The sequence below is a fragment of the Gymnoscopelus braueri genome, assembly GCF_963280865.1.
Source record: "Gymnoscopelus braueri genome assembly, chromosome: 15".
NCBI classification, from domain to species: domain Eukaryota; kingdom Metazoa; phylum Chordata; class Actinopteri; order Myctophiformes; family Myctophidae; genus Gymnoscopelus; species Gymnoscopelus braueri.
The window spans coordinates 47,051,177-47,123,265 of record NC_137620.1 but is presented as its reverse complement, the minus strand read 5'-3'; the positions used below and the strand labels follow the sequence as shown (position 1 = coordinate 47,123,265).

The following is a 72,089-nucleotide window of genomic DNA, read 5'->3' as shown; positions in this document are numbered from 1 at the left end:
TAGAGCTGCACTTGTTGCCCGTGCGACAGTTTTAAAGGAAAAACATGCTTTGGAGGACCAGGAGCAACAGTTGAAGGAGCAGGAACAAAGACTGAGGAGGAAAGAGAGCAACTTGAAGTGGATGCTGAATTAGCTGCAACCAATGCAAGGTTGGCTGTGTTAAACTCCTCTGAAATCAAAGGTTCCTCTCATGCACCTTCAAATGCAATGAATTCCTATTTGAAAAGGGAAACAAGGAAAAGGGAAAATGTCAATGTATTAAATCCTATGGCAAAAAGAATATAGGCCTGGAAAATCAATGCAACAAAACAAACTAACACAACTGTCAATACCATCAACAAACAATGTGGATATGAGATCAAAGGATCAAAGGAATGTGGCCAATGGCATAGCACTGCTACTAACCACAAGGAACAGGAAAGCAAAATTGGAACAAAATGGCATTTGCAAGGTCAATCAGCAACTGTTCCATTTAATAAGGAAAAGCAATCAACAAATCATAAAATCAATCATGTTTCAAATCAATCAACATCAATCTGCAAACATACTTACCATCATGGAGAGACAAAATGAAATAACCGCTGCTCTGGTGCAGCAACAGCATTCCAGCTCTCTCCCACCAAGAGTCATTCCAACATTTGAAGGTGACCCTCTCCAATACAGGGCATTTATTAAAAGCGTTTGAGCAGGGAGTGGAGGAAAAAGCAACAAAAGCTGATGCTTTGTATTATTTGGAGCAATCACAAAAGGACAGCCACAAGAATTGGTGCGTAGCTGCCAGCATATGGATCCTGGGCGTGGCTATGCAGTGGCAAAGGGTCTCCTACAGGAACATTTTGGAAATCAGTACAAAATAGCAACTGCTTACATGCAAAAGGCCTTGGCATGGCAAACAATAAAATCTGAGGATGTCAAGGCGCTCCAAGCCCTACTCTTTATTCTTGCGTGGCTGCTGCAATGTAATGGAGGAGCTACAGTACATGCAGGAATTGGACATGCCTGTCAACATGAGAGCCATAATGACAAAAATGCCATACAAGATGAGGGAGCAATGGAGGACCAAAGCTCATGGCATTATGGAAAACACCCATGAAAGAGCTCACTTTTGGGATCTGGTTATATTTGTGGAGCGAAGTGTCAGTATCCTTTCTGACCCTCTGTTTGGTGACATACAGGATCTAACATCTGGTGTGGTGGGCACAAAGACTCTCACAAAGTTTAGTGCATACCCAGGGAACAGAGTGAAGGAAAACATTGTCGCCACCACAGTAGCATCTATGGATCTACCTGAGAGAGCCAAGGAGCGGACATCACAACAGCAGGTTCAGTGAATGTCGAGGAAGCTGAATGCCTTTGCTGTGCTAGCAGTCACTCATTGGAGGACTGTAGACAGTTTAAGGAGAAGACGCATAAGGAGAAAATACACTGTTTGAGGGAAAGGGGAGCTTGCTTTGCATGCTTAGGTGTTGGTCACATGAGCCGTGATTGCGAAAGGCGAGTCACATGCAAGGTTTGTGGTCACACACACCACACCGTGCTTCACATCAAAAGGCAACCCCCCACCTTCAGAACAGTTTGAGGAACCATCTAATGACCAACCGACTGCACAGCAAACATGTGGACATACAGGGGCCGGTAAGGACCGGTGTGTGTTGTCCATTCTACCTGTGAGTGTGAAAACTGCAAAAGGAAACATCATACGAACGTATGCCTTCTTAGACCCTGGTAGCTCAGCCACGTTCTGCTCTGAACATCTAATGCAGAAGCTGAATATCACGGGCAGACGAACCAAATTCTTGTTGAGCACCATGGGCAAGAGACCGTTGTTCCAGCCTACTCCTTAACTGGTTTGGAGGTAGCTGGTTTGGGGAGCAATGTCTTCCATGTGCTTCCAGAAGTTCTCACCCAGAAGAAAATGCCAGTCACTGCTGAGAACGTAGTGACACCTGAAGAACTGGCTAAATGGCCGTACTTGTCTAACGTACACATCCCACGCCTAAAAGCAAATGTAGACCTGTTGATTGGAACCAACGCTCCCAAGATATTGGAACCTTGGGAGGTCATCAACAGTCACGGGAATGGCCCGTATGCTATTAGGACGGTGTTGGGATGGGTAGTTAATGGTCCACTGAATGGAAACAGTGGTATGGTGGACGCAGAGTTTCCATCTGCTATGGTGAACAGGATCTCTGTGTGCAGACTGGAAGAAAGGCTGACCAATCAGTACAATCACAACTTCAACAAAGTAGCTGTGAAGGAGAATGAAATGTCCAGAGAAGACCTAAGGGTTGAAGAAAGTGTGGAAAGTTCAGCAGTACTTCAGGAGGGGAGGTACTGTTTGAAATTGCCCTTTAAGAAGAAAGAGGTCTGTCTGCCCAAAAATGTGGCTAGGCAAAGGATCCAGGGTTGGAGGAAAAGGTTCCTCAGTAACAAAAGCTTGCACCAGGAGCGTGAAGCATACATGAATAAGCTCATAAGGAAGAACATACAGCAGGAACTCTGTAGAAGAGGATGTGGGTGTAACGATGACTTACCACAGGACATCCTACACCAATGGAAAAGGTGGTTGGAGGAGTTGGACTTCCTGAATTACAGCAGGTGGCTTGAAGGTCCTGCTTTTCGTTGGAAGCCAGAGGAGGATTGGCTCAAAACTGTGGCAAATGTCTCAGGGGACTCGAATGACCAGGAGGTCAGAAAGGAGGCAACAGTAAATGCCATCAATGTGTGTGACATGTCTAGTCCTACTTACCAGCTCGTTGCCTACTTCTCAGACAGGAAGAGGCTGAAGACCGCAGTTGCCTGGTTTCTCAGGTGGAAGGTCACGTTGTTGAAGCAGAGCCGGCTAAGAAGAACCAAAGGCAAAGGAGTTTGGCAGCTGGAGATATGGATTCTTCAGCTCCTCGTAGATCCTGGCCACTTGGCAGGGTTCTGGAGGTCTGTTCAGACAAACAAAGTCTGGTACGTTCCATGAAATATCAGACTATAAGTAGCACCAGTGAGGCCAGTGACAAAGCTATGTCTGGTTCATGAAATATAGAAGCAATTGAATCCGTTTGAATTGAATCAACATGTTTTGGCTCCTTTTTTGTTTTGTTTATTTGTTTTTGAATTGTTATGTCTGCCTGCCTTAACAATTAGGGGCCGGTGTGTAAGAGCCAAATGGGTGAAACATGTGTAATGAATTGGTGTGACCATGGGTGGCGCTGTTAGCTATATAAGTGTCAAGTTCACTGCCATGGGCAGGAGGTTGTGACCCGGAAGGGCAATGGTTTTTGACCGCAGGTTACTGCTTGTTTGAATCACCACGGCGCGAATTGTTTGTATGAAAAGTTAAGCATTTGTCTATAGGAACCCAAAAGAGACTATTGTGCACGGTGAAGTAAATAAATACATCTTTCTATATGAAGAAATGCCTGCATCGTATCATTGGAACACTGAGACACAGCGAGCGGGTTGATATCAGATTAAGAAAAGTATCGGCGCGTCAGCCAGGTCTAACTACGGGCTCATCTCCTCAGTAGCTCCGTATGAGACGGGAGCTCCTTTAATAGACGCTATAGAATAGAATCATTCATTTTATCCCGCAGGAGCGACCGTGGCCGAATTAGATTTAGATAGGTCATTTTTGGACAATTCTGACAGCACTATAAGCACGGACATGCGCAAAGGAATGCATGTATTCCAAACAGAGAGGAGCGTTCGGAATAAAGTGTTTACATGGTCAATTCCGATTGGTATATCCCGATTCAAACGGTCTATACCACCCCTCCTAACCCGAATGAAAATTAATTCGGGTCAGACTGGAATGGAATATTCTATTCCAATTGAGGTGTTTACATGAGCATTTCTATTCTGAATGAATTCATCCATTCATTCATTCATTCCGAATAGAAGTGTATTCATTCCGAATGAAACTGTCCATGTACCCGCAGCCAGTGTGGAGCCTCACTCTCATCACCAACTCAATCTGTTTGTTACTGGCAGCTTTTTATACTCAGCTGGAGGCAATTAGTTTGGACTCCACCATGTCAAGGGTTAGATTAACAAATGATACAAATACAGAAATACATATAACATTAACTCTCATAAAACATATTAAAACTCCATGAACTAAACCACTAATGATTCTACTACAACGTTACACTACGACAATATCCTCAGCCCATTTCACAAGCACATCACAACCCCCCCCCTCTGCCATCCTGACTTGGTCCAGCCCAATTACACTGGAAGACAGCAGCAACTTGAACAGGTACATGTTAGGTTTTCAATCCTCACTTAACAACACAAATTGCACTTCTCTATGTATTGCACTTACTATATGTAAAGTGTCAATGTGCTGTCAATGCTGTGCAAATCAATATTTTAATCAGGTTATAATGTGCAAAAATGGGACCTCTCTGTTAAGGTGACTCTCCACCAAACAGCCTGTCAGTCTGTTTGCAAAAGTTGTCATTTAGTTCAGCACAAACTGTCGGCTGACGTTAATGAGGACTCATTTTTTACAGATAGTGTTGCCATATTTTCTGAGAGAATAATAAGCAAAATAATTAATAAGCAATCAGGTCTAGGAAAACAAGCCCCAAAAAAAGCAACTTAGGCCACATAAGCACTTTAAAACTATATGAATCAAGGTGGGCTAAATAATGCTAATGACCTTTTAAAATGCACAAATAGCCTCATTTAGGAATAGTTTTCAATATCGTCTTACCACTTACAAATATTAAAACCTTCTGAATATCAAACTTCATTTGGTTGGTTTCATATTGTTTAAAGTTACCTTTAAGAAAATAAATAACTCATTCATCCATTCATTTTTCATATGTCATATTTTTACGTCTCTTTGTCATTGTCACACTCTGACCTAGAGAGGGCAGTGTTTGCCGAAAGGCACAGTTTGAAAACACTAGTAAAATATAAAAACTGTTAAAATACTGAAAAAACACCAGACAGAATCCTTGATGATGCAGAGAAGAAGTGGGTTTTATTCACCTTTTTACCAGGAATATTGTGAACAAAAAATGAAGCACAGCAACACTGTTATTTACACTTACAGCACTGAACAGACTGGTCCTGCTCTCCTCAACAGTCCTTCTTTGACTGCAGAATTCCTGCCACTGTTCTTATATAGGCTAGGCCCCTCCCATTGGACCGTACCAATCCTGAATTGAATCCTCAATTTAACCAGCTAATTCCTAATGTCCAGAGACATTACAATTCATATACACATTTTAAAGTGTCATCACATATTACTCAGAGAATTACCCACATAATAATAATGAATAATAATTAGAGTACCCAATTTCCCACTTAACAGTGTCAATCAGTCAATACAGTCAATACAATCAACAATGAAACAATATATTAATACAATCAAACAAATATCATTCTCTGCAACTTACACAATAAAGAATAATTCAAACTTTAACCCTGTGTTGTGTGATAGAATTCCTGTTGTAGGTTATGGGTAAAAGAACACAGGGACTTACTAAAGGCTGGTTAAGATGTTAGTAAGTGTCAGGGTGAACTGTCACAGTCATAGATATACAAACTCAACTCATGAATTCAACAGACAGAAGACAAATGAGGAATTCCATGGATGACCCACTCAGTTTGACCTTATGACCTCAGAACATGACCTGACCTGATGCACACAGAGACTTCTAACTGTCCTAATGATGACAATGATAAATGAATGACATGTTTCAGTGTCAATATAAGATCATTACAAATGTAATAAAGTAACAATATATTTCATATAAAACACAAAGATCATCAATGATACCTCGCGACCACCGCGACCCAGCCTGGGTCTCCCCACCGTTGGGGGGCCACCCAGGCTGGGTGGGTCCCCCCAACGCCGTGCTCGCTGCTTATGATTGTATAGTTCATTAAACACAGAGGAGTCCATTTGGTTACAGCAGACTTTTGGGATGAAGAAAAAAGAAAAAGAAAAAAACTCTGACATCTACACTTCATTGAGTACATTTTTTGTACCAAATGAACCGAAATAAAGTAACAAAAAACCCCACCCCCCACCCCAACAAACCCGGTAAGAAAACGCACATTTTCAAGTGCGCGCGGCATGCGTCCGCTCTGCGTTCTTGAGTGTCCATATATCTTTGTCCATGCCAGCTCCCCTGAGTGACATTAAATGACAGACAGATATACACTACTATACCGAACATCATATGAACATTTTAGAAATGAAGAAAAATAATGAAAAAATATGTACAGTAAAAGTTTGAGGGGGGGGGGGGGGCTGGGTTAAGACCCTTCTTTATCATTAAATACACATTAACAGCTTAAGTCCTTTATACTTCATCATACGATGAATATAGCAAAAAAAATTACTGATCTACAAGCTCGAAATGTATCGCAATGCCACACGATGGGAGCTTGTATATCTGCTATTTTCACTATCTTGAAAAATTGAAAAGAAAAAACTGTTCTTATCCTAAATCAGTGGTTTTCAACCTTTTTCATGGCATGGACCCCTAAATTGATATATTACATTTGGCCGTGGACCCCCATCTGAAAATGTTTTGTGCCAGGGACCCCCAGAAGCAAAGATTTGAGTTAAAAAAATTAAAAATGTAAAATATATATATATTATGCACACATTGAAGTTTAAAAAAAAATCTACAAGCTCATAGCGTGGCACTCGGTACTATGAGCTTGTAGATCTGCTATTTTTGAATAGCCAAAGCTAAGTGGTTAAAATGATTGTGACGCTATGTTAACTCATTTAGCTGGGGACCCCCTGGTACCCCCCCAAGGACCACAGGTGGTCCCCGGACCACTGGTTGAGAAGCACTGTCCTAAACAGAGAAAGCCTGGTTAATGTGGTTAAACATAATAAAGTATTATTTATTATTCTGCATGATGCATCATTTAACTTTTGATTTGTTAAGTATATTTTCATTAGGCCTGTCACAATTATTACATAATCATTTAAATGCAATTATTTGAGATAATCACAATTATTTTACATAATCGTTATAATCGTTTCCATGTTGAAAACTGTTCATTCATTTCACACACACACACACACACACACACACACACACACACACACACACACACACACACACACACACACACACACACACACACACACACACACACACACACACACACACACAGTTCATGTGTCATCTTAATGTATAATGAGTAAGGACCAACAGTATGAGGGTAGGGTTGAAAATGGGCGAAGTGCTCCTTTAACTTCAGCTGTGTTTACCTGTCAAAATGTCTGCTGTGAAAAGATGAATATTATTGATTGATTTCACTGCTGCTTACAGTGTTTGTACAGCTGTTGTTGTTGTTGTTGTTGTTTTGTTTGTTTGAGTGCCCTTGTTTGTTTTCATCTGACCCCCTGACCTCCCTATAGAGTCTATAGACCGCCGAAGTCTGACGTCATTTACACATCCTTTGTTTGTCTACCTGGTTCGCAGTTTTCCACCCCCGTTCTGAATCCCATAGACGTATTTAATATCGCGTCAAATAAGAACTGTGTTCCAAAAATAAACAAATGACCCCGGCGTGTTGACTCTTATGGATATGAAGCATCAACTGACGGTGAGAAAACGCTAATGTTACTTCCGCCGAATTAGTTACATTTTCGCCAGAAACAGACTGTATCAAATATAAGTGACTGACTATCATAAACGATACAGAACCCCCTCCCTGACAATAACGCCGACACGCGGTGTTTATTTTTGGACCACAATTCTTATATGAGACGATTCTAAGATGACCCAATGTTATTCTCCATAGAGAAATTACTTCCGCAAACCTGGGGATGAACGAGTCACGTCAGGACTTCGGTGCTCTATATCTGATAACATCCCCGAGAGACGTGTCTCTACTTGACAGATTTTGATATCAATGGTTTCAGCATCACCAGCCTTTCCAATAGCAAAATATGGGTAGAGTTTGTCAGTGAAAGAGTCTTTATGAGTGTAGATGTGAGTCATGTCTTCAAGGTCGTAGAAGGACACCTCCCCCCTGTCATAGTCCAGCTTGACTCTGATCCTCTCAGGATAGATCTGCAGTGAGATGGTTTTACCACACACATCCTGATAGACACCATCCTTCTGCCTAAAACACCAGATTCCATATTCTGGTATGGCATATATCTTTCCCTTCCTGTCAACAGATTCTTTAGCCAAACCTATGTTCCACTCAGGATGGTCTCCAACCACCACCTCCCAGCTGTGTTTTCCTGAACTGAAACCCTCTGAACCCAGAACATAAGCATAATGACTGAACCTCTCTGTGTTGTCAGGAAGCTGCTGCTCTGTGTCTCTACATCTCACACTGGTCAGGTCTTCAGACACACAGAGCCAGGGGGATGCTGTGTTTGGGTCCAGAATGACAGGAGTGAACTTGACCCTCTCCTTCATCTTCTCCCAGACTGTGAAGCTCAGGTTTCCCAGGTGTTTGGTCACGTCTATCAGAGCTCCTGAGGGCAGCTGTGGATCTGACAGTGTACACTGGACTCTGGCGCTGGTCTGAGTGTGTTTATAACTGCTTATTGCATCTCTATCTATTATTATTGAGTCTTCCGCCACTTTTTGCAGTTCTGGCTTAACCGTGCAGTAGTTTTTTACTAAACTTTGCAATATGATAGAGGGTCATGGAAAACGACCAAGAAATGAATCCCACAGTCATTTGTCAAAGGGTGGCGCTGTACAGTAGCACTCAATTGAAAAAAGCAAACTTAATGGAAACTTTGAACAGGTATAACTCATGCCCTGTTTGAGCTATTGCCATGAAACTTCAAGACACATAAGTCTCCTCATGACAAACAACTTTCACACTCACACATAGCAGCTTTTATAAGACAATGAAAATTGCAGTTTTATTAAAATACTTCTTCTGCCCTTAACACATGAATGCAAACAGAAACTTTGCAGTAGAGGGTCATTCCAAATATCACTGAAACCAATCTTACTCCACTTGGCCAAAGGGGGGCGCTATAGCAATCGTTTGAAAATGCAAACTTTAAACAGACACATTGTGAGCGATGCGTTGTGAACATGTAGATCTGCTATTTTCACAGCACAAAACCACAGCGCAACCAAACATAAAATGACTTGCCTTTTAGTTCTACTGGATCTCCTGTTTAATATTAAATAATTTGTTTCATTATTATATTGAAATGTAACATCATGTTCTTTTTGCATTCTCTTAATGCTCTGTGTTAATGTCTTAAAGCTTAATATTTTATGTTATACACTTTGAATTGCCATGTTGTTTAAATGTTATACAAATAGTCATGCATTGCCTTGCCTATGTCCATATTTTACATGTAGTGGAGTGAAAGTCACACGTACCCAAAAGCCCTCCAAAAATGACAGTACAGTACTCAAGAACTGTCCGTTCCTGTCCACCACTGATTATTTATTATTATCATAATAATAATAATTATTATTACCTGTGTTTTTGTAGTTGCAGTCTGAAGAAGCAGTAGAAGTTTGTAGCAGTAGAAGTTTGTAGCAGTAGAAGTCTGTAGCAGTAGAGGGTTCTAGCAGTAGAAGGTTGTAGCAGTAGAAGTCTGTAGAAGTCTGTAGCAGTACAAGTCTGTAGCAGTAGAAGGTTCTAGCAGTAGAGGTCTGTAGCAGCCGGTGAAAAGTTGACAACTGGAAAGCCAAATTGCACCTCTTTTAAACTAAGGTTCCTGACCATGAAAGACAAGCTCCCGCAGGTTTTGATTGGGTTAGAGCAGCAGTTTCTGTAGTATTTCAATGTGGTCAAACAGGTCTGACGGTCAGACTTGTTTGACCACATGCTGACGGTAAACAGGGAGGCACCAGCATTCATTATTCCCTGTAGGAGGAGTCACAATGTAAACTATGGTGTAACGATACAGTAACTGCATCAGAAAATATTGATTTTAATTTCAACAATCGAAGTATGTTGATATGTAAACAGCAACATATCGTATCGCAATGCAAATAATCGATTGTATCGATACTAAGTTATTGTGCGTTGTATTTAGCAATTTTAAGAAGAAAAAAGAAAAAGAGAGGTTTAATTACTTTTCCATCACATATAGCTACACTTGGTCTATTGATACATGTGTGTGTAAATCTCTTTGTTCATGTCAAGGTGAGGGTTTGTCCACATGTGTTACTATAGGAGCAGTAAAACTTCTACTGCTACAAGTAAAAGTCCGGAATTCTAAATTTACTTGAGTAAAAGTACAAAGGTAAAATGTACTTAAAGTACCAAAAGTAAAAGTGCTAAAATATTTGAAAAAATCAGATCTACAAGCTCACAACGCGTTGTGAGTTTGTAGATCGGCTATTTTCAAATAGCCTATATATAAAATAGGGCTAAAGTGGTTAATGTATGTTTTGTAATATAATAATTGATAATTGCAAAGTAACTAGTAACTAAAGCTTTCAAATAATTGTAGTGGAGTAAAAGTACAATATTTGCCTCTGAGATGTAGTGGAGTAGAAGTAAAAGTACTGAAAATTGGAAATACTCCAGTAAAGTAAAAAAAAAAGACCTCAAAATTAAAGAGTACAATTTTGAGTACATGTACTTAGTTGTTACTTTACACCACTGCCAACGGGCAGTTTGCTATTTTCAAACATTCTAGTACTTTTACTTTTACTTTTGGTACTTTAAGTACATTTTGATACCAATACTTTTGTACTTTTACTCAAGTAAAAAAAATTTTATACTATTTTGAAACTTGATACTAAAAGTATTGATACTTTTACTTAAGTAAAACATTTGAATACTTTTCCCACCACTGGCTAATTGTGTCAGGATGTGAGAAAACTGGCCGACCCAGAAGCAGAACACAACAAAATCAAAGTCCAAGGGAGTTTATTGAGAACAAAGGAGGAACGGGGGAGCCTGAGGGAGGTGCGCTCGGCTGGGAGTGGACATTGTTATTTGTATTTCAAGTTTTGGTTGTTCTGTTAGTTTCAGTAAACTGTTATAGCCCTGGTGGTGTATAGTGGTATTGTTGGTGGAGTGAGGAGAAGTTTACATTTAGTACATTTACTCAAATACTGTACCTTTTGTACCATTTTTAGGTATTTTTTTACTGTACTGGAGTATTTCCAATTTTCTGTACTTTTACTTCTACTCCACTACATCTCAGAGACAAATATTGTACTTTTACTCCACTACAATTATTTGACAACTTTAGTTACTTTGTAGATTTTGGTTATCATTAAATAACATGAATTAACCACTTAGTCAGGCCTATATACAAGCTCACAATAAGTTGCAATGCGACGCATTGTGAGCTTGTAGATCTGTTATTTTCAAAAGATTTGTATACATTTGAAAACTTGTGAAGCGGGACATTCTGCATAATGAGTATACTTTCTACTTTTGGTACTTTAAGTTCATTTTGATACCAATACTTTTGTAATTTTACTCAAGTACATTTTTAATTCCGGACTTTTACTTATATTTCTACATTACAGATATTTTTACTTAAGTAAAAAAAAAAAAGTACTTTTTCCACCACTGCCAGTTACTGGTTAAGGTCATTTAATAAGACATTGATTGATTGAATATTTTATTAGGCAAAAAATGTAAAACAGCACAGTTACATTTAAAATACTTTGTCTAACAGGTCCGTTCATAAAAGTCCTTGCGGACTTGTTTCCAATGAGGGCCTTGGTATTCAATTCATATACATATATAGTGGCACCACAGTTCAAATATCATTACAAATAAATGTACAACAAAAAAAATAAAAAAAGAGTGGGAAAAAAAAAAGTACAGTCACAGTAAAATGTGTTTGGCTGCAGAGTCCTATCTGAATAAGTATAAATAGGTCTAAAGTGGTTCAACTGAACCACTTTTTTCCTCCGCAAGGACACCTGGGGGTCCCCAGACCCCACTTTGAAGAACCTCTGCAGTAAGATATCAATGCTAGATGATCGTTAAAGAAAGCATGCAAAAACAAGAAAAACAAGAAAAACAGCATCCCATCCCACTGAAGCATTTCATTCTTGTTTTTTGCATTTTTTGGAAGGGTTTGCCGTGCAGTCTGTAAAACAGGTTGTGGCACATCTACAACACTGATACACCCCCACAGCCAGACCACAGTATCATTAGTACTATACTTATTTTACTGTATCATTAAAAGTACTATATTTATTATACAGTATCATTAAAAATACTATATTTATTATATAGTCCAGACTCTGTTGTTATTATGTTTTTCATCTTATTTTTATTTGAGAAACAGGTGTACAGCAGATACATGCTCCACAGCACACAGCAATTCTCTCATTCCCTATAAGTCCCTCCCACCCACCGACAAACAAAACTAAATACAAACAGAACAATAATAGTAAAGGAAAAAAAAGAAAAAAAGAAACAATAACAATAAATAATAGCAATAACAACAATGACAACAACAACATCATCGACAAATGAACAGCACACATCATACACACTGAGTGCCAAAATAGCAGCCAATCTGTCCATATACCGTCACTAGCCATATCAATTAGTAGTTTCACTGTTTATTTGAGAAAACTGTGGAGACCAAAGGTCTTGGAATAACTATCTGTCCCCGGTTATGCTTTTCAAAGGTCAATTTCTCTAGTGGAAGAAGTTGAGATATCTGATCTTGAAACATATAAAACCTTTTTTGATCCTTCAGGCGCAAATGACAGTACAGTACAGTACAGTACAGTACAGTACAGTACAGTACAGTATTGAAAAATAAGAAAAACCAATGTATGTACAGTAAAAAGTTCAAGAAAAAAGGAGGTCAAAACTGGCCCCTGTAAAAGTCATAACCTACCCCCCCCCGCCCTTTTTTTTCTCGAAAATGTTACTGTACATATTTTTGTTTTTCTTATTTTTCAATTTGTAAACTGTAAACTTTAATAGAAATGAATAGCTGGGGGCGGGGCATAATCCGCCCTCTAGTTATATTATACCTCTATGGTGTTGACTCACTGGAAACACTTTGCTACACCAGTGGGTCTCAAAGTGTGGTCCAGGGACCCTCATGGTTCATTGAGGGGTTTCCAAATGGACCCTTAGGGGTGTGTAACTCTGAGAGTGTACAAATGGAACCAAATGGCCTCTTAGGGGTGTGTAACTCTGAGAGTGTATACAAATGGAACCAAATGGACCCTTACAGGTGTGTAACTCTGAGAGTGTACAAATGGAACCAAATTGCCTCTTACGGGTGTGTAACTCTGAGAGTGTGCAAATGGAACCAAATGGACCCGTAAGGGTCCATTTGGTTCCATTTGTACACTATCAGAGTTATGGGGGTTCTTGAAATTAAAATATTAAAATAAAGTTTGAGAACCACTGTGCTACTAAATGGAACAAAGCCTTAATTAGTATCATTGGTTAGACCTGTGAAGGAAGTAAGGAAGAGGCCCGATTTCTTTCCAACATGGCTGCTGTTCATAGAGCCTGTTCTCAATGGAGACCTTTACATGTATAGGACTGCATGATCAGGTAAACATGGAACTATTTATCTACAGCGAAGGTAAAAATGACTTTAACCCATTTAGAGCTGGAAAGCTTATATTATGTTGCAATAGAGCACCGAAGTCCTGACGTCACTGCCAGTAGAGGGTGCTTTTCAGCAGGTTCATGGCTTTACTTTTTGTGTTGATATCCTCATTGGGGAATCTTATAAGATCGCTTCATATAAGAACTGTGTTCCAAAAATAAACACACCACCCTGGCGTTTTTACTCATATGGATACATAGGAAGCGTCGACTGGAATGTGTAAATGTACACATTTACCCAAAGAGTAACACAATATAAACACTAGAAACGAGTCAAACAACCCAAAGACTACATTTCCCATGAACGCGGCTGCTGTGGGGACAGTGATTTCAGACCCGGAAGTAGTAATTCTTAAGACTTTTAAGGCAGAATTCATTCCATTTTCGCCAGATGATGCAGAGCCCCCCCCCCCCTGACAAAAACGCCAGGGTGGTGTGTTTATGTTTGGAACACAGTTTTTATATGATGACGTGATCTAAGACATGGGTTCCCAAACTTTTCAGCCCGTGACCCCAAAATAAGGCGGCCATTGACTCGCGACCCCACCTAAACCTGGAGGTAATTTATGCACATAAACTTGCACGTTCGGTGCGCATTTGAAATGTATTAAAATGGTAAAAAGGTACTATTTGTAAGCGTTGTATTTCATCCATTTTGTTGAATTTAAAATAAAAATAAAAATAAATAAAAATAAATGTTTTTTTTTATTTTTTTTTATGACCCAAAATAATGTGGGGTCACAAGTGGTCGCGACCCCAACTTTGAGGACCCCTGATCTAAGATTCCCAAATGGGGATTTCAACACAAAAATTCAAGCCACGAACCTGTGAAACAGCGCCCTCTAGTGGCAGTGACGTCCGACTTCGGCGCTCTATACCTTTTAATACGGGAAAGCATCTGTCATTTTAGATATCGTTGTTGTCGGGCAGAAACCTCCATATTCTCCATATTCTAATTTGTTTTGGTTTTTTTCGTGAAACGCCTGAAAGGGTTGAGAACCACTGCTTTGGTGGAATGACATGCGTCACATTTTTGGTCTTTGGGAACTTTTACAAACTATGGAAAACAAAGAGTCAACAGTGCAGTATGGGTGGTGCAGGGTAGAGGAGTGGTCCTCAACCTTGTCAGGCCCTGACCCCCCAAAATAATCACATTTGAACTGGAGACCCCCCAAAATAATCACATTTGAACTGGAGACCCCCCAAAATAATCACATTTGAACTGGAGACCCCCCAAAATAATCACATTTGAACTGGAGACCCTCCAAAATAATCACATTTGAACTGGAGACCCTCCAAAATAATCACATTTGAACTGGAGACCCTCCAAAATAATCACATTTGAACTGGAGACCCCCCAAAATAATCACATTTGAACTGGAGACCCTCCAAAATAATCATATTTGAACTGGAGACCCCCCAAAATAATCACATTTGAACTGGAGACCCTCCAAAATAATCACATTTGAACTGGAGACCCCCCAAAATAATCACATTTGAACTGGAGACCCCCCAAAATAATCACATTTGAACTGGAGACCCCCCAAAATAATCACATTTGAACTGGAGACCCCCCAAAATAATCACATTTGAACTGGAGACCCTCCAAAATAATCACATTTGAACTGGAGACCCTCCAAAATAATCACATTTGAACTGGAGACCCCCCAAAATAATCACATTTGAACTGGAGACCCTCCAAAATAATCACATTTGAACTGGAGACCCCCCAAAATAATCACATTTGAACTGGAGACCCCACAAAATAATCACATTTGAACTGGAGACCCTCCAAAATAATCACATTTGAACTGGAGACCCCCCAAAATAATCACATTTGAACTGGAGACCCCCCAAAATAATCACATTTGAACTGGAGACCCCCCACCCTGATAAGCACTTAGAATGTAGGAGTTGAGGCGTTACATTTAGTTTGACTCGGTTCCACAGATTGATTTTGTGAAATCTCTGGGCTGGTGCTCACTGCAGCCATGGATGGGTGGGGGTAAAATCCCGTTAACCCCCCCTCCCCCTAACCCTAACCCAAAGTATTTTAGTCTATTAGTTATTTTTAGTGTTAATAAAGCTTGTGTTGCTTCAGATGGTCTCAGCTCTGATCAGTCCTTCTCCTGGAGAATGAAGATTATTATAATAAATACTCCTTTATTATGATTTTTTTTTTTAAGGTTTATTATTCTATATTATTTACACAACTGGAGCTTTAGAAATGAATACAAAAAACCTCCTCCATTCCGTTTAGACTGGAGAGCAGTGGCGCGGGAAGGGGGGGCTATGGGGGCTGCAGCCCCCCTGGTGGTGGGAAGCAAAAAAAAAAAAAAAAAAAGGGTTTGTAAAATTAAAAAATACATATCATTTTTAAAGTCTATACACACACATATATATTAAAACAATGATGTATTTAACTTTGGGGAATACAAAATTTGCTGAAAAAAAGGTGGAAAAACACGATTTTTTTTTATCGCACACGCGCACGAAACACGCAAGTCCCCCCGCCCAGCCCAGCCTCCCTTGACTTCCAGCGCGCCTGCTGGAGAGTAACAAAGACTATGATCACACGTCCTCCTGTTGTAGCTTCACGTTGTCTCTCTCTCTCCTTTCTTTTCTTTTTCCTCTCTCTCTACCTCTCTCTCTCTCTCTGTGTGTCGTCCTCGTGCACGCCGGCGTCTGCGTGTGTGCACGTTCCCGACGACGTAGCAGAGCAACGTCAACGTGGTGACGTAAAGCTCACCAAACGTTTTTGATTTCTCTCTCTCTCTCTCTCTCCCCCTCTCTCTCTCTCTCTCTCTCTCTCTCTCTCTCTCTCTCTCTCTCTCTCTCTCTCTCTCTCCCTCTCCCTCTCCCTCTCCCTCTCTCTCTCTCAGTCTCTGGCGCCCCCTCTCTGTCTCTGTGAATACTTCATCATATGTCAGTATTGTTGACATGTTTGTAATGTTTGTATTGTTTTAAAATGGACTTTCACAACAAAATAGGTTTTCACAGAACATGAGGTTAAATTAGGGACCCCCCCCCCATCCTGACAAGCACTTGGAATTGTAGGAGACTCAATATTGTGGCATTTAATGTGGCAATTATTTGACAATTTGGCCAATGTTAGGTTGAGAACCAGTGTTACTTTTGGTACTTTAAGTACATTTTGATACCAATACTTTTGTACTTTTACTCAAGTACATTTTAAATTCCAGACTTTTACTTGTAACAGAGTATTTCTACATTGCAGTATTGATACTTTTACTTAAGTACAGCATGTGGGTACTTTTTACACCACTTTCTAGACACACGTACGTGTCTGTTGTTGACATTCTGAATTCAACTTCATGTAGTTTCTTTGTTATAAAACAACGCCCTGCATCGTCGTACAAGAGCATCGCACTAAAGTAGCACCGCAAATAGCAAATCTACAAGCTCACGACGCGACGTGTCGTGAGCTTGTAGATCTGCTATTTCCGCTATATTTGAAAATGTTTGAAAGTACAGAAGAATAGAATAGAATATTTACACTTTATTGGAAATAAAAGTCTCCACACTAAAGCCAGAGTTCCAATGAGAACTAATGATGACAATGATAAATGAATGACATGTTTCAGTGTCAATATAAGATCATTAAATGTAAGAAGTAACAATATATTTATATTTACAACATAAAGATCATCAATGATCTACTCTAGAATGATGAAGGACATTTACATCTTTAAAAGGATTTAAAACAAATAACGTTTTCCTCTTAGTAACTTTGCAGATTGAGATTAACATATAATCAACATGTAAATTAGGATGTATGGGGGAGGGGTCACAATATATAAAGTCATTAAAATAAGATTGATTGATTGATAGAATACTTTATTTAAAAGTTTGCAGAGAAAAAGCACATGAAAGTACAGTTCAAATACAAGGTCAACTAAATAGGATTAAAAACCCTCAGGAAAGCCTAATGGCTTGTTTCAAATGGGGTCCTTGTACTCAATTCATAGTGACATTAAATGACAGGCAGATATACATTACTATACAGAACATCATATGAACATTTTAGAAATGAAGAAAAATAATGGAAAAATATGTACAGTAAAAGTTTGAGGGGGGGGGGGGGGCTGGGTTAAGACCCTTCTTTATCATTAACTATACATTAACAGCTTAAGTCTTATACTTCATCATACGATGAATATAGCAAAAAAAATAACTGATCTACAAGCTCAAAATGTATCGCAATGCCACACAATGTGAGCTTGTAGATCTGCTATTTTCACTATCTTGAAAAATGTAAAAGAAAAAACTGTTCTTATCCTAAATCAGTGGTTTTCAACCTTTTTCATGCCATGGACCCCTAAATTTATATATTACATTTGGCCGTGGACCCCCATCTGAAAATGTTTTGTGCCAGGGACCCCCAGAAGCACTCGGTGCCGCGCTATGAGCTTGTGGATCTGCTATTTTTGAATAGCCAAAGCTAAGTGGTTAAAATGATTGTGACGCTATGTTAACTCATTTAGCTGGGGACCCCCTGGTACCCCCCCAAGGACCACTGGTGGTCCCCGGACCACTGGTTGAGAAGCACTGTCCTAAACAGAGAAAGCCTGGTTAATGTGGTTAAACATAATAAAGTATTATTTATTATTCTGCATGATGCATCATTTAACTTTTGATGTGTTAAGTATATTTTTTATAAATGTAAAGAAAGCAAAAATAGCAGATCTACAAGCTTACAACGTGTCACAAAGTGACTTTGTCATATCTGCCCTGTGCAACTTTTGTTTATGAAGCCTAAAAGCCAAAAAGAAGTGTAGATTTGTATTATGTTCTAATGTTCAACAACAAAAACACAGTTAAATCATTAATATTCATATGTTCTAATGTTCAATGACAAAAACACAGTTAAATCATTAATCGCAATTATTTGTGTGACAATTAATGGTCAAGATAAATGTCATAATCGTGACATCCTTCATTTTGATCCTAATAGTTTGTACTTTTACTTGAGTTAAATATTTCAGTAAATGGTTTCAATGTATTTATTATTTAGTCACATGATCTTGTTGATACTTGTCATTGGTTCAATATTCATAAAACCCACAGACTCACTGAAACCACTTTTACTTTCACTTCAAATATAGCCGATCTACAAGCTCACAACGCGTCGCGATGCGACACGTTGTGAGCTTGTAGATCGGCTATTTTTGCTACTTATGTGTTACACTGTAGTATGATAAAGTTATGAAGTAGGGTATTAATTACCCTAACCCCAAAAAAACTAAAAAGTTTAAATATGGAGATATGAGGTTTTCTGCCCGACAACAACGATATAACAGTATAAAAGAAACATTCTTCAATGTCAAATAAAAGTGTGTTTGATATTTAGTCCAGATGTAACACACACACACACACGCACGCACGCACATGCACACACACACACACACACACACACACACACACACACACACACACACATCCTGTGTCATCTTATTACAGTATATAATGAGTAAGGACCAACAGTATGAGGGTAGGGTTGAAAATGGGTGAAGTGCTCCTTTAACTTCAGCTGTGTTTACCTGTCAAAATGTGTGCTGTATTATTGATTGATTTCACTGCTGCTTACAGTGTTTGACAGCTGTTGTTTGTACAGCTGTTGTTGTTGTTGTTGTTGTTGTTGTTTTGTTTGTTTGAGTGCCCTTGTTGTTTTCATCTGACCCCCTGACCTCCCTATAGAGTCTATATCTGATAACATCCCCGAGAGACGTGTCTCTACTTAACAGATTTTGATATCAATGGTTTCAGCATCACCAGCCTTTCCAATACCGAAATAAGGGTAGAGTTTGTCAGTGAAAGAGTCTTTATGAGTGTAGATGTGAGTCATGTCTTCAGGGTCGTAGAAGGACACCTCCCCCCTGTCATAGTTCAGCTCAACTCTGATCCTCTCAGGATTCCTCTGCAGTGAGATGGTTTTACCACAACCACTCTTATAGACACCATCCCTCTGTAATAAACACCAGATTCCATATTCTGGTGAGACATATTTCTTTCCATTCCTGTCAACAGATTCTTTAGCCAAACCTATGTTCCAGTCAGGATGGTCGCCAACCTCCACCTCCCAGCTGTGTTTTCCTGAACTGAAACCCTCTGAACCCAGAACACCAGGAGCATTAGTGAACCTCTCTGTGTTGTCAGGAAGCTGCTGCTTTGTGTCTGTACGTCTCACACTGGTCAGGTCTTCAGACAGACAGAGCCAGGGGTTTGCTGTGTTTGGGTCCAGAATGACAGGAGTGAACTTGACCCTCTCCTTCATCTTCTCCCAGACTGTGAAGCTCAGGTTTCTCAGGTGTTTGGTCACGTCTATCAGAGCTCCTGAGTCCAGCTGTGGATCTGACAGTGTACACTGGTCTCTGGCGCTGGTCTGAGTGTGTTTATAACTGCTGAGAAATGACACAGTGTGTTTCTGCAGCTCTTGTTCTACAGCAGAGATGCTGTCTGACAGAGAGGAGATTTGCTCCTGGATGATCTGAAAGATCTTCTCCTTCTGCTCCTCTTCCTCCCTCAGGGCTGCCAGTCTGGCCTCCTCTTCCTCTGTCAGGAACTGGTGGAGCTTTTTAAACTCTGCTTTGATCTGCTTCTCTGTGGCCAAAACCTGCTTCTTGTTGTATGGAACAACTTCATTATTATACCTAGTTTTAAAGTGTTTGTATTTGGTCCTCTTGTCCTTTAAAGTCCTGAGGTCAGACTTCAGTTGGACCTTCAGGTTGTTGACTGCTTGTTCTATAGGAACCAGCTTGTGACCAGGGTGGTGAGAGGAGTCACAGATACGACACACAGCTCTCTGTTCTTCCTCACAGAACAGTTGATGCTCCTCTGGATGTTCACAACACAACACCTTGACTGGAAATTTCCCCACTAGATCATTCCTCTGGATCTTCTCCAGGAGGTTTTTTGTAACCTCCACAGCTCTATCAGGATATGTTTGTGTCATCACATCTACTGTTTGCTGCCTGGTTGCATTTTCCAGCCTGCATTTCGGAATGGAGCCTTTGGAGTCCTTTTCCAGGAACCATTGGAATATATTGAATTCATCAGCACTAAGATCCTGAACGATCGCTAACAGACATTCGTGTGCCATCACTAATTAAAGGGTGCAATGAAGATTCAGGATCTGAAAAGAGTAAGATGTCAAAACAAGTTAAGTAAGTATAATGATATCAAACCATTTATATAGACATACAATATGTCATCAAATATGTCAGATATCAGGTGATCAGGTGATTCTTCATTCTTGTTTGATTTAAATATTGTATATCAACAACATTATCTGCGAATTGACACAGAGACCCCTTAGAGAAACATGTGTATGGTTGTAGGGGCGTGTCGTTCAATTGAGATTATAACAAACTAGAAAAAGTGCTCCTCGGAGCACAGGTCTCCACCAGGTCAGGTAGGTTATTGTGGTCTAGCAACGTTCGGGATTCGCCAATCAGGAAGGAAATGGAATATGAAAAATCGGACGGATCCGTCTTGATCACCTTTACAGAGATAATGTGTACCGATTTGCATGATTTTTTCAAAAATCGGGGTGTAGCTATAATATGGCAATGGTAAAAGAGTGGCATTTGTTCCTCAACGTAGTGCGAATGTGTGTGCAAAGTTTCACCGCAATCGGACGCTGCGTTCATGATTTGCGGCATTTTGTTCAAAACAGGCCACTCTTGCAAACTTTAGATGTCAATCTTAGCCAATCAGGATGTAATAAGAAAAATCAAACAGATCCGTCTTGATCACATGACTATACAGGTCATGTGCACCTATTTGCGTGAAATTTTGATAAGATCTGAAGGAGTATTATAGAAAAGATAGTTTTATATAAGTCCTATCGGCCAATCAATTAGGCAGACTTTTTGATTGAAGAAAAAATATGAATTCAGATCATAGTTTTACTGCAAAACATGGTGTCATTCTGTGAAACGAAGTTGTTTTGAAAAGAAAATCCTACAGCCTTCAGGTCTATGTTATCTTGTCAACTTCTTGAAGTGCGCATGGTACTTTATTTCCCTGTGTTTAACTTAAGGCAGAACTGCTAAAAATGACTGTAATGTAATGTAATGCAGTCTTATGTGGTGGCTGTGCATCTGTCTGCAGGCACCACTTTAGGTTGGGGGGAAAAGTGCATTTGCACTAACAATTAAATGAAAAGTAAATATTAACCATTTAAGCATTGGTATTAACTAGTTACAACTTTCTTAACAGTTACCAGTTAAACAGTTAACCATGAATATTTGGCTATTTTTTTTGTTTACATAGGCCTGTGGCCCCCGACCTCACAGCAGTTGGTTCCTACCTGTCTATAAAGACAACGTGAGATTGTGATTGGTTTAGAACAGTCAGGTGAGTCGGGTGCATTCAGGTAAACATGACTCATAGAGAAGCTGTTTAAAAACGCTTGAGGCAAAAAGAGAAAGAGGAGTATCCTCATGGTGTTTGTTGGTGGAGTGAAGAGAAGTTTAACACTAACTATAAAAAGATACTGTAGAACAGGGGTGTCAAACTCATTTTGGTGTCCGGGCAAGATTGGTCAAATGGTGACTTGAGGTGGGCAGGAACCAGTTGCGGACGCACATGCGCGCTCACACGCATTCAGTTATACAGCATTGTTTTTCAATCTGTTGTCTTGTCTTGTATTATTATTATTATTATTATTATTATTATTATTATTATTATTATTATTATTATTATTATTATTATTATTATAAACCATTTTAAGTAGAATCATTCAATTTGAAGTTAAACAATACCTGGTAATGTGTGTGGGTGGTTAAATAATTACATTTATAGAACAGTGGTGTAAAGTAACTAATTACATTTACTCAAGTAAGTACTGTACCTAAAGATTTGAGTTTTACTTTACTAGAGTATTTCCAATTTCCAGAACTTTTACTTCTACTCCACTACATCTCAGTCACTGCTATAACTACAGTATATCACTTTAAAAAATGTTTTATGAAGATTATAGCTACTTTAATTATTTACATTAAAATCAAACAATGCAATTTGTAATGAGCCCATCCATTTGAAATAGAACAATTAAATTCATTACCTGGTAATGTGTGAGAACCACATATTATAGCAACATAAGTGTTTCAGAAAACTGTTAGGATTTAGGAGACATTTGTAAAGATTTCCATGATTTTTCAAAAATAGCAGATCTACAAGCTCATAGTGCGAGCTCCTCCTTTCTCAGGGCAAGCTCCTGAGAAATAAAAGAAGCAGCTTTGATGCATTTATACGTTTTTAACACATATATGATTAATGCTTCTAACTACCTATTACCATTATTATATTTTCAAAAATGGCAAATTTACATGGTGTAGCCAGCCTCCGCTGTGTCCTTAGTTTTAGTCGTTGTCAGTAGGCTATACAATATTTTTCTTTAAATATATATATTATATATATATTGACAATAAACTTCAATATCTTTCCTTGTACACTACAGGCTGTCGACTCACAGTCTTCCTGTTGCTTGTGTGTCGACAGCCTGTGATGTTTGTTCATAATAGCAGATCTTAACACTTATTCATATTTTGCTACATTCGAGGTGCTTTCTACATCATTCATTTGTTTTATTTCCGACTCCCCCAAACTCCCTCACAATTTAAACGACATACAACCCAGGTTGAATATAAATATTATGTTCTTTTTCCATATTTTCCATACCAAGTTCATGAAGTCTTACCTGTTTATATGGTTCAGTGTGAGGAGAAGTGTGTGGTGTCTCAGTGCAGGTTTGGTTCAGTCACTGACGAGCAGGAAATGCACTTCCTGTCCATAAAAAGGAAACATAATGTCACTTGAGATTTTGATTGGTTCAAAATGTTGACGAGTCAGCAGACATTATGCATAATGTCACAAACACATCTGACCACTTCATCTATTAAGACCCGGAACACATCTGTGTCATTTTAAGATTTTTATTTTTATTTTGATCTATTCAAAAATAGCAGATCTACAAGCTTGTAGCGCTGCGAGTGCCGCGCTATGAGCTTGTAGATCTGCTATTTTTTTTTAAAGAAATAATTGTGCAAATCTTGAATATATCTTTTTTAAAGCGAACATTTGTAACTCAAATCTTTGCTTCTGGGGGTCCCTGGAACAACATATTTTACAAATGTTCGCTTTAAAAAATTCAATATTCACAGATTTACACAAATGTTCACGATATTTCGAAGATCTTTCAAAGATTTAGTTGTAGATCAGCAGATCTACAACTAAAATGACCGATCTACAATTTGAGTAAAAGTACTTTAGGTACTTAAAAGTAACTAAAGTCACTAAAGTAACTGGTGGGTAAAAAGTAATCAAAGTGAGTCAAAATACTTTACAGCTGTTAAAATGAGTAGAAATACTTTACACCTTTAAAATGAGTAGAACTAATTTACAGCTGTTACAATGAGCAGAAATGCTTTACAGCTGTTAAGGTAGACTGCCCCAACGCTCCTGATTTCGTGTATAGAGGGGCGGGTGTTAGAGCCGGCGAGAGATTGCGCCTGATCCCCATTGGTTCACCGATCTGTCCGTCAACCCCCGCCCCGTTAACACAACATTACGAGCGACGCCCACTGCACTCTGGTTGGTTGGGAAGTGAAACACTTCCTCATACCGAGTACACCGACGTGCTGGGCCAGGCTTTTATTTTTTAGCAAAACTAAACAATAAAAGCCTGGAGATCGAGGCTACTGTTAAGGTGAGTAGAAATACTTTACAGTTGTTAAAGTGAGTAAAAATACTTTACAGCTGTTAAAACGAGTAGAAATACTTTACAGCTGTTATAATGCATACTTTACAGCTGTTAAAGTGAGTAAAAATACTTTACAGCTGTTAAAGTGAGTAGAAATAATTTACAGCAGAAAAGTAAGTGACACTAAAGAGTACAATGTTAACCCATTCAATCCTGGACCTTATCTGTGTCACTTTAGATTTCTTTGGTTATTCAAAAATATCAGATCTACAAGCTCATAGTGCGGCACTCGGTGCCGTGCTATGAGCTTGTATATAGTTTTTTAAAAGAAAATCATGAAAATGTGTTCAAATCTTTGAATATATAAATTTTAAACTCAAATCTTTGCTTTTGGGGGTCCCTGGAACACAATATTTAGAGACAAATACATGTTGGGTGGTCCTTCCTTGACAACTCATATTATAGCAACATGTTAGCAATATGTTAGGATTTAGAAGACATTTGTAGAATCCCCAGAAGCAAAGATTTGAGTTAAAAATGTTCTCTTTAAAAACGTATTCAAAGACTTATTGTATGTTAGTATTATTTAACTATTGAGTTAGTTTACAGTATGTTGTCATCATTCTATAGCAGTCTATAATAAGCTGGTGGTTTTAATTGTCTGCTGATGATGGAGATCACCAGTCTGTCTGTCTGTCTGTCTGTCTGTCTGTCTGTCTGTCTGTCTGTCTGTCTCTACTCTCCCTCTTTCATTCTTTCTGAAAGACGCGCACACGCACACGCACACGCACACGCACACGCACACACACACACACACACACACACACACACACACACACACACACACACACACACACACGGTGGGTAAGGTGTGTACTATATACAGAGAATAGAATCCCTCCACATAGTTCTCCTCCCCCCCCCCCCCACCACGACCACTGTCACTTCACTGTCGATTCCAACCTGATCTCTGAAAGGACGAGTATCAACTCACTCAATATAAACAACATGAAACCCAAGCTGAATATAAATATAAACACTGTTGAGCTTTTCTTCTATATTGTAAGTCTTACCTGTGTTTCTGTGGGTTCAGTCTAAGGAGAAGTTTGTGGCGTCTCAGCTCAGGTCTCGTACTGTAACTGTCAAGTATGAACAGGATTCATAGATCTCACAGCAGTTGGTTCATACCTGTATATAAAAGACAACACATTCTCTTCTCGGGTGAGATTTTGATTGGTTTAGAACAGTCAGGTGAGTCTGGTGCATTCAGGTAAACATGCACTCATAGAAGCGTGTGTGTGTGTGTGTGTGTGTGTGTGTGTGTGTGTGTGTGTGTGTGTGTGTGTGTGTGTGTGTGTGTGTGTGTGTGTGTGTGTGTGTGTGTGTGTGTGTGTGTGTGTGTGTGTGTGTGTGTGTGTGTGTGTGTGTGTGTGTGTGTGTGCCTCCCCTCCTCTTCATCCTGGCATATTGCCAAGGCCCCAAGGCAGACCTGCCAGTCAAAGTGAAGACTGGCCAATCACAGTGTGTCCTCGCCGTACATGCTTGCAGAGACTCTTGGGTAATGAAGTCAAAGACGTTGGCTGACATGTTGTTTGTGTCCAAAGTGTGTGTGTTGTGACACTGATGACCCAAACTACATAGTGCTGCTTTAAGTTGTGTAATCATATAGATGTGTGTTTTCTCTTCTAACATATAGTATCCTCATCATAAACCATGTACAGTATAAAATACAGTTGAACCACCAGTGTCATGTTGCTTGTTACAACATCGTCTCAGTGTTATATCGTAGTGAAACAGAGACTGGCTTGTGATGCTATCTACTGTGTAACCAGTTTAACCTGTTTTCACTAATGACTCACTGAGCTTCCAGTCACACGATGTGATTTATGCACAGAGGGGAAGTCCGCTCACGGTTTAAGCTCCCAGTAGATTTTTTTTATTACAGTTAGGCCTAACTATAATAAAACAAATTGTACTGGGAGCTTAAACGGTGTGCGGACTTCCCCTCTTTCCCTGATGTACGCATTGTTGTCCAGCACCCGATTCATTGTTTTTGGGGTGCTTACCCCTCGTTCCTATTTATGCACAGATACACATTCTGTAAGAGTGCTCAATAAACACTCAATAATCTCAATCTCAAAAAGATTTTGATTTGATCAGATTGTGCTTGTATTGTCCCCTTGGGGAATGTTTCCTCTCTACTTTTACCATCCTCTGTGCAGAGCTTAGGACTAACTCCTATAGAGACACACGGCCGCCTACAAATTCACACCCACTATTGAGACAGCGCCCCCACTCGAGGTACGGGAGGACGATGTACTGCAGCTGTCAATGCAATCCCTATGAGAGGAATATGAGAGTTAGCCTACTTTTAAAATGATCCTACATGAACTGGAGACGATATGGTAGATATGATATAGTATAGATATAGTGCAGGCGTGTGTGTGTGTGTGTGTGTGTGTGTGTGTGTGTGTGTGTGTGTGTGTGTGTGTGTGTGTGTGTGTGTGTGTGTGTGTGTGTGTGTGTGTGTGTGTGTGTGTGTGTGTGTGTGACTATGCATGTCTCGCAAAATCTGGCAACACTGGCTGAATCATTATTATGTTGGCTGGGAGGGCAGTCTGTTCAAAACCAAGGGAAGTGTAAATGTAATACATACATGTTCTGAGCACGTGTTTGTCTTTAAAAAAAAGAGAGAGAGACATGACTCAGTTAATAGACATGGATCATGCTGCATTTAATATCATCTACCAGTATACAGTTAATAGTGTGTGTGGAAAATACTGGATACACTGGATTTTATTTTATTTTTTATTTTTTCACCAAAAAGGAGGCCCCCCCAGTTGGGGGCCCCTGGGCTGCAGCCCACCCTACCCCAACGGTAAGTACGGCCCTGGGTCCATGTCTATTAACTGTATACTGGCAGGTGACATTAAATGCAAAATGATCCAAGCCTATTCTATGTTTGTACATTCACTAGTTGGGTCTTATGATCAGTACAGTGCTTCCATCACACATTACATGAGCAAAAGGAACAATTAGCTGCAAAGGTGACTGAGTGCGTTTTATAGGTCGTATGATTATTATACAGATTGATGGCCTTTCAGAGGACAGGGTTACTTGAGGTCTGGCCCCACAGTGGTGGAATGAACTTCCCACTGATGTTAGGACAGCAGAATCACTGCCCATATTTCGCCGCAGGCTGAAAACCCACCTCTTCAGGAAACACTACCCTTCCTCTCTGCCTGACCTACTAGTTGTACGAACGCTTGTTTTCTATTGTTGTATTGTTTATTGGATCTTGTTTAGTCGATACACTTATTTGTTTTAGCTCATGCTCATTTGATTTAGCTATTTTGTCTCATCTATTTAAGGAAATAGGTAGCTGATATATTGCACTTTTACCTTAGCACTAGGTATACTCTTGGTTGCTTGTTTTTGCAGAAAATGCACTAAAGTCTTCTGGTTATTAGTAGTTTTCGTTCCCTACCTATGTTGAATACACTTATTGTATGTCGCTTTGGATAAAAGCGTCTGCTAAATGACTGTAATGTAATGTAATGAGGAGATCAAGTTAAACTAGTTTTATGTTTGTGAAGGTAGGTTGAATAGTAGTGGTTTCCATTAAGATGAACACGTATTGTCTGTAGATGAGAAATACCATGTGTAGGTGTGAAGGAAGGTGTGCCAAATGGAAAAATACACTTGAGAGTCAAAACAGACGCGTACGTGATGAGTGATTAGATAATGAAGGAACGACAGCGTTTAAAGGAATGCAGTGTCACAACTAGGTTGATGCAAGCGCTCCTATCTTTGATCAGAGATGAGAAGACTTTATGTTGGAGGTCAGACCCCCAGGCTGTGAATGGAGGGAATATTATAATAATAATAATTATAATTATTATTGCAGACCCCTAGCCCCAGGTTGTGAATGGAGGGTTTCCATGGGTTATTGTTGTGGAGTGTTATTAGTTATCATTGTTATTATCAGACACTTTGAAACAATTTCTCTCGACTGACAAAAATCATCTTTACGTGTCCACTTTTTTTTCTCCTTTGCCTTAGTAGCAAACAGCTCCTTGTCAACAGATGACATGCCTTCTGTTTTTTTACTCTTTCCTGCACCAGTTTAACTGTGGTCACTGGCATACTGTTGATGTTAATTGTTTCATTGTCTGACCACATTTCATAAACTCCATTAATCCACTGTCTTTCAAAAAAGTTAAAATGTTTTTCTCCTACAAAGAATTCAAAGCGTGTTTTGACATTTTCATGGAATTAAGGCAAATATCAAGGCTAGAAGTGCGTTAAACTCTTTGAACCTCGCAGCATCATTAGGTAAGTTCATCTACAACAACCAAACACAAACAGGTAATAGGATAGGTGGGCACTACGGACATCTGGGCACCTCGATGTGAAATTGGCTATTTTGTTCAAACTGTAAAAAAATATAAAAAAATGGGGGGAAATGGTCTAAAGCAGGGGTCTTCAACGTTTTTCAGGCCAAGGACCCCTTGGCTGAGAGACAGATAAAGCAGGGACCCCTTAGCTGAGAGAGAGATGAAGCAGGGACCCCTTAGCTGAGAGAGAGATGAAGCAGGGACCCCTTAGCTGAGAGAGAGATGAAGCAGGGACCCCTTAGCTGAGAGAGAGAGATGAAGCAGGGACCCCTTAGCTGAGACAGAGATGAAGCAGGGACCCCTTAGCTGAGACAGAGATGAAGCAGGGACCCCTTAGCTGAGAGAGAGATGAAGCAGGGACCCCTTAGCTGAGAGAGAGATGAAGCAGGGACCCCTTAGCTGAGAGAGAGAGATGAAGCAGGGACCCCTTAGCTGAGAGAGAGATGAAGCAGGGACCCCTTAGCTGAGAGAGAGAGATGAAGCAGGGACCCCTTAGCTGAGAGAGAGATGAAGCAGGGACCCCTTAGCTGAGACAGAGATGAAGCAGGGACCCCTTAGCTGAGAGAGAGATGAAGCAGGGACCCCTTAGCTGAGACAGAGATGAAGCAGGGACCCCTTAGCTGAGAGAGAGATGAAGCAGGGACCCCTTAGCTGAGAGAGAGATGAAGCAGGGACCCCTTAGCTGAGACAGATGAAGCAGGGACCCCTTGGCTGAGACAGAGATGAAGCAGGGACCCCTTAGCTGAGACAGATGAAGCAGGGACCCCTTAGCTGAGACAGATGAAGCAGGGACCCCTTGGCTGAGACAGAGATGAAGCAGGGACCCCTTAGCTGAGACAGAGATGAAGCAGGGACCCCTTAGCTGAGACAGATGAAGCAGGGACCCCTTGGCTGAGACAGAGATGAAGCAGGGACCCCTTAGCTGAGACAGATGAAGCAGGGACCCCTTAGCTGAGACAGAGATGAAGCAGGGACCCCTTGGCTGAGACAGAGATGAAGCAGGGACCCCCACCACTACATATTGTTTAAAATTGTGTTGCATATTAAACTTTTTCATAGATTTCATAGATAGCTTCATAGGCTGTCATCAGTGTTATGTAAATTAATGTTTTTTTTGTTAATTTCAGACATTTAACCACTTAAACCTTCAATAGGCTAGTTACTAGTTAGTACTTGATTTTCTACTTTTCCCCTTACACCAAAGCTCTTTGTCGGCTAATGTTCCCCTGAGAATAGGGATGCTAAAGGGTTCAAGTGGTTAAGGTAAAAAAAAACAAAGATCACATAAAGATTTGGCGGACCCCCTAAGGTATAGCTCTGAGGATCCCCTAGGGGTCCCGGACCCCCTGTTGAAGACCCCTGGTCTAAAGTAAAGTCTATATGATTAGAACATGCTTAACATTTGACAATTAAGGTCTAATATGGTCTATATAATTGCTACAAATTGCTACAAACCTGTATTTCCAGTCATTTTGGGGCATAAATTAGAAGTTGAAGGATAAGTTATAAGTTTGATAATGATGTACCGTGCATGTTCACATCATGTATGTATACTTTACTTTAGACCATTTTTCAAATATTTAATTTTTAACATTTTGGACAAAATAGCCAATTTTACATCGAGGTGCCCAGATGTCCATAGTAGTGCCCACCTATCTGTATCCTGCAGTATAGCTGAATAGGATGGGGTAGGACTACACTACTGTATTTTAACATTAGTCATAATGGTGGTTGCCTACTTGGAGAAGCAAATATTTTCTGAGGTGGTACTCAGTGTAAAAAGGTCGAGAACCACTTATTGATTTCCAGAGTTGGGTCGACTACTTGTATGATTCGTCACATCACAGTTTGGAAACCAATCCTGGGCCAGTTTTAAGACGTGTGTTTGGTGGGGATCTTTTATGTTTTATAGCCATGGGGTACAATTGGCTTTGCACAGAAACATCCGGTGAATATGCTTTTACTTTTACTCATAAAGTACATTTCAGAGCCTGTACTTTTTTACTTTTACTCAAGTAATTATTTGAATTATTTGAGTACTTCTACTTTTACCAAAGTAGAAGTAGTTTTTACACAAGTAATTGTACTTCTACTCGAGCACAGAATGTCAGTACTTTTCCCATCTCTGATATTAATACATTTTAATTATAGCCGTCGTCCTCACCTGATCCAATCAAGTACAGGACAGGTACCACAAGTCTTGTGCAACATATTAATGTGTGTGTCATCCCCACACTTTACCAGTCACTAGAATCATTCAAACACATTTTTCTTTTCAAAATCTGAAATATGCAACGGACAAACCACAGATACGTTTCTCCATGTACAGTATGCACATGTTGATGACCCCATAAGTATGTTGAATTTACTTTGATTCATAAATATAATATGTTGAATTTACTTTGATTCATAAATATAATATGTTGAATTTACTTTGATTCATAAATATAATATGTTGAATTTACTTTGGTTAACATTACATCTACTGATGCACTAAACTTGGATTTACTTTGATTAATACATATAATGTGTTAAATTTCTTAGTGGAATCAAACAATGAGGATGATATTAGAATCTTACGACAGAAGCTGTGAGACAGCATATTATTTTCAGCCTGTATGGATAAATCAGTACTTTTCATGTCATAGTTTATTATTCTCACTCTCCTTCTTTTAACAATAACCTGCAATATCTTTACTGTAACACTACAGTCTGTCTACACACAGACAACACAGACAACACTTCCTCCTGTGTTCACTTCACTGTGATTTTAAAGTTCTGTTGAACACAACATTACAGTGGTAATAACTCGAATTATGCATTCAAGGAGCTTCCTACTTCTTTACTTTTAATATTCTCCAATAAGTAGTCTAGTCACCCATCACTCACTCAATATAAACAACATGCAGCCCAAGTTAAATATAAATATAAACCATGTTGTGCTTTTCTTCCATATTTAATGTAAGTCTTACCTGTGTTTCTATGGTTCAGTCTAAGGAGAAGGTCTTGTACTGTAACAGTGAACAGGTCTTCATAGATCTGACAGCTCAGGTCTCCTACCTGTCTATAAAAGACAACACATTCTCAGGTGAGATTTTGATTGGTTTAGAACCGTCAGGCCACTAGGGGGGGCGCCCTAGGCAACTACCTTTTTTTTGCAGGCTCTAGGTGGTGCTGTGACAGAAAACGGTGGCGCGGCGGGGGGGGCAAAATATTGCCTAGGGCGCCAAATTGCCTAGCACCGGCCCTGCCGTCAGGTGTGTCAGGTGCATTCAAGTAAACATGACGTGTGTGTGTGTGTGTGTGTGTGTGTGTGTGTGTGTGTGTGTGTGTGTGTGTGTGTGTGTGTGTGTGTGTGTGTGTGTGTGTGTGTGTGTGCGTGTGCGTGTGTGCGTGCGTGCGTGTGTGTGTGTGCCTCCCCACCTCTTCATCCTGGCATATTGCCAAGGCACCAAGACAGAACTGCCAGTCAAAGTGAAGACTGGCCAATCACAGCGCGTCCTCGCCGGACATGCCTGCAGACACTCTTGGGTAATGAAGTCAAAGACGTTGGCTGCCATGTTATTTGTGTCCAAAGTGGACACTGATGACCCAAACTACATAGTGCTGCTTTAAGTTGTGTAATCATATAGATGTGTGTTTTCTAAAACAGAAAAATAGACACTAATGAAAACTTCAAAACTATAATAACCTTGTATTGGTGTGATGTCTTGTCTCAGAGGAACTAATGCTGGACATTATGTTAGAATGTAACTAGATATTTTGTACTCTTTATGTTGACATCTTTTCATGATAACATTCATAACAGGAAGTAAACATATCAATGTGTTTACCTGCACTGATATATTTGTCCTTTTTATTTTACACTCAAAGTACTTGAACACATTATAGTACTTTATAGAAACTTATATCTGCCTCTTGTCTTGGCCCCTTCATTCTAGTAAAAGAGACTTGCAGACCTGTATATTTTAACTGGTTTAATAATGTTTCAATAATACAAATAAATAGATTTTATACAATAACAGCTATAGTCTCCATGTCTGTGATGCCAGCTTTAAGCATATTCATATTTTTAATGGAATAGATCAGTGTAGTTACAGTATTATTTGTTATGTTTTCCAGTGATGGTCTTGTAAATCACTCTAGATTAGAGACTCTGCTAAATGCCTAAATTGTAAATTATTTACAAACCCAAGTTGTAAGTCATGCAGTGCAGTAATGAAGTCAGTCCACTAGGGGTCATCATCACACAGTGTTGCAGCAACAGAACACAGAGTGAAGCTGGTGATGTCCTCATAAGTCTAGTCTTTCCATCCAAACCAGTAGAAAGTCACACTCTTCATAGCAGTGATACCAGAGTGACAAATATTTCATTATTGTTGATCAATCATATTCATCTGATCATTGATCACAGCATGACATAAATACACACAACACCATTACTGTTATAGGAATACTCATGAGGCTTTATATTTATTATCTCTATTTTATTATGTCTATTATTATTAATGTTATTCACACAAATAATGCTAATGACCTTTTCATTTGCACGAATAGCCTCATTTAAGAATAGTTTTCAATATTATTTTACCACTTGCAAATATTAAAACCTTCTGAATATCAAACTTCATTTGGTTGGTTTCATATTGTTTAAAGTTTCCTTTAAGAAAATAAATAAGACTAATTTCATTCATTCATTTTTTAGAAGTCATATTTTTACGTCTCTTTGTCATTGTCACACTCTGACCTACAGAGGGCAGTGTTTGCTGAAAGGCACAGTTTAAAAACACTAAATGAAAAATACTGAAAAATCGCCAGACAGAATCCTTGATGATGCAGAGAAGAAGTGGGTTTTATTCACCTTTTTACAGACCAGGAAAATCATGAACAAAAAAGTAAGCACAGTAAGACTCTTATTTACACTTACAGCACTGAACACACTGGTCCTGGGTCTGCTCTACTCAACACTGTTATTTACAGCACTGAACACACTGGTCCTGGGTCTGCTCTACTCAACACTGTTATTTACAGCACTGAACACACTGGTCCTGGTTCTGCTCTACTCAACACTGTTATTTACAGCACTGAACACACTGGTCCTGGGTCTGCTCTACTCAACACTGTTATTTACAGCACTGAACACACTGGTCCTGGGTCTGCTCTACTCAACACTGTTATTTACAGCACTGAACAGACTGGTCCTGGGTCTACTACTGAGGTTCTGATTCTACATAATGTCTTCTAAATCCTAAGAGTTTTTTGAAAAAAAAAAAACGTATATAATGTCAGTGGTTCTCAAACCTTTTCATGTCAAGGACCCCAAAATGATACGTATTTGGCCGCGGTCCCCCATCTCAAAATATGTTGTTCCAGGGACCCCCCCAGAAGCAAAGATTTTAGTTACAAATGTTCGCTTTAAAAAATATATATATATTTTATACACATTTTATAGATTTTTCAAAAATAGCAGATCTACATGCTCGTAGCGCGGCACTCGGTGCCGAGCTATGAGCTTGTAGATCTGCTATTTTTGAATAGCCAAAGTGTAAAATAATGCTTTTTAGCTCAAATCTGGTTCCAGGTCTTAATGGGTTAAATAGGCTAGGCCCCTCCCATTGGACCGTACCAATTGAATCTGAATTGAATCCTCAATTGAACCAGCTAATTCCCAATGTCCAGAGACATTACAATTCATATACACATTTTAAAGTGTCATCACATATTACTCAGAGAATTACCCACATAATAATAATGAATAATAATTAGAATACCCAATTTCCCACTTAACAGTGTCAATACAGTCAATACAATCAATACAATCAACAATGAAACAATATATGAATACAATCAAACAAATATAATTCTCTGCAACTTACACAATAAAGAATAATTCAAACTTTAACCCTGTGTTGTGTGATAGAATTCCTGTTGTAGGTTATGGGTAAAAGAACACAGGGACTTACTAAAGGCTGGTTAAGATGTTAGTAAGTGTCAGGGTGAACTGCCACAGTCATAGATATACAAACTCAACTCATGAATTCAACAGACAGAAGACAAATGAGGAATTCCATGGATGACCCACTCAGTTTGACCTTATGACCTCAGAACATGACCTGACCTGATGCACACAGAGACTTCTAACTGTCCTAATGATGACAATGATAAATGAATGACATGACATTTTCACACGCGCGCGGCATGCTTCCGCTCTGCTTTCTTGAATGTCATTTTCCATGCCAGCTCCCCTGAGTGACATTAAATGACAGACAGATATACATTACTATACAGAACATCATATGAACATTTTAGAAAATAAGAACAATTATGAAATAATATGTACAGTAAAAGTTTGAAGGGGGGGGGGGCTGGGTTAAGACCATTCTTTATCAGTACTACTTATTAACAGCTTAAGCCCTTTATACTTCATCATACGATGAATATAGCAAAGGAAATACTGATCTATGAGCTCAAAATGTGTCGCAATGCCACACGATGTGAGCTTGTAGATCTGCTATTTTCAATTAGCAGATCTAATTCTTATCCTAAATCAGTGGTTACTGATACCCCCAGAAGCAAAGATTTGAGTTAAAAATGTTTGTTTAAAAATAAAAAATATATATTCAAATATATGCACACATTCACGTTTTTTCAAAAATAGCAGATCTACAAGCTCATAGCGCGGCACTCGCGCTATGAGCTTGTAGATCTGCTATTTTTGAATAGCCAAAGCTAAGTGGTTCAAATGATTGTGACGCTATGTTAACTCATTTAGCTGGGGACCCCCTGGTACCCCCCCAAGGACCACTGGTTGAGAAGCACTGTCCTAAACAGAGAAAGCCTGGTTAATGTGGTTAAACATAATAAAGTATTATTTACTATTCTGCATGATGCATCATTTAACTTTTGATTTGTTAAGTATATTTTCATTAGGCCTGTCACAATTATTATATAATCATTTAAATGCAATTATCACAATTATTTTACATAATCGTCATAATCGTTTCCATGTTGAAAACTGTTCATTCATTTTCAAATGTAAAGAAAGCAAAAACAGCAGATCTACAAGCTTACAACGTGTCACAAAGTGACAGGTTTTCAGCTATTTCTGCTATTTTCCCCGTTTTGTAAAGTATAAAATTATGAAATATGAAGTTATTTGTCATATCTGCCCTGTGCAACTTTAGTTTATGAAGTCTAAATACAAAAGAATAAGTTTAGATTTGTATTATGTTCTAATGTTCAATGACAAAAACACTGTTAAATCATTAATCGCAATTATTTGTGTGACAATTAAGCGTCAAGTGAAATGTCATAATCGTGAAAGCCTTCATTTTGATCCTAATAGTTTTGTACTTTTACTTGAGTTAAATATTTCAGTAAATGGTTTCAATGTATTTATTATTTAGTCACATGATCTTGTTGATTGGTTCAATATTCATAAAACCCACAGACTCACTTAAACCACCTTAACTTTCACTTCAAAAATAGCCGATCTACAAGCTCACAACACGCCGCGATGCGACACGTTGTGAGCTGGTAGATCGGGTATTTTTGCTACTTATGTGTTACACTGTAGTATGATGAAGTTATGAAGTAGGGTATTAATTACCCTAACCCAAAAAAACTAAAAAGTTTAAATATGGAGATATGAGGTTTCTGCCCGACAACAACGATATAACAGTATAAAATAAACATTCTTCAATGTCAAATAAAAGCGTGTTTGATATTTAGTCCAGATGTATCTCTCACTCTCTCACACACACACACACACACACACACACACACACACACACACACACACACACACACACACACACACACACACACACACACACACACACACACACACACACACACACACACACACACACACACACACACACACACACACACACACACACTTCCTGTGTCATCTTATTATATAATGAGTAAGGACCAACAGTATGAGGGTAGGGTTGAAAATGGGTGAAGTGCTCCTTTAACTTCAGCTGTGTTTACCTGTCAAAATGTCTGCTGTGAAAAGATGAATATTATTGATTGATTTCACTGCTGCTTACAGTGTTTGACAGCTGTTGTTTGTATAGCTGTTGTTGTTGTTGTTGTTGTTGTTTTGTTTTGTTTTGTTTGTTTGAGTGCCCTTGTTGTTTTCATCTGACCCCCTGACCTCCATAGAGTCTATATCTGATAACATCCCAGAGAGACGTGTCTCTACTTAACAGATTTTTATATCAATGGTTTCAGCATCACCAGCCTTTCCAATAGAGAAATAAGGGTAGAGTTTGTCAGTGAAAGTGTCTTTATGAGTGTAGATGTGAGTCATGTCTTCAGGGTCGTAGAAGGACACCTCCCCCCCGTCATAGTCCAGCCTGACTCTGATCCTCTCAGGATTCCTCTGCAGTGAGATGGTTTTACCACACCCATTCTGATAGACACCATCCTTCTGCCTTAAACACCAGATTCCATATTCTGGTGTGGCATATCTCTCTCCCTTCCTGATAACAGATTCTTTAGCCAAACCTATAGTCCAGTCAGGATGGTCGCCAACCTCTACCTCCCAGCTGTGTTTTCCTGAACTGAAACCCTCTGAACCCAGAACAGTAGCATAATTAGTGAACCTCTCTGTGTGGTCAGGAAGCTGCTGCTTTGTGTCTGCATGTCTCACACTGGTCAGGTCTTCAGACAGACAGAGCTGTGGGTGTGCTGTGTTTGGGTCCAGAATAACAGGAGTGAACTTGACCCTCTCCTTCATCTTCTCCCAGACTGTGAAGCTCAGGTTTCTCAGGTGTTTGGCCACGTCTATCAGAGCTCCTGAGTCCAGCTGTGGATCTGACAGTGTACACTGGACTCTGGCGCTGGTCTGAGTGTGTTTATAACTGCTGAGAAATGACACAGTGTGTTTCTGCAGCTCTTGTTCTACAGCAGAGATGCTGTCTGAGAGAGAGGAGATCTGCTCCTGAATGATCTGAATGATCTTCTCCTTCTGCCCCTCTTCCTCCCTCAGAGCTGCCAGTCTGGCCTCCTCTTCCTCTGTCAGGATCTGGTGGAGCTTTTTAAACTCTGCTCTGATCTGCTTCTCTGTGGCCAAAACCTGCTTCTTGTTGTATGGAACCACTGCATTATTATACCTAGTTTTAAAGTTTTTGTATTTGGTCCTCTTGTCCTTTAGAGTCATGAGGTCAGTCTTCAGTTGGACCTTCAGGTTGTTGACTGCTTGTTCTATAGGAACCAGCTTGTGACCAGGGTGGTGAGAGGAGTCACAGATATGAACAGATATCTGTTCTTCCTCACAGAACAGTTGATGCTCCTCTGGATGTTCACAACACAACACCTTGACTGGAAGTTTCCCCACTAGATCATTCCTCTGGATCTTCTCCAGGAGTTTTCTTGTAACCTCCAAAGCTCTATCAGGATATGTTTGTGTCATCACATCTACTGTTTGCTGCCTGGTTGCAGTTTCCAGCCTGCATTTCGGAATGGAGCCTTTGGAGTCATTTTCCAGGAACCATTGGAATATATTGAATTCATCAGCACTAAGATCCTGAAGGATCCCTAACAGACATTCGTGTGCCATCACTAATTAAGGGCTGCAATGAAGATTCAGGATCTGAAAAGAGTAAGATAACAGAACAAGTTAAGTAAGTATGATATCAAACCATTTATATATACATACAGTATGTCATCAAATCTGTCAGATATCAGGTGATCAGGTGATTCTTTTTTCTTGTTTTGATTTAAATATTGTATATCCAAAACATTATCTGTGAATGAAAACAAGCCCCCTCAGAGAAACATGTGTATGGTTGTAGGGGCGTGTCGTTCAATTGAGATTATAACAAACTAGAAAAAGTGCTCCTCGGAGCACAGGTCAGGTAGCTTATTGTGGTCTAGCAACGTTCGGGATTCGCCAATCAGGAAGGAAATGGAATATGAAAAATCGGACGGATCTGTCTTGATCACCTTTATAGAGATAATGTGTACCGATTTGCATGATTTTTTCCAAAATTGTGGTGGCGCTATAATATGGCAATGGTAAAAGAGTGGCATGTGTTCCTCAACGTAGTGCGAATGGGCGTGCAAAGTTTCACCGCAATCGGACGCTGCGTTCATGATTTGCGGCATTTTGTTCAAAACAAGCCACTTTTGCAAACTTTAGATGTCAATCTTAGCCAATCAGGATGTAATAAGAAAAATCAAACAGATCCGTCTTGATCACATGACTATACAGGTCATGTGATCCTATTTGCGTGAAATTTTGATAAAATCTGAAGGAGTATTATAGAAAAGATAGTTTTATATCAGTCCTATCGGCCTATCAATTAGGCCGACTTTTTGATTGAAGAAAAAATATGAATTCAGATCATAGTTTTACTGCAAAACATGGTGTTATTCTGTGAAACGACGTTTTGAAAAGAAAATCCTACAGCCTTCAGGTCTATGTTATCTTGTCAACTTATTGAAGTGTGCATGGTACTTTATTTCCCTGTGTTTAAATTAAGGCAGAACTGCTAAATGACTGTAATGTAATATAATGCAGTCTTATGTGGTGGCTGTGCATCTGTCTGCAGGCACCTCTTTAGGTTGGGGGGAAAAGTGCATTTGCAACTAGCAATTAAATGAAAAGTAAATATTAACCATTTAACCGTTGGTATTAACTAGTTACACATTTCTTAACAGTTACCAGTTAAACAGTTAACCATGAACATTTGGTTATTTTCTTTTGTTTACATAGGCCTGTGGCCCCCGACCTCAATTCATTTTACAATTTTGGCTCCCAGTCTAATCTAGTTGAATACCCCTGCCGTAGGGCCTTTGATTCCTTCTTGAAACTCTGCCTTTTATTAACTCATTCACTGCCAATGACTTGAATTGAAAAACGCCCACAGCGCCAAGGACGAGATTTGACTTGAACTTAAATTTGTTTTTTTGTTTTTCAGATTGTACCAGACCCCTGTGCGTGTGATGAGCCGATCTCTGTGAGGACGGCGGTCACAAGATTATTTTCAAAGGTACAGTAAAATCTTAGTTTTTGCTGGCAAGGGGACCGGAGACGGATTAATTAATTAACTAGAAAAAGTGCTCCTCGGAGCACAGGTCTCCGCCAAGTCAGGTACGTTATTCTGACCTCCTGGTGGAGCTATAGTAGGCCAATGTGAAAAGGGTGCCATTTATTCTTAGGTCTTTCACGGCAAGACACTGCATTCATGATTTGAGGCATTTTGTTCCAAAAATGTGTTTTGCTAAATTAGACCTGCTGGTGGCGCTATAACAGGCCAATGTGAAAAGGGTGGCATTTCTTCCTCGGCTTAATGGGAATGTGCGTGTGAAAATTCACGGAAATCGCAAGCTGCGTGCATAGTTTGAGGCTTTTTGTTCAAAACGGACCAATCCTGAAAACTTTGGAAGCTAACCATAGGCAATGAGGATGGAATATGGGAAATCGGACAAATCCGTGTTGATCACATGACTATAGAGATACTGTGTACCGATTTGCATGACGTTTGGATCAAATATGTAGGAGTAATGTATAAAAATAGGTTTTGCACAAATCGGCCTCCAGGTGGCGCTATAACAGGCCCATGTGAAAAAATTGGGGCAGAGGTTCTGAATTGGCATCCAGGAAGTGTGTGTGCACAGTTTCGGAGCGACCGGGCCAACGGTGCCGGAGATAAGCTGCTAACACACAGACAGGACGGACACACACACGGACACACGGACACACGGACGGACGGACGGACAGACGGACGGACGGACGGAGGGTAAAACATACTCTCTCGCCATGCCTTTCGGCCTGGCGGAGACAATTAATCAATTAATTCCTGGCAGTGAAAGGGCCTTTGGTCCCTTATTGCATCTCTATCTTTGTCTCCGACAGGCCGAAAGGCATGGCGAGAGAGTATGTTTTGCCCCCTGTCCGTCCGTCCGTGTGTGTGTCCGTGTGTGTGTCCGAAAAAAGCCTCAATAGTCCATGAGCCAGACAAGATTTCATTATCGAAAGAGTGGGCAAAACCATACCTATATTAAATTGTTCATAGGGTCAATACGAGTAAATAAATATATGATAACCTCTCCACAGGAGCAGCTTTTTCATGGTTATCACACATTTTGTCATTTTCCCCATACGTACATGACAGGTGAAAAAATGACAACATTTAAAAAAGAGTTATCATAATGAAACTTCCTGAGATGATTACTTACATGAAGACAATGATTTATCGTATTACAAGTATTCTGAAATTGTATATTTAATTATGCAAATTAGGCATTACGAAAATATGCCCGAATTTGTATAACTTTCCAGAATCAACATTGGAACATTGGACAAAGCCAGAGTGAACATTTCATTTTGTTAAGATGTTGGAGTCAAAGGTTTTTAACGAGGGAATATTCAATATCTGGCTCAATTTTGGGTCTCTGGCTCATGGACTAAATGCCTAATTTGCATATTTAAATATACAATTTCAGAAAACTTGTAATACGATAAATCATTGTCTTCATGCAAGTAATCAACTCAGGAAGTTTCATTATGATAACTATTTTTTAAATTTTGTAATTTTTTCACCTGTCATGTACGTATGGGAAAATAACAAAATGTGTGATAACTATGAAAAAGCTGCTCCTGTGGAAAGGTTATCATATATTTATTGACCCTATGAACAATTTAATATAGGTTTGGTTTTGCCCACTCTTTCGATAATCATTGCTCAATTTTGGGGCTCTGGCTCATGGACTACAAACTATGCACGCAGCTTGCGATTTCCGTGAATTTTCACACGCAGGCCGAGGAAGAAATGCCACCCTTTTCACATTGGCCTGTTATAGCGCCACCAGCAGGTCTAATTTAGCAAAACACATTTTTGGAACAAAATGCCTCAAATCATGAATGCAGTGTCTGATTGCCATGAAAGACCTAAGAATAAATGGCACCCTTTTCACATTGGCCTATTATAGCGCCACCAGGAGGCCAGAATAACGTACCTGACCTGGCGGAGACCTGTGCTCCGAGGAGCACAGGTTCTAGTTTATTATTGAGTTTATTATTGAGTCTTCCGCCACTTTTTGCAGTTCTGGCTTAACCGTGCAGTGCAATATGATAGAGGGTCATGGAAAACGGCCAAGAAATGAATCCCACAGTCATTTGTCAAAGGGTGGCGCTGTACAGTAGCACTCAATTGAAAATAGCAAACTTAATGGAAACTTTTAACATGTATAACTCATGCCCTGTTTGAGCTATTGCCATGAAACTTCAAGACAAGTCTCCTCATGACAAGTCTCCTCATGACAAACAACTTTCACACTCTGACCTTTGACCTTTAGATCTCCCACCATTTTGAATTATATGAAAAACATGTCAGATCTAACTCCTCCTGCAGGATGTTTTAGCAATGTGCACGAAACTTTTTACACATGAACTTTGGACCATTATCTAAAATCCCAGTGGAAGAGAAGTTTGTACGTGAAAAGATTAAGCTTTTATAAGACAATGAAAATTGCAGTTTTATTAAAATTATTCTTCTGCCCCTAACACATGAATGCAAACAGAAACTTTGCAGTGGAGGGTCATTCCAAATATCACTGAAACCAATCTTACTCCACTTGGCCAAAGGGGGGCGCTATAGCAATCGTTTGAAAATGCAAACTTTAAACAGACGCATTGTGAGCGACGCGTTGTGAGCATTTAGATCTGCTATTTTCAGAGCACAAAACCACAGCGCAACCAAACATAACATGACTTTTAGTTCTACTGGATCTCCTGTTTAATATTAAATAATTTATTTCATTATTATATTCAAATGTAAAATCATGTTCTTTCTGCACTTTCTTAATGCTCTGTGTTAATGTCTTAAAGCTTAATGTTTTATGTTATACACTTTGAACTGCCATGTTGTTTAAATGTTATACAAATCATGCATTGCCTTGCCTATGTCCATATTTTACAGTCTATGTTCAGTATTCATATCTGATCTAGAGTCCGCCTACTGTATCCTGTCATTTCCACACACACATACATGCACACACAGACTGTTTCCGTATCCTGTGTAGACAGGATATACAAAGTGTAAAGTGAATGGATCCCAGTCTACCATGTGGTTAGGGAGGTGGCTCTGTATCGTCTATGATATATATTTATACAGGATGTGTTTTGTAGATAGGATATGTTCAGCCTCTTTAGATAAATTAGTACTTTTCATGACATGGCTTATTATTCTCACTTTCCTTCTCTTGTCAATAAGCTGCATATATCTCTACTAAACCACAGGCTGTCGACACACAGACAACACTTCCTGTGTTGCTCGTATGTCGACGGACTGTGATGTTTCTCCATTTTAAAATTATACTTAGGTACTACAAAACAAAATGTCCTTAATGGCAGATCTTAATAACAGTAATTCATATTTTTGCTGCATTCGAGGCACTTTCTGCATCATTCATTTTAAGTTGATGTACATAATGATAAGTTAAACTCCTTCACAATTTAAACAACTCACAACCCAGGTTGAATATATAAATATTCTGTTCAGTTTGTTTTCCATATTTTACATTCTAAGTTCATGAAGTCTTACCTGTTTATATGGTTCTGTCTGAGGAGAAGTGTGTCGTGTCTCAGTGCAGGTTTGGTTCAGTCACTGACAAGTAGGAAATGTTCATAACACTTGTATAACACTTCCTCTCTGTAAAAGGAAACGTATCGTCACTTAAGATTTTGATTGGTTCAAAATGTCGTCGAGTCAGCAGACATTACAGATGTTGTCTAACTGTCCATTTTGATCAGAATGGTGTTTGATGATGTGAACGCACCAGTTGAAGGGTTTTATGGGCTTAACTTTTTGAGGGGGAAACTAAACAGTCAAAAAACTTAAAAGCTAGCTAGAGAAAATGTTCTTAGTTTTAGTCTTAGTCAAACATCTTTAAAAATATCAGATCTACCAGCTGACAACATGTTGCATCACGTCACGTTGTCTGCATGTTTCTGATACTATTTTCTGACCTTTTTGAGGGGGAAACTAAACAGTCAAAAAACTTAAAAGCTAGCTAGAGAAAATGTTCTTAGTTTTAGTCTTAGTCAAACATCTTTAAAAATATCAGATCTACCAGCTGACAACATGTTGCATCACGTCACGTTGTCTGCATGTTTCTGATACTATTTTCTGACCTTGTTGAATCTTGCCCGTGACAAATCAATAAAATAAAAAAACATCTGTGAAAACTAAGACACTTAACTCTTTGACTGCCAGAGTATTTTCATAAAGTACTCCCCCAGTGCCAGCAATTTTCGTGTTTTTTTATTTTTATATTTTGAATTTTTCTCATGAAAATAATTTAAGGACACATAATGTAAAGACCCAGCACAATTCCGCCACTAGAGCGCAGCACATGACAGCTTGATCCATGTCGTTGGGTCTCTCTCACCCTTCTTCATAGATTAGACAAGGAAAAACATGAAAACGGATGTGACGTCCCCCCCATTGTTTTGATCGGCGAAAATTACGTTGTGATATACGACGGCGATGACTGATCGTCACCCAGACCATAGATTATAGAAGAGAACCGTTCCGTTTGTCCGTTATACCGTGTGAAACCCCGTTTATTTACCTATTTTGGACGAAAATGACTGGGGAAAAGAATCAAAAACCGGAAACGGAATCCAGGTCATGGAACCGGATGCAGATGTCCGTGAAGTAAGTGGAACTCGAGAATAACATTGAATATTAAGCAGCATAGCGCAATCAGAGATTAAACAATGAACGCGCGTCCAGCGCGTCGAGCGCGTCGACGGCCAACTGGACAAAGTAGCACTTGACGCGTTATCGCGTCGTCCGCAGTCAAAGAGTTAAAATAAAAAATACATAAAAAAAAATAAAACAAACACAAAGTCAAAAGAAGTTAAAACAAAACTAAAAACCGATAACCTTGTTTTGTACAGAGCTGTGCAGAGATGGTGGTTTGCAGAGAGACAGTTGTTTGCCAGGCTTGTGGTTTAGCTGCTAGAAATGATGTGCAGTTTCTCTGTGTGACCACATCCTCTCCCCTACCGTTGCCTTCTGCTCGTGGGTCTCAAGCTATTTTTTTTAATTTAAAAACAAAATATTTCAAAAGTTTTCAAACATCCCCCCCCCCCCAAAAAAAAATACAAGAGATACACAAAATGAATAAATAAATGAATAAATGCAAAATCATAAATTACAAAATAATCTTACAAAATAATTACAGATTAATTCAAAATTAATTTTTTTGTAGGTTTTGGTTCCCAGGGAGACCCATTTTGTGTGTCTTAAGTACTGCCAGGTCTTATTCCTTAATTTAAGACGTGGAGGCGTGGCCAATGCCATGTTGCCATTATGGGTGTGGTAATCTGCACACTGCACCAAGGTGCTATGTAGTAAAACGGCCCTGAATTAATCATGGGTGTGTTTGGGCGTTTTCTTTAATCAATCCAATCAGAGTCCCCGCTGCCATTCCCTTTAAGATCAGCACAAGACCCAGTGCTATATTCTGTGCGTTAAGTGATGAGACCAAAAGAGAAAGAAACCTCACATTGAAAGGAGAGATGTCCAACCACAGTATACAGCAGTGGTTCTCATACTTTTTCATGTCAAGGACCCCCAAAATGATATGTATTTAGCCGCGGACCCCCATCTCAAATATTGTGTTCCAGGGACGGGGGGTCCCTGGAACACAATATTTGAGATGGGGGTCCATCTCAAATATAAGCAAAGATTTGAGTTACAAATGTTGTACTTAAAAAAATATATATACACAAAGGTTTGCACAAATGCACGATTTTTGTTCGAAAATAGCCGATCTACAAGCTCATGAGCTTGTAGATCGGCTATTTTTGAATAGCCAAAGTACAAAAGGTTAAAGTGGTTAAAATGATTGTGATGCTATATCAACACATTGTACTGGGGACCCCCTGCAACCCCCCCAAGGACCCCTGGGGGGCCCCGGACCCCACTTTGAGAACCAATGGTATACAGTATGTCTCCTTGCGCTGCAGAGAACTTTTCCACAGCTGGTTCTCCTGGTCAACATCAGATTAGATTACTGTAGGTCACATTGGAAAATAGATAGAACTCTTACATTTACCCTGCTGTGTGGAAAAGCATAGGAGAGGGTGACTCTGTTTGGGTTATTACTGAGTAGAGCAAGGGGTCCCAAACTGGAGGTAGGGACCCCCAGAGGGGTCCCCCAAATTATTTAGGGGGTCCCCAGATGATTAACTTAATGTGCAACATTGTTTACTCACTCAACCGTAAACAAACCAACATACAGTATAAGGGGTTAGGGTTAGGGTTAGGGTTAGGGTTAGGGTTAGTATATAAGTATAATATTAAGTGTATTACAGGGTATCTGCACATTTATAAAGTTACAATTTAATGACTTTTAAGACCTTTTTAATACTAAATTGGCCAAATTGTCAAATATTACATAAGAAAGAGGCAAACATTGTGAAAATAGACGATCTACAAGCTCGTAGATTGTAGTTCAACTATTTTCACAATATCTGGAACCGTCAAACTAAATGTACAAGTGGGTGGGGGTCCCCAGTTCAAATATGATTATTTTGGGGGATCTCCAGTTCAAATATGATTATTTTGGGGGATCTCCAGTTCAAATATGATTATTTTGGGGGGTCTCCAGTTCAAATATGATTATTTTGGGGGATCTCCAGTTCAAATATGATTATTTTGGGGGATCTCCAGTTCAAATATGATTATTTTGGGGGGTCTCCAGTTCAAATATGATTATTTTGGGGGATCTCCAGTTCAAATATGATTATTTTGGGGGATCTCCAGTTCAAATATGATTATTTTGGGGGGTCTCCAGTTCAAATATGATTATTTTGGGGGATCGCCAGTTCAAATATGATTGTTTTGGGGGGTCTCCAGTTCAAATATGATTATTTTGGGGGATCTCCAGTTCAAATATGATTATTTTGGCGGATCCCCAGTTCAAATATGATTATTTTGGGGGGTCTCCAGTTCAAATATGATTATTTTGGGGGATCTCCAGTTCAAATATGATTATTTTTAGGGGTCCCCAGTTCAAATATGATTATTTTGGGGGATCCCCAGTTCAAATATGATTATTTTGGGGGATCTCCAGTTCAAATATGATTGTTTTGGGGGGTCTCCAGTTCAAATATGATTATTTTGGGGGGTCTCCAGTTCAAATATGATTATTTTGGGGGATCTAAAGTTCAAATATGATTATTTTGGGGGATCCCCAGTTCAAATATGATTATTTTGGGGGATCGCCAGTTCAAATATGATTGTTTTGGGGGGTCTCCAGTTCAAATATGATTATTTTGGGGGATCGCCAGTTCAAATATGATTGTTTTGGGGGGTCTCCAGTTCAAATATGATTATTTTGGGGGATCTAAAGTTCAAATATGATTATTTTGGGGGATCCCCAGTTCAAATATGATTATTTTGGGGGATCGCCAGTTCAAATATGATTGTTTTGGGGGGTCTCCAGTTCAAATATGATTATTTTGGGGGATCGCCAGTTCAAATATGATTGTTTTGGGGGGTCTCCAGTTCAAATATGATTATTTTGGGGGATCTCCAGTTCAAATATGATTATTTTGGCGGATCCCCAGTTCAAATATGATTATTTTGGGGGATCTCCAGTTCAAATATGATTATTTTTAGGGGTCCCCAGTTCAAATATGATTATTTTGGGGGATCCCCAGTTCAAATATGATTATTTTGGGGGATCTCCAGTACAAATATGATTGTTTTGGGGGGTCTCCAGTTCAAATATGATTATTTTGGGGGGTCTCCAGTTCAAATATGATTATTTTGGGGGATCTAAAGTTCAAATATGATTATTTTGGGGGATCCCCAGTTCAAATATGATTATTTTGGGGGATCGCCAGTTCAAATATGATTGTTTTGGGGGGTCTCCAGTTCAAATATGATTATTTTGGGGGATCGCCAGTTCAAATATGATTGTTTTGGGGGGTCTCCAGTTCAAATATGATTATTTTGGGGGATCTAAAGTTCAAATATGATTATTTTGGGGGATCACCAGTTCAAATATGATTGTTTTGGGGGGTCTCCAGTTCAAATATGATTATTTTGGGGGGTCGCCAGTTCAAATATGATTGTTTTGGGGGGTCTCCAGTTCAAATATGATTATTTTGGGGGGTCGCGGCCTGAAAAGGTTGAGAACCACTGCCCTCGTTGAAACCCAAGAGGGAAATAGCAAGAGTCGCATTCTCCGGTTTACTTCCCGTTTCTGCGTGACGTAGGAGGACACCTTTTTAGGAGACAGGAAGCAAGTTGGAGTCTATAGATTCCAATGGAAGAGTGAACGTGAACACAGCTTCTGAACCATTCTTTAACTCCATGGTCACTGAACTAAATATTGGACCCAATCGTCACAAGACACACATTATGTACAATATTTTCATACTAAAATTGCTTTTTTTTAGATACACAAATGAGGGGAAAATCTACTTTGTTATCGACTTTTCTCTATCCCAGCAACAATGGGATGGTCGGGGGAGAAGACAACCATACCTACTTAGGAGACCATTTGTAGGATTTGTGTACTACTTCGCCTCTAGTGGCTCCAATGGAGAATGTGTATCTTCCTATATTAACAATCTTTGTTGAAACTATCACTTCACAAGCTCTCAAGGAATGTATGGGAATGAGCCATGACTCATGGATCCTCTGGAGGCAGTAGTGAGTTTCTCATCCATTCCTCAACCTGATGGTACAATCTGAAGCTGTGAAACATGGCTGAAAGCAGCTTCCATTAAGAGAGAGAGGAGCACCCTCTGCTGGCCATTTTATGACCCACTTCAACCCTTAGTTGACTGTGTTCTGCTCTGTACTTGGTCTGCTCCTTTGTCCCCTCTTCACCAAATCTGATCTATAAGCTCACAATGCTTCACAAAGTGACACATTGTGAGCTTATAGATCTGCTATTTTCAGTGTTTGCCTCCAGAATAGGATAGAAAGATACCTTTGTTGATCCCATGGGCGAAATTCAGGCACCATTGACAGCACAGCAGTAAAAAAGACAGATACAGGACAGAGTAGTACAGTATAGGTACAGAAGAATAACAATAACACATCCTTATACGTCCAGTGGTGGAAAGTAACTAAGTACATTTATTCAAGTACTGTACTTAAGTCCAATTTTGAGGTTTTCTGGAGTATTTCCAATTTTCAATAATTGTACTTCTACTCCACTACATCTCAGAGGCAAATATTGTACTTTTTACTCCACTTTAATTATTTGAAAGCTTTAGTTACTAGTTACTTTGTAGATTTTAGATTATTATAAAACCACTTCAGCCCTATTTATATACTTTGGCCATTTTAAAATAGCAGACAGGCTCACAAAGCGACGTGTTGTGAGCTTGTAGATCTGCTATTTTCAAATGATTTTTATACATTTTATACATTTGAAAACTTGAAATGGGACATTCTGCATGAGTACTTTTACTTTTGGTGTATTTTGATGCCAATACTTTTGTACTTGTACTCAAGTAAATTGTGAATACCAGAGCATTTCTATAATGTGGTGTTGATACTTTTACTTATAAGTAAAACATGTGAGCAATTAGTCACCTGACACCTAGTGGTGGATGTAGAAAGTCTTGATTGGTAAAACCTAGAAAACACATGGTACTGTAGAACCAACATACTAATGTATTTGTATGTTTTATGTGTGTTTATTATTAACATGGATTTAGAGAAGTCTGTGGAATATGTTTATGATCAAGTGTATCGTTTTATTCACTGAATATTCAAGTGCATACGGTGACAGGATCAACGTGAATGATTATTACAGCTACAATTACAGTGTAGCTGACTTGATACGTAGTTTACAAAACACATAAACTGTGATATAATTATTGTTTAATGATTCAACTTCAGGGAATTTAAATGAGAAACACCATAAATGAAACAATACAGAGACAGAGTACAATCCTTCACACACAGAGAGAATCCAAAACCACTACATTTTCATTTGAACAATGAGTCATGTTATACCTTTTGTTTTAGCATCCTTGTTAATTCCTCTTCCAGAAGATGAACACATGATGATAACAAGTATCAGAAGATGAACACATTGCTGATAACAAGTATCAGAAGATGAACACATTGCTGATAACAAGTATCAGAAGATGAACACATTGCTGATAACAAGTATCAGAAGATGAACACATTGCTGATAACAAGTATCAGAAGATGAACACATGATGATAACAAGTATCAGAAGATGAACACATTGCTGATAACAAGTATCAGAAGATGAACACATGATGATAACAAGTATCAGAAGATGAACACATGATGATAACAAGTTATCAGAATAATATTCTACAGTTTAGAAGAAACATCTGGTCACCTGTTAACCCATTAAAACATCTGTGTCAGAGTTTAGCTATAGATCGTCTCTGTCGGGTGGAAAGCTCATATGTCCAAAACTGTTACTTTTCAAGATTCAAATTTAAAAGCAGCAAAAGTAGCAGATCTACAAGCTCAAAGTGTGTCGCTTAGCGCCGCGTTTTGATCTTGTAGATCTGCTACTTTTGATGCTTTTGTGTGACGCTGTATATGATAAAGTTGGGCGTTAATTTACGAAAACACACAAAAAGTTAGAATATGGAGATAAGAGATATACAGCAACAGAAATTAACTGTTTGGATTTAGAAGACATTTGTAGAATCAGCCTTAGGTCTTAATGGGTTAAAATCACCTAATCTTAACCCAACCGATGTGCAGCTTCTGACATTAGTACAGAGGTTCAACCGAGTTTTATATTTGTATTCACACAAACACAGGTGACATTGTGGAGCCTCACTCTCATCCTACCACCAACTCAATCTGTTTGTTACTGGCAGCTTTTTATACTCAGCTGGAGGCAATTAGTTTGGACTCCACCATGTGAAGGGTTAGATTAACAAATGATACAAATACAGAAATACATAACATTAACTCTCATAAAATACATTAAAACTCCATGAACTACACCACTAATGATTCTACTACAACGTTACACTACGACAATATCCTTAGCCCATTTCACAAGCACATCACAACCCCCCCCCCTCTGCCATCCTGACTTGGTCCAGCCCAATTACACTGGAAGACAGCAGCAACTTGAACAGGTACATGTTAGGTTTTCAATCCTCACTTAAAGGAGAATTTTGGACTAAAGTTTTCTTACCTTTTCTATGACGTTATGATATCTTAGGATGAATGGTACAGTAGAAAAATGTCATAACTCCACCCCTGAGCCGCCACAACTTAAAAGGTGCGCGGATAGGCCTTAGGTTAGATCACATATTTCAATAGCTTTTTTTATAATTTTTTTTTGTGAGATCTGACGTTCATAGTAGTAGAGCGGATAAAAGCAATATTTTGGGAGAATCGTTCACTTGGTGATACAAGCGTGAAACTTGGTACAGATCATCTTTAGAGGTCATGTATCGATTTTTTTAATCGAGCCACTTGAAAATCAAAGATGGCGACCATTTTTCAAGATGGCCGACATCTTAGTGGGCAGTTAAGTGATATGATGGTTTATTTGGTGATACAAGCATGAAAATCGGCATGAGCAGTCTCTGTGGGTCACTTGACAATAGGCCACCCACAGCTACTTGAAATTTCAAGATGGCGGCCATTTTTCAAGATGGCCAACACTTTAGTGGAGCAATTAAGTTATATAATGGTTTATTTGGTGATACAAGCATTAAATTTGGCATGAGCAGTCTCTAAGGGTTGCTTGACAAGAAAACACTCCCAGCCACTTTACATTTCTATTTTCAAGATGGCCGCCCCCTGGATCCTCAAAAGATACATTTTCTCATAGAAATGTATGTTTTTTTTTCATTAAGGACGATTATACGATTATTATTATTATGCTAAAGAACAACTTTTAACACATCACAATATAGTTGTGTTGATTTGTTGATCATAGATAGATTAGATAAGAGTGAATATCTGCACTACCAGGGCACACTGGTGATATATCACTGCTGTTAAACTCAGAGTGGGGTTCAATGTCAGCTAATTGAAAGTTGGTATCCCAAATGCTGTCTAATTTACCCCAAAACCGTTAGATAGCCGCACCTGAATTGACAGGTTGTGCCAGCACGGGAGAGCCGAGCCAAGGTTAATGGGGTTTTAGTTAACCGGATGGTGTACAGATCGCTCAGGATTTAAATGGCATTGGATGAACGATCGAACTAAGTGTAGGGTTAAGGCACGAACTTAGTTGTATCCCATACATCAAAGTGCTTGGTAAAAGGTGGTAAAAGGATAAACCCTCGGCCTCTGCCTATGCTGCAGACATGGCAGAAGCCATCATAACAGTTGTGAAAACTAACTGGGACAGATGTTTAATTTGTCAGCAGGTCACCAAGGAAAAACTCATTCAGCCGAGTTTATTCAACAGAGAGCACGATCGTACTGGTTATGATACCATTGCAAGAAATGTTCCATTATTTCATAAGATCAATGCTCTGCCTATCTTACTTAGTCCAACCCGACTAGATGAAGGTGATGGCATAGAAAGCACATCGACAAGAAACAGAGCAAAATATAATTCAAGCTGTAAACTTAGGTTCAACAACACAGAGCTGAAAGGGCCCAAAAGAGAGCATCTACATCTGCTGAAGACACTGAAGATACCAAAGATATCCATGTCAAGAGGCCAAGAAGATCTAATGTATGACCGGTCCAGCGATGTCACAACTGTGAACGAGGCCAGGCTTGATCTCTTTGCCAGAAAGCAAAGACAATATGACTTGATCCCACCAACTCAAGCAGCACTCAAAGAGCATGCCAAACATGCTTCTTATGAGGCTGGATACGTGTGGGGACAGGCATTGAAGCGACATCCACAAATGCCGAGCCCATCTGACTGGGGATGGGTGGAACAGGACGAGAAGTGGAAAGTCTTCTGGACTCCACTTCCACCTATTGCGGAGAGTTGTTGGGAGTTGACCAAATGTGGGTGCTCCAAGGCATGTACTGGAAGGTGTAACTGCTTCAGATATGGACTCAGTTTCACATGCCTATGTAGTTGCCCCTGCTAGAACCTATTTGCATGTTTATTTTGCCAGAGTTATTCCCTGTTGTCCTCTGTGTTTTCAAGTGGAGGCCTATGGCTCGGCTTCCCCTCGTCACATCGACGCATCATGTTTTACTTTTTATCTAGTCTATTACTGTGTAATTTTCAGTTGCTACTTTGTAACATTGCTTCCACTGCCTTCCACTGCCATACCTAACAGTGAAGCACATTTTCAGTTTAGTTCCTTAGTATCGTTTGTCATGGTTCCGTGGCTATTGCCATTCAGTATTAGCCATTACTCATAATTTTGGAGCGCTGTCCGTTCAGCACCACAACTGTGCTTATCAGCACCACAACTGTGCTAATTTATTCATCTTATTTTTTGTATCCCCACCCCTTAGTATTTATTTGACACATGTAATGGCTGTTAGTTTAAAAAAAACAATATATATATATATATATATATATATATATATATATATATATATATATATATATATATATATATCCTCCCTTGTGACTGTTACCTTGTCGTGGTAAGGGAGCTTGTTTAGGCCTACCTCAGTGAACCCTGAGAGCTATGCCGGTGGGAGGCAACTCCTGACAGGTCTTACCAAACTGGACAGGTCGTGGGCGAGGAGTCAGACAAAACACAGTCAAACAACCTCTCTTGACAGAGCTTTTTGAGGAACCCAATACATTTCTATGAGAAAAGGTATCATTTAAAGATTGACATCTTGAAATTTCAAGTGGCTGTGGGCGGTTTCTTGTCAAATGACCTTTTGAGACGGCTCATGGCAATTTTCATGCTTGTATCACCAACTAAATGATTTCTTAAGCTTAACTAGTCCACTAAGGTGGTGGCCATCTTGAAAAATGGCCGCCATCTTGACATTTCAAGTAGCTGTGGGTGGCTTATTGTCAAGTGACCCACAGAGACTGCTCATGCCAATTTTCATGCTTGTATCACCAAATGAACCATTATATAACTTAAATGCTCCACTAAAGTGTTGGCCATCTTGAAAAATGGCCGCCATCTTGAAATTTCAAGTAGCTGTGGGTGGCCTATTGTCAAGTGACCCACAGAGACTGCTCATGCCAATTTTCATGCTTGTATCACCAAATAAACCATCATATCACTTAACTGCCCACTAAGGTATCGGCCATCTTGAAAAATGGCCGCCATCTTGGATTTTTGAGTGGCTCGATTAAAAAAGTCAAAGAGTTGACCTAAAGGAATGTTCATGCCAATTTTCACGCTTGTATCACAAAGTGAACGATTGTTCCTACTATCCGCTCTACTATAGTGACAGAACACTATGCAACCAAAAAAAAAAAAAAAAAAAAAAACAGAAGTCTCGCTAGACGAGATTGAAATCTCGAGATTTCAATCTCGTCTAGCGAGACTTTTTTTTTTTTTTTTTTTTTTTTTTTGGGGCAGTGTTCTGTCACTATGAACGTCAGATCTCAAAAAAAAAAAAAAGTGATCTAACCTAAGGCCTATCCGCGCACCTTTTAATCTGTGGCGGCTCAGGGGTGGAGTTATGAAAATGTTCTACTGTACCATTCATCCTAAGATATCATAACGTCATAGAAAAGGTAAGAAAACTTTAGTCCAAAATTCTCCTTTAACAACACAAATTGCACTTCTCTATGTATTGCACTTACTATATGTAAAGTGCCAATGTGCTGTCAATGCTGTGCAAATAATCAATATTTAATCAGGTTATAATGTGCACAAATGGGACCTCTCTGTAAAGGTGACTCTACACCAAACAGCCTGTCAGTCTGTTTGATAAAGTTGTCATTTAGTTCAGCACAAACTGTCGGCTGACGTTAATGAGGACACATTTTTTACAGACAATGTTGCCATATTTTCTGAGAGAATAATAGGCAAAATAATTAATAAGCAACCAGGTCTAGGTAAACAAGCCCCAAAAAAAGCAACTTTTTCTATATGAATCAAAGGTGGGCTAAATAATGCTAATGACCTTTTAAAATGCACAAATAGCCTAATTTAAGAATAGTTTTCAATATCATTTTACCACTTACAAATATTAAAACCTTCTGAATATCAAACTTCATTTGGTTGTTTTCATATTGTTTAAAGTTACCTTTAAGAAAATAAATAACTCATTCATCCATTCATTTTTCAGAAGTCATATTTTTACGTCTCTTTGTCATTGTCACACTCTGACCTAGAGAGGGCAGTGTTTGCTGAAAGGCACAGTTTGAAAACACTAGTAAAATATAAAAACTGTTAAAATACTGAAAAATCACCAGACAGAATCCTTGATGATGCAGAGAAGAAGTGGGTTTTATTCACCTTTTTACCAGGAATATTGTGAACAAAAAATGAAGCACAGCAACACTGTTATTTACACTTACAGCACTGAACAGACTGGTCCTGGGTCTGCTCTCCTCAACAGTCCTTCCTTGACTGCAGAGCAGTGGCGGGGGTCCTGCCACTGTTCTTATATAGGCTAGGCCCCTCCCATTGGACCGTACCAATCCTGAATTGAATCCTCAATTTAACCAGCTAATTCCTAATGTCCAGAGATATTACAATTCATATACACATTTTAAAGTGTCATCACATATTACTCAGAGAATTACCCACATAATAATAATGAATAATAATTAGAGTACCCAATTTCCCACTTAACAGTGTCAATACAGTCAATACAATCAAACAATCAACAATGAAACAATATATTAATACAATCAAACAGATATCATTCTCTGCAACTTAAACAATAAAGACTAATTCAAACTTTAACCCTGTGTTGTGTGATATAATTCCTGTTGTAGGTTATGGGTAAAAGAACACAGGGACTTACTAAAGGCTGGTTAAGATGTTAGTAAGTGTCAGGGTGAACTGCCACAGTCATAGATATACAAACTCAACTCATGAATTCAACAGACAGAAGACAAATGAGGAATTACATGGATGACCCACTCAGTTTGACCTTATGACCTCAGAACATGACCTGACCTGATGCACACAGAGACTTCTAACTGTCCTAATGAGGACAATGATAAATGAATGACAATTTCAGTGTCAATATAAGATCATTAAAAATGTAATAAAGTAACAATATATTTCATTTACAACACAAAGATCATCAATGATACCTCGCGAGTCGCGACCACCGCGACCCAGCCTGGGTCTCCCCACCGTGGGGTCTCCCCACCGTGGGGGGCCCCAGGTTGGGTCTCCCCACCGTGGGGGGCCCCAGGTTGGGTGGCTCCCCCCAACGCGGTGCTCGCTGCTTATGATTGTATAGTTAATCAAACACAGAGGAGTTCATTTGGTTACAGCGGACTTTTGGGATGAAGAAAAAAGAAAAAGAAAAAACCCCCGACATCTACACTTCAAGGAGTACATTTTATGTACCAAATGAACCGAAATAAAGTAACAAAAAGACAAAACCGGTAAGAAAACGCACATTTTCGCACGGCATTTGTCCGCTCTGCGTTCTTGAGTGTCCCCCCTGTGTCATTTTCCATGCCAGCTCCCCTGAGTGACATTAAATGACAGACAGATATACATTACTATACAGAACATCATATGAACATTTTAGAAATGAAGAAAAATAATGAAAAAATATGTACAATAAAAGTTGGGGGGGGGGCTGAGTTAAGACCCTTCTTTATCATTAACTACATATTAACAGCTTAAGTCCTTTAAACTTCATCATACGATGAATATAGCAGAAAAATTACTGATCTACAAGCTCAAAATGTATCGCAATGCCACACGATGTGAGCTTGTAGATCTGCTATTTTCACTATCTTGAAAAATTGAGGAAAATAACCTGTTCTTATCCTAAATCAGTGGTTTTCAACCTTTTTCATGCCATGGACCCCTAAATTGATATATTACATTTGGCCGTGGACCCCCATCTGAATTTTTTTTGTGCCAGGGACCCCCAGAAGCAAAGATTTGAGTAAAACAATATGTTTTAAAAAATATATATATTCAAAGATATGCACACATTCAAGTTTTTTCAAAAAATAGCAGATCTACAAGCTCATAGCGCGGCACTCGGTGCCGCACTATGAGCTTGTAGATCTGCTATTTTTGAATAGCCAAAGCTAAGTGGTTAAAATGATTGTGACGCTATGTTAACTCATTTAGCTGGGGACCCCCTGGTACCCCCCCAAGGACCACAGGTGGTCCCCGGACCACTGGTTGAGAAGCACTGTCCTAAACAGAGAAAGCCTGGTTAATGTGGTTAAACATAATAAAGTATTATTTATTATTCTGCATGATGCATCATTTAACTTTTGATGTGTTAAGTATAGTTTCATTAGGCCTGTCACAATTATTACATAATCATTTAAATGCAATTTATTTGATATACAGTAATAACAGTTATTTTACATAATCGTCATAATCGTTTCCATTTTGAAAATTTTTCATTCATTTTCAAATATAAAGAAAGCAAAAATAGCAGATCTACAAGCTGACAACGTGTCACAAAGTGACAGGTTTTCAGCTATTTTTTCTATTTTCTCTTTTTTTTAAGTATAACATGATGAAATGTGAAGTTATTTGTCATATCTGCTCTGTGCAACTTTTGTTTATGAAACCTAAAAGACAAAAAGAAGTGTAGATTTGTATTCATATGTTCTAATGTTCAATGATAAAAATCATTAATCGCAATTATTTGTGTGACAATAAATCGTCAAGATAAATGTCATAATCGTGACAGCCTTCATTTTGATCCTAATAGTTTGTACTTTTACTTGAGTCAAATATTTTAGTAAATGCACTAAATAATAAATACATTGAGTATTTATTATTTAGTCACATGATCTTGTTGATACTTTTCATTGGTTCAATATTCATAAAACCCACAGACTCACTTAAACACTTTAACTTTCACTTCAAATATAACAGATCTACAAGCTCACAACGCGTCGCGATGCGACACGTTGTGAGCTTGTAGATCGGCTATTTTTGCTACTTATGTGTGACACTGTAGTATGATGAAGTTATGAAGTAGGGTATTAATTAATTACCCTGACCCAAAAAAACTAAAACGTTTAAATATGGAGATATGAGTTTTTCTGCCCGACAACAACGATATAACAATATAAAATAAACATTCTTCAATGTCAAATAAAAGTGTGTTTGATAGTTAGTCCAGATGTATCTCTCACACACACACACACACACACACACACACACACACACACACACACACACACAGACAGACAGACAGACAGACAGACAGACAGACAGACAGACAGACAGACAGACAGACAGACAGACAGACAGACAGACAGACAGACAGACAGACAGACAGACAGACAGACAGACAGACAGACAGACAGACAGACAGACAGACAGACAGACAGACAGACAGACAGACAGACAGACACACACACACACACACACACACACACACACACACACACACACACACACACAAAGCAGCATGGACACTTCCTGTGTCATCTTATTATATAATGAGTGAGGAACAACAGTATGAAGATAGGGTTGAAAATGGGTGAAGTGCTCCTTTAACTTCAGCTGTGTTTACCTGTCAAAATGTCTGCTGTGAAAAGATTCATATTATTGATTGATTTCACTGCTGCTTACAGTTTTTGGTTTTTGCTTTGGAGGTGCCATCTGACCCCCTGACCTCCCAACAGTCTGTGCCTGATAACATCCCAGAGAGACGTGTCTCTACTTGACATATTTTGATATCTTTGGTTTCAGCATCACCAGCCTTTCCAATAGCAAAATATGGGTAGAGTTTGTCAGTGAAAGTGTCTTTATGAGTGTAGATGTGAGTCATGTCTTCAGGGTCATAGAAGGACACCTCCCCCCCGTCATAGTCCAGCTCAACTCTGATCCTCTCAGGATTCCTCTGCAGTGAGATGGTGTCACTACGCCCATTAGTATAGACACCATCCTGCTGACATAAACACCAGAGTCCATATTCTGGTGCAGCATATATCTTTCCCTTCCTGTCAACAGATTCTTTAGCCAAACCTATGTTCCAGTCAGGATGGTCGCCAACCTCTACCTCCCAGCTGTGTTTTCCTGAACTGAAACCCTCTGAACCCAGAACATTAGCATAATTAGTGAACCTCTCTGGGTTGTCAGAAGCTGCTGCCTTGGGTCTGTACGTCTCACACTGGTCAGGTCTTCAGACAGACAGAGACAGGGGTTTGCTGTGTTTGGGTCCAGAATGACAGGAGTGAACTTGACCCTCTCCTTCATCTTCTCACAGACTGTGAAGCTCAGGTTTCTCAGGTGTTTGGCCACGTCTATCAGTGCTCCTGAGGGCAGCTGTGGATCTGACAGTGTACACAGGACTCTGGCGCTGGTCTGAGTGTGTTTATAACTGCTGAGAAATGACACACTGTGTTTCTGCAGCTCTTGTTCTACAGCAGAGATGCTGTCTGAGAGAGAGGAGATCTGATCCTGGATGATCTGAATGATCTTCTCCTTCTGCTCCTCTTCCTCCCTCAGAGCTGCCAGTCTGGCCTCCTCTTCCTCTGTCAGGAACTGGTGGAGCTTTTTAAACTCTGCTTTGATCTGCTTCTCTGTGGCCAAAACCTGCTTCTTGTTGTATGGAACCACTTCATTATTGTATCTAGTTTTAAAGTGTTTGTATTTGGTCCTCTTGTCCTTCAGAGTCCTGAGGTCAGACTTCAGTTGGACCTTCAGGTTGTTGACTGCTTGTTCTATAGGAACCAGCTTGTGACCAGGGTGGTGAGAGGAGTCACAGATATGACACACAGCTCTCTGTTCTTCCTCACAGAACAGTTGATGCTCCTCTGGATGTTCACAACTCAACACCTGGACTTCCTCCTCAGATAACTGTGTGGTTGGGTCAGTTGAAGATGTGGATGGAGGGTTGTACCATGGCATTGTCTTCAGATCAGGAAACAAGTCTGTTAGTTTTGTGTCTTGTAGCAGACGCAGGAACGAGCTGCTAGTTGTTTCACCCTTGAAAATCATTTTGTCCACAAGTTCAGTGGCTGCCTTGGATGGCAGAGAGATGCTCTTAAGGTTCATGTATTCAAAACGCACCAGTAGCTTTTCTTCAAATACACACTGGATGATGAAGTGAATGTTTGACATTAGAATGTGTTGAAGTTTTGTCTTGTTCTGTGTGATAATGTCTGTAGCCTCCATGTTGATCCCTGGAAGAGAAGAAGTAACATTATTAACTATTTCCCCTGTAGCTTTACTTCAGCACTTTCAACCTGATGTCCCTATTTTTTAGGCATTCCATTATAGCCCAAAATAAAACTTTAATATCTTTCAAAAATAACATCATCGGAACGTGATGTGGCGTTATCATATAGATTGGCTATTTTCTACAGTATATACTTATTTTTATTGTAAATAGTGAACATAGCCATGGTCTTTCCACACAGAATGAAGGAATAAAATAAAACAGTGACACAATGTTCTGCAACTTGACATACAAATGTGGGGATTGTTTTAAAGTAATGTCCCACTTTATGTTACGCTGAAAACTGTGTATTTATTCACAGATTCGTATGTCATTAATTTTTTCCCCCATGTTTACATTTTAATACAACAATTCATTTCTAAATCAGAAAGATCTGATTTCCCTCTGCATCTTGACCTGGAGATATCAAATTAATTCAGTGTTTAGTTCATTATAACCTGTGATAGTGGAGGTAAAAACCAGCTCACTGTCATAACATTCACACATCTATCTTTTATCAACTTTATATACGAAGCTATGTTGTCACAAGCCATGACAAGCCAAGCCATGTGTAGCCAGAAGCCTACACAACATATTGAGGGATTAAGCAAATTCAGAGATTGAGCAAACTATGCACGACTGTCGTGCAAAACAAAAGATGCTTACTGTATTATGTCAATTACAATTAAATGTGTATAACTACTGTAGGCTAATTGTATTTAATCTGTTCCATATTTGAAAAAGGAATTGATGCTCTGTACTAAACACTCTACAGCTTCAGCTCAACAACGTTAAGCTGTAGATAAATGTCCAGCATTGATGCACAACAGAGAGCTGTTTACAATGTTTAGCAGAAACCATTAGCATAGATAAAGACCTCTGTCACATACTGTATAATATAATAGATTATCCTGGTTTTTTATTCTCATACTCCTTTGATTCATAAGTATAATATGATGATTCATAAGCAGGAGTCTTCACCATGCCAGCTTATGAGGGACGTTTTTTCCCACAGACATACAGATTAAATGGTCAATAATATGACCATAAACACATCCTGAATGGACTGTATACCAGTGGACTCCTAATGTAACATAGTGATTACTCTGTGTAGTAAGTAATAGACACAGAGAGTAGTACGCCGTGCTACACATTTTAAAACAATAGCATTTCTGCATTAACCAATGAGCAACTTAAACACAATTATATTTGTATATTAATACACGCACGCACGCACGCACGCACGCACGCACGCACGCACACACACACACACACACACACACACACACACACACACACACACACACACACACACACACACACACACACACACACACACACACACACACACACACACACACACACACACACACACACACACACACACACAGTATATATATCAGTATTTTAACCTCTTCAACCTCTTCAGTCACACTGCTGTGGAGTGTTGTGAGCTTGTTGATGTGCAAAAATAATACAATAATATTTGTTTTTTTAAACACCTCTAATGACTATGACCCACAATCTGGACCCCAGGGTGAAAGTGTTGGATATGTATTTATATAAACTGCACAGCGATGGTAAAGAAATCACAAATCATTTCACAACAATATGTTACAGTGAACTGAGACAAAGAAAGAAGGAAGTGAAATATCAGACATGTATCGTACATGAAACTGGATCAAGTGCTTCTTAAAGAAACAGTTTCATGAATAATGTTTGCATTATTGCTTGATGGCCGGGCATACTTTTAATTTTATTTCAGAATTTATCTTGTCTTTATTATTCATATAATATTAAACTATTGACTTATTGTACGTAATATTATTAAACGTCTGTCTGTCTGTCTGTCTGTCTGTCTGTCTGTCTCTTCCGCTTTCATTCTTCCTCAGAGACGCACACACGCACGCACGCATGCACGCACGCACGCACACGCACACGCACACACACACACACACGTCCCCCCCCCAGCATGGGGGAGAACGTTTGTCAAAAATAGCCGATCTACGGTAAATGTAATTATTGTTTTCCTGTTTAATATTAATTAATTTCTTTCATTATTATATTCAAATGTAAAATAAAAGTTTCTTTTTGTACTCTCTTAATGCTGTTAATTTCTTAATGCTTAATGTTTTATGTTATACACTTTGAATTGTCATGTTGTTTAAATGTTATACAAATAACCATGCATTGCCTACGTCTATATTTTACAGTCTATGTTCAGTATTCATATCTGATCTAGAGTCCACCTACTGTATCCTGTCATTTCCACACACACATACATGCACCGTTTCCGTATCCTGTGTAGACAGGATATACAAAGTGTAAAGTGAATGGATCCCAGTCTACCATGTGGTTAGGGAGGTGTCTCTGTAACGTCTATGATATATATTTATACAGGATGTGTTTTGTAGATGGGATATGTTCAGCCTCTTTAGATAAATTAGGACTTTTCATGACATGGTTTATTCTCACTTTCCTTCTCTTGTCAATAAGCTGCATATATCTCTACTAAACCACAGGCTGTCGACACACAGACAACACTTCCTGTGTTGCTTGTATGTCGACAGACTGTGATGTTTCTTCATTTTAAAATGATGTTTAAGTTCTACAAAACAAATGTCCTAATGGCAGATCTTAATAACAGTAATTAATATGTTGCTGTATTTGAGGTACTTTCTACATCATTCATTTTAAGTTGATGTACATAATGATAAGTTAAACTCCCTCACAATTTAAACAACACACAACCCAGGTTGAATATAAATATTCTGTTCCGTTTTCCATATTTTACAATGTAAGTTCATGAAGTCTTACCTGTTTATATGGTTCAGTCTGAGGAGAAGTGTGTGGTGTCTCAGTGCAGGTTTGGTTCAGTCACTGACAAGTAGGAAATGCACTTCCTGTCCATAAAAAGGAAACATAATGTCACTTGATTGGTTCAAAATGTTGACGAGTCAGCAGACATCATCTGACCACTTGACCCATTAAGACCGGGAACACATCTGTGTCATTTTAAGATTTCTTTGGCTATTCAAAAATAGCAGATCTACAAGATCTATGGACCCCAGGGTGAAAGTGTTGGATATGTATTTATATAAACTGCACAGCGATGGTAAAGAAACCACAAATCATTTCACAACAATATGTTACAGTGAACTGAGACAAAGAAAGAAGGAAGTGAAATATCAGACATGTATCGTACATGAAACTGGATCAAGTGTCAGGCATACTTTTGTCTTTCAGAATGTATCCTGTCTTTATTATTCATATAATATTACACTATTGACTTATTGAACGTTAATATTATTAAATGATTGAGTTAGTCTACAGTATTGCTGTCATCATTATAGCAGTCTATAATAAGCTGGTGGTTTTGATTGTCTGCTGATGGTGGAAACAGATTAGTCGATATGAGCATTTTACTGTCTGTCTGTCTGTCTGTCTGTCTGTCTGTCTGTCTGTCTGTCTGTCTCTTACTCTTCCTCTTTCATTCTGTCTCAGAGACGCTGGTGACACACAAACACAAACACACACGCATGCGGCATGCACGCACGCACGCACGCACGCACGCACGCACGCACGCACGCACGCACGCACGCACGCACGCACGCACGCACGCACGCGCACACACACACACACACACACACACACACACACACACACACACACACACACACACACACACACACACACACACACACACACACACACACACACACACACACACACACACACACACACACACACACACACACACACACACACACACACACACACACACACACACACACACACACGTGGTGGTGGGATGTATGCCAAATATGTTCGGTATCAGAGAATGAGCAATAAGCATGTTTTTTTCTTTCTTTCCCCCCCAGTTTTCTCCATAAACAGGATTAGAGGGAATCCAACAACATCATTATGATTTGTTTTGGTTTTCATTTCATTGTATCATTTAAAACATAGTGTGTTATATAGGTATATATACTGTACATCATGGTTTGTCCTTTTCCTCTAGTGTCTATGTGAACGGGGGTCTGGTGAAGGGCTTAAGAAGCAGCATGGCTTGTTGTGCAACCACAGGCCCCGCAGATCAGAGGAAGAGACTGTTACTACTGCTAGCAGACAAACTATAGAGTACATTAATGACCACTGACTGACAATGTACTGAAAAGATACACTTCTGTTACTGTGGGATTGTGTGTGAAATGTTTGCCCATACATAGTGATGTAATGTAATGTCTCTCTCCTTTGAAAAGCTTTTAGAAAATACAATAAAAAGTTGGTCACAAAAAAAGAAAATATGTTTGTATCATTCATGTCCGGATGCAGCAAGAACTTGTACTTTTGGAAAAAATATTGACATTTTTGAAAATCGAATAATTAACACACACACACACACACACACACACACACACACACACACACACACACACACACACACACACACACACACACACACACACACACACACACACACACACACACACACACACACACACACACACACACGGTGGGTTAGGTGTGTACTACAACATACAGTGGATAGAATCCCTCCACATAGTTCTCCCCCCCCCCCCCCCCCCCCACGACCACTGTCACTTCACTGTCGATTCCAAACTGATCTCTGAAAGGACGAGTATCAACTCACTCAATATAAACAACATGAAACCCAAGCTGAATATAAATATAAACACTGTTGAGCTTTTCTTCTATATTGTAAGTCTTACCTGTGTTTCTGTGGGTTCAGTCTAAGGAGAAGTTTGTGGCGTCTCAGCTCGGGTCTCGTACTGTAACTGTCAAGTATGAACAGCATTCATAGATCTCACAGCAGTTGGTTCATACCTGTGTATAAAAGACAACACATTCTTATAAAAGACAACACATTCTCTTCTCAGGTGAGATTTTGATTGGTTTAGAACAGTCAGGTGAGTCTGGTGCATTCAGGTAAACATGCACTCATAGAAGTGTGTGTGTGTGTGTGTGTGTGTGTGTGTGTGTGTGTGTGTGTGTGTGTGTGTGTGTGTGTGTGTGTGTGTGTGTGTGTGTGTGTGTGTGTGTGTGTGTGTGTGTGTGTGTGTGTGTGTGTGTGTGTGTGTGTGTGTGCCTCCCCTCCTCTTCATCCTGGCATATTGCCAAGGCACCAAGGCAGACCTGCCAGTCAAAGTGAAGACTGGCCAATCACAGCGCGTCCTCGCCGGACATGCTTGCAGAGACTCTTGGGTAATGAAGTCAAAGACGTTGGCTGCCATGTTATTTGTGTCCAAAGTGTGTGTGTTGTGACGCTGATGACCCAAACTACATAGTGCTGCTTTAAGTTGTGTAATCATATAGATGTGTGTTTTCTCTTTTCACATACAGTATCCTCATCATAAACCATGTACAGTATAAAATACAGTTTAACCACCAGTGTCATGTTGCTTGTTACAACATCGTCTCAGTGTTACTTTCTATCGTAGGGAAACAGAGACTGGCTTGTGATGCTATCTACTGTGTAACCAGTTTAACCTGTTTTCACTAATGACTCACTGAGCTTCCAGTCACACGATGTGATTTATGCACAGAGGGGAAGTCCGCACATGGTTTAAGCTCCCAGTAGATTTTTTTTATTACAGTTAGGCCTAACTATAATAAAACAAATTATACTGGGAGCTTAAACGGTGTGCGGACTTCCCCTCTTTCCCTGATGTACGCATTGTTGTCCAGCACCCGATTCATTGTTTTGGGATGTGCGTGCTCACCCCTCGTTCCTATTTATGCACAGATACACATTCTGTAAGAGTGCTCAATAAACACTCAATAATCTCAATCTCAAAAAGATTTTGATTTGATCAGATTGCACTTGTATCGTCCCCTTGGGGAATGTTTCCTCTCTACTTTTACCATCCTCTGTGCAGAGCTTAGGACTAACTCCTATAGAGACACACGGCCGCCTACAAACTCACGCCCACTATTGAGACAGCGCCCCCACTCGAGGTACGGGAGGACGATGTACTGCAGCTGTCAATGCAATCCCTATGAGAGGAATATGAGAGTTAGCCTACTTTTAAAATGATCCTACATGAACTGGAGACGATATAGTAGATATGATATAGTATAGATATTGTGTGTGTGTGTGTGTGTGTGTGTGTGTGTGTGTGTGTGTGTGTGTGTGTGTGTGTGTGTGTGTGTGTGTGTGTGTGGGTGTGGGTGGGTGTGTGTGTGACTATGCATGTCTCGCAAAATCTGGCAACACTGGCTGAATCATTATTATGTTGGCTGGGAGGGCAGTCTGTTCAAAACCAAGGGAAGTGTAAATGTAATACATACATGTTCTGAGCACGTGTTTGTCTTTAAAAAAAGAGAGAGACATGACTCAGTTAATAGACATGGATCATGCTGCATTTAATATCATCTACCAGTATACAGTTAATAGTGTGTGTGGAAAATAGTGGATACACTGGATTTTATTTTTTATTTTATTTTTTCACCAAAAAGGAGGCCCCCCCAGTTGGGGGCCCCTGGGCTGCAGCCCACCCTAGCCCAACGGTAAGTACGGCCCTGGGTCCATGTCTATTAGCTGTATACTGGCAGGTGACATTAAATACAAAATGATCCAAGCCTATTCTATGTTTGTACATTCACTAGTTGGGTCTTATGATCAGTACAGTGCTTCCATCACACATTACATGAGCAAAAGGAACAATTAGCTGCAAAGGTGACTGAGTGCGTTTTATAGGTCGTATGATTATTATACAGATTGATGGCCTTTCAGAGGACAGGGTTACTTGAGGACAGGAGGAGATCAAGTTAAACTAGTTTTATGTTTGTGAAGGTAGGTTGAATAGTTGTGGTTTCCATTAAGATGAACATGTATTCTCTGTAGATGAGAAATACCATGTGTAGGTGTGAAGGAAGGTGTGCCAAATGGAAAAATACACTGTGGTCACTGGCATACTGTTGATGTTAATTGTTTCATTTTCTGACCACATTTCATAAACTCCATGAATCCATTGTCTTTCAAAAAAGTTAAAATATTTATCTCCTACAAAGAATTCAAAGCGTGTTTTGACATTTTCATGGAATTAAGGCAAATATTAAATATCAAGGCTAGAAGTGCGTTAAACTCTTTGAACCTCGCAGCATCATTAGGTAAGTTCATCTACAACAACCAAACACAAACAGGTAATAAGATAGGTGGGCACTACGGACATCTGGGCACCTCGATGTAAAATTGGCTATTTTGTTCAAACTGTAAAAAAATATAAAGAAATCACACCCAGTGTGAAGTGGGCGGTGTGGTCACAGTGGTCATCACAGTGATGGAAGAAGTGATGGAAGAAAAGTAATATTGTGGACCAACCATTGTACACCCCTAACTTTAAAAAAAAAGGTGCATAGTCCTATTTATAGGGCTATGCACATGTGTCAAGTTTCACTAGCCAATCACAGTCCTGAATAGACTGTGATTGGCCAATCACAGTGCAGGGTTAGGGGGGTACAATGGTGGCCAATCACAGCGCAGGGTTGGGGGGGTGCAATGGGACCCCCTGTCCAAACCTCACATATAGGGGCGGTTTCACCGCCCAAAAATGGGGGGAAATGGTCTAAAGCAGGGGTCTTCAACGTTTTTCAGGCCAAGGACCCCTTAGCTGAGAGACAGATAAAGCAGGGACCCCTTAGCTGAGAGAGAGATGAAGCAGGGACCCCTTAGCTGAGACAGAGATGAAGCAGGGACCCCTTAGCTGAGACAGAGATGAAGCAGGGACCCCTTAGCTGAGAGAGAGATGAAGCAGGGACCCCTTAGCTGAGAGAGAGATGAAGCAGGGACCCCTTAGCTGAGAGAGAGATGAAGCAGGGACCCCTTAGCTGAGACAGAGATGAAGCAGGGACCCCTTAGCTGAGACAGAGATGAAGCAGGGACCCCTTAGCTGAGAGAGAGATGAAGCAGGGACCCCTTAGCTGAGAGAGAGATGAAGCAGGGACCCCTTAGCTGAGAGAGAGAGATGAAGCAGGGACCCCTTAGCTGAGACAGAGATGAAGCAGGGACCCCTTAGCTGAGACAGAGATGAAGCAGGGACCCCTTAGCTGAGACAGAGATGAAGCAGGGACCCCTTAGCTGAGACAGAGATGAAGCAGGGACCCCCACCATTACATATTGTTTAAAATTGTGTTGCATATTAAACTTTTTCATAGATTTCATAGATAGCTTCATAGGCTGTCATCAGTGTTATGTAAATTAATGTTTTTTGTTAATTTCAGACATTTAACCACTTAAACCTTCAATAGGCTAGTTACTAGTTAGTACTTGATTTTCTACTTTTCCCCTTACACCAAAGCTCTTTGTCGGCTAATGTTCCCCTGAGAATAGGGATGCTAAAGGGTTCAAGTGGTTAAGGTAAAATAAAAAACATCCCATCACACAAAGATTTGGCGGACCCCCTATAGTATAGCTCTGAGGATCCCCTAGGGGTCCCGGACCCCCCGTTGAAGACCCCTGGTCTAAAGTAAAGTCTATATGATTAGAACATGCTTAACATTTGACAATTAAGGTCTAATATTTCTACAATTGCTACAAATTGCTAAAAACCTGTATTTCCAGTCATTTTGGGGCATACACTAGAAGTTGAAGGATAAGTTAAGTTTGATAATGATGTACCGTGCATGTTCACATCATGTATACTTTACTTTAGACCATTTTTCAAATATTATATTTTTTAACATTTTGGACAAAATAGCCAATTTTACATCGAGGTGCCCAGATGTCCCTAGTAGTGCCCACCTATCTGTATCCTGTAGTATAGCTGAATAGGATGGGGTAGGACTACACTACTGTATTTTACAGTAACATCAGTCATAATGGTGGTAGCCTACTTGGGGAAGCAAATATTTTCTGAGGTGGTACTCAGTGTAAAAAGGTCAAGAACCACATATTGATTTCCAGAGTTGGGTCGACCACTTGTATGATTCGTCACATCACAGTTTGGAAACCAATCCTGGGCCAGTTTTAAGACGTGTGTTTGGTGGGGATCTTTTATGTTTAATAGCCATGGGGTACAATTGGCTTTGCACAGAAACATCCGGTGAATATGCTTTTACTTTTACTCATAAAGTGCATTTCAGAGCCTGTACTTTTTTACTTTTACTCGAGTAATTATTTGAATGAGTACTTCTACTTTTACCAAAGTAGAAGTAGTTTTTACACAAGTAATTGTACTTCTACTCGAGTACAGAATATCAGTACTTTTCCCATCTCTGATATTAATACATTTTAATTATAGCCGTCGTCCTCACCTGATCCAATCAAGTACAGGACAGGTACCACAATACCACAAGTCTTGTGCAACATATTAATGTGCGTGTCATCCCCACACTTTACCAGTCACTAGAATCATTCAAACACATTCTTAAGATATTATATTATGAATATATGTTTCTCTTTTCAAAATCAGAAATATGCAACGGACAAACCACAGATACGTTTCTCCATGTACAGTATGCACATGTTGATGACCCCATAAGTATGTTGAATTTACTTTGATTCATAAATCTAATATGTTGAATTTACTTTGATTCATAAATATAATATGTTGAATTTACTTTGATTCATAAATATATGTTGAATTTACTTTGATTCATAAATATAATATGTTGAATTGACTTTGATTCATAAATATAATATGTTGAATTTACTTTGATTCATAAATCTAATATGTTGAATTTACTTTGATTCATAAATATAATATGTTGAATTTACTTTGATTCATAAATATAATATGTTGAATTTACTTTGATTCATAAATCTAATATGTTGAATTTACTTTGATTCATAAATCTAATATGTTGAATTTACTTTGATTCATAAATATAATATGTTGAATTTACTTTGATTCATAAATATATGTTGAATTTACTTTGATTCATAAATATAATATGTTGAATTTACTTTGATTCATAAATATAATATGTTGAATTTACTTTGATTCATAAATATAATATGTTGAATTTACTTTGATTCATAAATATAATATGTTGAATTTACTTTGATTCATAAATATAATATGTTGAATTTACTTTGATTCATAAATATAATATGTTGAATTTACTTTGATTCATAAATATAATATGTTGAATTTACTTTGGTTAACAATACATCTACTGATGCACTAAACTTGGATTTACTTTGATTAATACATATAATGTGTTCAATTTCTTAGTGGAATCAAACAATGAGGATGATATTAGAATCTTACAACAGAAAATGTGAGACAGCATATTATTGTCAGCCTGTATGGATAAATCAGTACTTTTCATGTCATAGTTTATTATTCTCACTCTCCTTCTTTTAACAATAACCTGCAATATCTTTACTGTAACACTACAGTCTGTCTACACACAGACAACACAAACAACACTTCCTCCTGTGTTCACTTCACTGTGATTTTAAAGTTCTGTTTGAACACAACATTACAGTATCATAATAACTCGAATTATGCATTCAAGGAGCTTCCTACTTCTTTACTTTTAATATTCTCCAATAAGTAGTATAGTCACCCATCACTCACTCAATATAAACAACATGCAGCCCAAGTTCAATATAAATATAAACCATGTTGTGCTTTTCTTCCATATTTAATGTAAGTCTTACCTGTGTTTCTATGGTTTCTATAGATCTCACAGCTCAGGTCTCCTACCTGTCTATAAAAGACAACACATTCTCAGGTGAGATTTTGATTGGTTTAAAACAGTCAGGTGTGTCAGGTGCATTCAGGTTAACATGACGTGTGTGTGTGTGTGTGTGTGTGTGTGTGTGTGTGTGTGTGTGTGTGTGTGTGTGTGTGTGTGTGTGTGTGTGTGTGTGTGTGTGTGTGTGTGTGTGTGTGTGTGTGTGTGTGTGTGTGTGTGTGTGTGTGTGTGCCTCCCCACCTCTTCATCCTGGCATATTGCAAGGCACCAAGACAGAACTGCCAGTCAAAGTGAAGACTGGCCAATCACAGCGCGTCCTCGCCGGACATGAGTGCAGAGACTCTTGGGTAATGAAGTCAAAGGTGTTGGCTGCCATGTTATTTGTGTCCAAAGTGGACACTGATGACCCAAACTACATACTGCTGCTTTAAGTTGTGTATTTTTTTTTGTGTTTTCTAAAATAGAAAAATAGACACTAATGAAAACATCAAAACTATAATAACCTTGTATTGGTGTAATGTCTTGTCTCAGAGGAACTAACATGCTGGACATGTAAGAATTTAACTAGATATTATTTTGTACTTTTTATGTTGACATCTTTTCAGGATAAGATTCATAACAGGAAGTAATCACATCAATGTGTTTACCTGCACTGATTTATTTTTATTTATTTTTTACACTCAAAGTACTAGAACACATTATAGTACTTTATAGAAACTTATATCTGCCTCTTGTCTTGGCCCCTTCATTCTAGTAAAAGAAACTTGCAGACCCGTATATTTTAACTGGTTTAATAACGTTTCAATAATACAAATAAATAGATTTTATACAATAACAGCTATAGTCTCCATGTCTGTGATGCCAGCTTTAAGCACATTGGCTTCTATATTCACAGATATTTTGAATGGAATAGATCAGTGTAGTTACAGTATTATTTGTTATGCTGTTTATTCCAGTGATGGTCTTGTAAATCACTCTGGATTAGAGACTCTGCTAAATGATCAAATTGTAAATTATTTACAAACCCAAGTTGTAAGTCATGCAGTGCAGTAATAAGGTCAGTCCACTAGGGGTCATCATCACACAGTGTTGCAGCAACAGAACACAGAACACAGAGTGAAGCTGCTGATGTCCTCATAAGTCTAGTCTTTCCATCCAAACCAGTAGAAAGTCACACTCTACATAGCAGTGATACCAGAGTGTGTCCTGGATAAATCTGGATGGGGACTGAGTCAACAGTTCGAGACAAATGAGGCAGAGACAATTCAAAGTTTCAAGAAGAATGAGTGTTATAATTTGATATCAAAATGGAGTTAGAACTTACAATTCACGCATCACAGCACAGAATCGGAACGACCAGCCAGTTATAACTCAAAGGACATACTGACTGACTTCGACTTAAGTACATTCACTCCAAAGGTAACCCCCTTTGTTTACAAACTAGCATAGTAACAATAGAACTGCATACCTAGCCAACACCTTTCTCCTGCCACCCAACCATCAACAAATGGTCAGGAGCCGAGGTGT

The 72,089-nt window shown here is 39.2% G+C and overlaps 3 protein-coding genes and 1 pseudogene across 5 annotated transcripts; all 4 read right to left on the bottom strand.

Moving 5' to 3' along the window:
- Nucleotides 1-3,423: 3,423 nt before the first annotated feature.
- On the bottom strand, nt 3,424-9,828 carry LOC308101602 (zinc-binding protein A33-like; the record flags this gene model as incomplete). Its single annotated transcript, XM_080451022.1, has 3 exons — nt 3,424-3,434; nt 7,907-8,485; nt 9,774-9,828. The coding sequence occupies 3 exons, from the start codon at nt 9,826-9,828 to the stop codon at nt 3,424-3,426; spliced, it is 645 nt and encodes a 214-aa protein (XP_080307148.1).
- Nucleotides 9,829-18,833: 9,005 nt separating this feature from the next.
- On the bottom strand, nt 18,834-31,647 carry LOC308101249 (zinc-binding protein A33-like). 2 transcript variants are annotated; one of them, XM_080450647.1, is made up of 3 exons: nt 25,327-25,459; nt 23,252-23,337; nt 18,834-20,680 (listed from the first exon to the last, which is right to left on the bottom strand). In XM_080450647.1, exon 3 carries the CDS (start codon nt 20,645-20,647, stop codon nt 19,286-19,288), a length of 1,362 nt encoding a protein of 453 aa, XP_080306773.1. In that variant the 5' UTR covers nt 20,648-20,680; nt 23,252-23,337; nt 25,327-25,459; the 3' UTR covers nt 18,834-19,285. The 2 variants fall into 2 exon arrangements, with proteins under 2 accessions (XP_080306773.1, XP_080306774.1); XM_080450648.1 differs by lacking the exons at nt 23,252-23,337; nt 25,327-25,459 and adding an exon at nt 31,623-31,647.
- Nucleotides 31,648-36,862: 5,215 nt separating this feature from the next.
- LOC308101601 (zinc-binding protein A33-like) lies at nt 36,863-38,074 on the bottom strand (the record flags this gene model as incomplete). Its single annotated transcript, XM_080451021.1, has 1 exon — nt 36,863-38,074. The coding sequence occupies one exon, from the start codon at nt 38,072-38,074 to the stop codon at nt 36,863-36,865; it is 1,212 nt and encodes a 403-aa protein (XP_080307147.1).
- Nucleotides 38,075-58,224: 20,150 nt separating this feature from the next.
- LOC308101246 (zinc-binding protein A33-like) lies at nt 58,225-62,791 on the bottom strand (annotated as a pseudogene). The gene is made up of 2 exons (XR_013934996.1): nt 62,712-62,791; nt 58,225-59,859 (listed from the first exon to the last, which is right to left on the bottom strand). The product of XR_013934996.1 is annotated as a zinc-binding protein A33-like (transcript).
- Nucleotides 62,792-72,089: the final 9,298 nt, after the last annotated feature.

What these genes read in the sequence shown, in the direction of transcription:
- LOC308101249 (XM_080450648.1), bottom strand. Translation starts at nt 20,647, where the DNA reads ATGGCACACGAATGTCTGTTAGCGATCGTTCAGGATCTTAGTGCTGAT.